The 72,089-nt window shown below is 37.6% G+C and overlaps 2 protein-coding genes and 1 long non-coding RNA gene across 3 annotated transcripts; 1 reads left to right on the top strand and 2 right to left on the bottom strand.

Annotated features, from left to right (window-relative positions):
- Positions 1-34,879: 34,879 nt before the first annotated feature.
- LOC121972354 (calcium-dependent protein kinase 20-like) lies at positions 34,880-36,129 on the bottom strand. The gene is made up of 4 exons (XM_042524036.1): positions 36,081-36,129; positions 35,643-35,758; positions 35,363-35,530; positions 34,880-35,257 (listed from the first exon to the last, which is right to left on the bottom strand). Exons 1-4 carry the CDS (start codon positions 36,127-36,129, stop codon positions 34,880-34,882), a joined length of 711 nt encoding a protein of 236 aa, XP_042379970.1.
- A 1,307-nt stretch (positions 36,130-37,436) lies between these two features.
- On the bottom strand, positions 37,437-37,942 carry LOC121973259. Its single transcript, XR_006109457.1, has 3 exons — positions 37,929-37,942; positions 37,720-37,778; positions 37,437-37,537 (listed from the first exon to the last, which is right to left on the bottom strand). It is a non-coding gene; the product is annotated as an uncharacterized LOC121973259 (long non-coding RNA).
- A 23,735-nt stretch (positions 37,943-61,677) lies between these two features.
- Positions 61,678-63,117, top strand: LOC121972352 (vignain-like). The gene is made up of 4 exons (XM_042524034.1): positions 61,678-62,110; positions 62,321-62,556; positions 62,625-62,765; positions 62,860-63,117. Exons 1-4 carry the CDS (start codon positions 61,678-61,680, stop codon positions 63,115-63,117), a joined length of 1,068 nt encoding a protein of 355 aa, XP_042379968.1.
- Positions 63,118-72,089: the final 8,972 nt, after the last annotated feature.

Genomic DNA, 72,089 nt, shown 5'->3' with positions numbered 1-72,089 from the left:
AATTTTGTAAGTCATTCAATACCTTATTTCCCTAAGCACTTCCATACCTCTATCGAAATATCATCTGGTCCAACGGCTTTTCCATTGTGCATCTCATTTAAAGCTTGTTTTACTTCTCAAGTTTAAATTCTACGATAAAAATTAAAATTTCTATGCTCATTTGACCTAATTAAATTACGTAAGTTAAGTTGATCACCTAAACTTTCATTAAAAAGTTGATGGGCCATCAACAACTTAAAAAAAAATCTCGCACACAAAAAAAAAGAATTTGGTTCCAAGACTAGGTCTTGGATTTAGTAGTGCGGGATAAAGAGAAATAAATACGCGAACTCGAGTGGTGTTGCACCTACTTCGAGAGAAAAACTCGATTGTGTTAAAACCAGATCGGAAGACGATAATTTTATCGATTCCGATCGACTCTGAAAAATTGAAAACTACCACAAAGAATTGCTTGAATGGTGTTTTCACCAATTCAAAGCAAACCCGCTCTGATACCAATTATTGGATCGAAAGCGCTAGAGAGGGGGGGATGAATAGCGCTCGTGACTTTCACTTTTATTTTGGAAGACTATGAGTAAAACACAGCAGAAATATATAAGATAATTGTAAACACGCAAACACTAAGTTTTTTACTTGGTTCGGAGCCTGGGGCGACTCCTACTCCAAGGCCCACGCTCGTTGAGCGTTTACTTTGGGCAATCACTATAAGTTTGTAAAAGTTACAGTTTAGAGTATAGCAATTAAGTACAGTAAGAAAATATACCAACAACTTAAGAATAGGAAATTCGAAGCTTCAGGTTGTCGGTGTCTTGCTACAACTTTATCGAATGGTTCTTTGAGCAGTGCATGGAAGATGGATCGTATTTTCATTGTTGTTCCAAACTGCTGCTCGAGATTGCCTTATAAGGCTCATGGAGGGCGCCTCCAACACCCTGGAGGGCGCCCTCATCCGCGCCGAATCTGCAACATGGATGTGCTCTGACCAAGTCACTGCCTATCCACCTGAGGGCGCCTCCAAGCCCATGGAGGGCGCCCTCGCGCCAAGTCCAAGGCGCCCTCAAGCTCTAAGAGGGCGCCCTCATGCCTTGCTATGAGGTTGTCTCTGTATATGACTCGAGGCGCCTCCAAGCTCCATGGAGGACGCCTCGGGTACTGTTCATCCAAGACAAGGATGTCCAATTCGCTTCCTGCAAAATACATTAGTCCAACAAACCAACATGCCCTGCAAAACAAAGTTAGCACAATATAGATATGTAAAATAAAGTATTTGATAGTCATCGGACTGACCGGTTCTAACTTCGAATTCCTGACCGAAAACCCTAGGTCAAACTGACGCCTATTGTTCCCACACCGGGGAGCGCGCCCTCACTTACTCCACTCAGGAGAGTATACTTGTTGCCAGATCGGTCCTCCAGACTGACTAGACTTTTGCTTAGCGCTCGAGGCAATAGGACTTTCTGCTAAACGCCCGCTCCACGACCTGTCCAGTCTTCCACCTGGTTCACGACACCAAGAATTTCCACCTAGGGTTACCACCCCCTAGGACTTTTGCCCGAAGCCCTCGACCCGCCAAGACTTTCCGCCTAGGGTTACTGATAGTCGTCGTTTGCATGTCACTAGGCGCTCCAAATTAATAAAGGTTGGGAACCAAAGTAAACTCAATAAAAGAGATGTAGCAACGAGTCCTGAGTCATATTTTTCCAAGGATAGCTAATTAATGTGTGAATTCTAGAATTGATTCAAATTTAATTTCCATCAAATGAATTTCAACTAAATTCGGTTTCTTATGTAACATTGAATCAATTGAGTCAACTACTATATCTTCTATTCACAATCTGGTAACCATTAAATTCAATGACCAAACAAACTTGTAGAGACCAAACTAGCATTCAATTCACAATCTCAATCATATGCAACAATTAAACTGAAATGCTCAAACAAAATAATGTTGAATAGAAGTAACAATTAAAAAAAACTCAAGTTAAGCAATCAACACTTAAACAAGATCACAGTCACAATATCCATTAATCTCATGAACTCCATACAATCTCAAAACTGAAATTAACATTTCATTCACCATCACAATCAAATTCAACACTCAACTCAATCTCCAAGTTTTCAATTCTTAATCAAATTCAACAATGTCTAATAGAGGAAAACAATGAAAATCTCAAATGATTTATTCAGCATTCAAACATGTAACTGTCACACAAATCTAATGAATCGAATAAGGGGGTTTTCTAAATCTATAAACCGAAACTAAACACTAATTTGTAGAGAACGAAATAGGAAATTCAAACTAAGAATTTAACTGCAATCTAACTATCAGATCATCAGATCTGAGCAAATGTATGAGAAATGAAAAGAAAACACTAACTAATAACATTCCACAACCCTAATTCATAACCATACCTCTCCTCTCTGCTGTAAAACAGAGATGAATCTGGGAACGCCTATCAAACACTCACTGGTGAAGAACCAAGCTTCCAGCTAGTGCAAGCCTACGATCATAGCTTCAGGGAACACCCTTCGATCTCCCGATCAACTGGCACTCTCATAACACGAAGATTAGATACCAAATTCTGGAAATTGCTTCATCCGATCAATTGATCAGATCGGTTCGAATGCAGCAGATGAAATGGAAGATGAAATGTAATTTGAAGCTTCTGGGAACGCCCTTCGAGCTCCGTCGACTGATGGAAATCACAAATCTAGGGAATGCCCTCTAATTTGGATTGTAGAAATGAGAAACAGACTTTAACTCGTGAATCGAGGAACACCCTCTATCGCTCTCTGACTTCGGACAACGAACGACGGCAGCTCAGTGATTGACGACGACGAAGAAGACTCGCTCACATATATGCCTTGTGGAAGGAGCTTCGGAGATGAAGATGATGAACAGTGGCAATGTCGCAAAAAATGCCGAGCTCAACGGAATCACTGTAGCTTCTCAGGTTTTAAAACAACTATCTCTCTGATCGGACGGTCAAAAATGCTTCAGTCTTGATCGACGGTAAGAACATCTCAGATTCGAATCAAAATCTCTGGGTCTTCATCAATGGCTGTAATGTACTTCCTCTTGGCTTTGATGGACCATATCCTTGACGAATGGCTCTTATCTCTCCGATCTTCAATGGATGATCCAAATCGCTCCAAGGCTTGATCGTCTTGTTTAGCCCTATATTTGATTGCAAATGTGGTCTAATCTGATCGGGTCCATGACCCTTTTGATGCCTACAAAATAATAATCAAATATTAGCATTAAATACCATGATAATAAACTAATTTGCAATTAAATCCAAGATCAAATGTAATTTGTGAAATGTAAAGTAAATATGAGTTTAAGCTATGAAAAGATCATTAAAAACATGCATTATGAATCAAGATAATGTAGCAAAATCATGGTTATCAAATCCCCGACACTTAGTCTTGGACGTCCCGTTCAAGTCAAGAAAACCTAAAAATCATCTCCACAATAATTCCCTAGCAATACCTAGAAGATGGTAAAAGGTAATTAACTAAGGTCATCTAAAGATCACAAACAATCATGAATACAATTCAAACAATAATCAGTAAGTATGGTAGTTTCAATCCAATTGAAAAATTAAGCAAGTTGCAATCTCACAAGGTATTTACCTATTCTAACTCTTACACTAAACATGCATGTAAGTGGAGCTCACTCAATGTCACTCACAACATTTCACTACCATAAGCTTGCTTATTTTCTAATTCTCCACCACTATAAAACATAGCATACATGAATCAAAATGATTTTATCATCAAGAATTGAAATAGAATAAAAAAAGAACAATAAAAGTGAATGAAATAGGCAAAAGAAAAGAATTTAATAAAGCAAATGAGAAGATGAGAGTATTTAAGGAATATACTGTTGGGTGATCGGTGGCCGGCTTGAAGAAGGTTGGATAGACGGCACCCCCAAATCCTCGCTTCTTTCTACAATGTTAGTGTGCAAGCGGAAATATAAACAAACAAGTAGAAAGACTAAAACTAAGAAAGGAAATGCAAACCACTAACACATTCGTTTACGTGGTTCGGAGATAACTTGCTCCTACTCCAAGGCGTGTCCGTAAGGTGGACGATCCCTCAATCTGTCGGTGGATTAGTCCCCGGCAAACTCTGGCTAGCGCAACCTCCTTGTGGGTGGAGAAACCTCACCATAACTCTCACCAAGGACTCCTTTAATGCTAGGGCACAGGTAGACTACTAATAGAGATTAACCACCTCCGTTTCGTCAACATCAACCAAGCTCCCAAGGCTTGGTTATATAGGTCGCAGATTAGAAAACCCCGCCTACCAGTCAACTGCTAAAACATGCAGTTGACTGCCCTCTGTGGAAATTCGACCGTTACATCCCAACGACTCGATACCAGTCGACTGCTAAAACTAGCAGTCAACTGCTCCACACTAACCGAACGAACAGAACCATTCTGTTCGCACCCAGTCGACTGTTAAAACATGCAGTCAACTGCTACAGTACTGCTACAGTAATGCTATAGTACTGCTACAGTCACGCTACAGCACTGGTACAGTAAAACCCTAGAACTAGGATTTTACTTCGAGTACAATCTCTCAGCACTCAGACCCTCACCCTTATGACTCATTTGACGCTTCCTTTGCAGTTTTGACCTCTTGCCTTCAAGCCTACTTCCATTGGCTCTCGTCCCTCGGATGCATTCAAGCCCGCGGCTCGTCCCCAATGTCATCCTTCGCGTATACCTCGAAGTCGCTTCACTCGACCCTTGTCCTCGCTGCCTTGTCCACAATCCCTCGGATGCTCCATCCTTCATCGGACCCCAAGCCATCAACCTGAGTCACATGTGTATCCTGCAAATCTGCACAGCTCAAATACACATATCAAATACAAGGGTGAACCTAACTTAAACCCTTTGCCCAAACACCAAAATACATGGTCGCACGAACCATTGGGATTGCTTCAACAATCTCCCCCTTTTTGATGTTTGGCAATACGTTTAAGTTAGGAAAAGCACATAGCAAATAAATATGCTAAAACAAATGGACTTATATTGCCAAGTCTACACACTTGGGCTTACACTACCGAATGGACTTACGTTGCCAAGGCTATACACTTGGACTTACACTGCCGAATGAACTTACGTTGCCATGGTTACACACTTGGACTTACACTGCCGAATCAAAAATAATGCAACATGCATTTGAACCTATCACAAGGCTCCCCTTACACTTAAGCTCCCTATTGAGCTAGGAATTTTACCACAGAGCTATTTAAGAACCTATCACAAGGCTCCCCTACACCTATGCTCCCAAGCTATGATTTTTACCATTGCAAAGGTATTTTCAGGGTTTCCCAACTAAACCTTACTTCTCCCCCGTTTGCCTAACATCCAAAAAGTTCTCCAACAATATCCCAATTGTTGAAAACTTGTCATCCAAATTGGCCCTAAACTCATATATTAATCCCCCCATGGATTTCATACACCTATACGAGCTAACTCGGTCACAAACAACGCTGAAAGATAGTTTCAGGCTGGTATCAGTCGACTGAAAGAAGTACTAGTCGATTGGTCGCTACAAGCTGAGCGAACAGAATGCTTTTGTTCACTTCCAGTCGACTGATAAAATATACAGTTGACTGGTGCAGTCGACTGCTAAAACTAGCAGTCGACTGGCACACTTTTTTAGCCTTTTTCAGCATTTCTGACTTAATTTCAGAAATGCACCAATGCTTCCACATACCTCCAAAAATCTCCAAATTTTATGGAGAGATCTGTTTTACCCATGTCTACTTGGAAAAAATATATTAAAAATTGTATCTATCATCAATCCCAAGATTGACACAAAATCCAAAACTAGCTTAAATGGTTCAATAGAACCTTGACCTAAAGTCCTAGTTTTGCCTTCCTCTTGATGTATTTGCCCATACTAACCCACAATGCATCCTTAGCATTGGTTTGTATGGCATCTATATATTCAAAATCAGTTATCATGTTATATGACTCCCAATGTCATATTTCTTTGCATGAAACACAACCCAATTGTGCCAATTTCTTAAGGTTGAGACTCAAGTCCGTCTCCAAACCATTTGTCACACTCCATGGCTCCTCTAGACTCCAAAGCAAAACTCACTTGAGATCCATTTTCCATGGGTCTCAACTTGACTCTTAGAGCTCCCCCTAGAGCTCTTAGCTTTAGTCACCTCCCTAGGTGACTCATCTACAATTGCTAGGCCATATCGGTGCACCTCCGGTGACACTTGGCCTACAAATCTAACCTTCTTAACCTTGGACACCTTGTCCTTGGTTAATTTATCCTTACCTTTAAATGGCTTTCCCTTGCCATTTATTGGTTTCTCCTTGCCATAGTCATATGCCACCCTAGCATACAACTTTCCCTTAGCCTTGGATACCTCTCCCTTGCCATGATCATTTGCCACCCTAGCATATGAACTCTCATTGGCCTTGGAGGGACTAGATCGGTATCCCAAGCCCGATCTATCATTGTTGGATCTTTGGCTACCCAACATCATCCTTAATTCCTTAGATTCAACATTGAATCTCTTAAGGAATTGTTCTAACTTATCAAGATTTTCTCTTAAAGCTTGATTCTCCTTTTCTAGGTTCCTTACCCTAGAGTTAATTTGTCCATATTGGACATTCCTAGATCTACCCTTCCTAGGCATGTGTCTCCCTTTCTTGGGATTAATGTCTTGGTTCTCCTTAGGTCTACCATTTCTAGGTTTATCATGTATTGGTCTCCTAGGGTTTTGATCTACATTAACCCTATTCCTATCATGATATCTAAACCCAAAATTTTGCATGGGCATACTATGATTATCATTATTTTTCCTAGCATGCATGGAGGAATTTAAATTTGACTTTAAATTTAAATTAAGGTTTACCTTACCCTTTACCTTTGGAGCTCCCCCTTGACATGAGCCTCCATTCTTCCTCCACTTCTTTTCCCACATCTTCAAATGCACCAACTTCTTAAGCTCTTTCTTCTTTGGACATTTGGTGTGGTAGTGTCCCATGTCTCCGCACGTGAAGCATCTAATGTGCTTCTTCTCCTTCTTTTTCCTACAACTCAAATTAGATTTTAAATGAATTGAATTGAGTTTAGGAGACACCTCTTTCTTACCCATAGGACATCTACTCTTATAGTGTCCTTTTTCATTGCACCTAAAGCACACAATGTGATCTTTTGATTTCACTTCGGCGGAGATGCTCACTAGGTTGACTTCTTCCAAGATTTCTTCCTCATCCTCTTCACTTGTCTTGGATTCATCTTCAACCTTTGAGGATATAGATGATGCTTCATGTTCCTTTTCCTCCTTCTCCTCCTCGGATGTTGAGCATGGCTCAACTTCCGGTTGCTCCACCTCCTCTTCTTGAGCTACTACATCCGTTTCTTCGGATTTTTCTTTTTCTTCTTTTCTAGTATAGGCATAGGTTCTTCCCATTGAACCTTCTTTATCTTGCTCCACAAATCGTGAGCATTCTCGTACTCACCTACACGAGTCATCACATGATTAGGCAAAATATCAATCAAAATAGACATTACCTTTGAGTTTGCCTTTGCCCGTGTGGTTTGCTCCTCCGTTCAATGTCGTGGTCAGAGTTTTTTCCCTTTCTTGTCTTTTGGGACTTCGAACGGCTCCTTGATCACCATCATGGTGTCCCAATCTGTATTAAAGAAAACCTCCATCTTCATCATCCAATATGTGATGTCCCATAAGCCTCCGCCTTCGAACTTTGGCGGTTCTATCAAGCCGGTCATCTTCTTGTAGTTGCTCTTCTCGGCGGTTAGTCCGATGAAGTGCGACCTTCGCTCTGATACCACTTGTTGGGTGATCGGTAGTTGAAGGGGGTTGGATAGATGGCATCCCCAAATCCTCGCTTCTTTCTACAATGTTAGTGCGCAAGCGGAAATACAAACAAACAAGTAGAAAGACAAAAAATAAGAAAGGAAATGCAAACCGCTAACACGTTCATTTACGTGGTTCGGAGATAACTTGCTCCTACTCCACGACGTGCCCGTAAGGTGGACGATCCCTTAATCCGTCAGTGGATTAGTCCCCGGCAAACTCCGGCTAGCTCAACCTCCTTGTGGGTGGAGAAACCTCACCACAACTCTCACCAAGGACTCCTTTGACGCTAGGGCACAGGTAGACTACTAATAGAGATTAACCACCTCTATTTCGTCAACATCAACCAATCTCCCAAGGCTTGATTATATAGGCCACGGATTAGAAAACCCCGCCTACCAGTCGACTGCTAAAACATGCAGTCGACTGCCCGTTGTGGAAATTCGACCGTTACATCCCAACGACTCGATACCAGTCGACTACTAAAACTAGCAGTCAACTGCTCCACACTAACCAAACGAACAAACCCATTCTGTTCTCACCCAGTCGACTGCGCAGTCGACTGTACTAGTCGACTACTAAAACATGTAGTCGACTGCTACAGTACTACTACAGTAACGCTACAACACTGGTACAGTAAAACCCTAGAACTAGGATTTTACTCCGAGTACAATCTCTCAGCACTCGGACCCTCACCCTTACGACTCATTTGACGCTTCCTTTGCAGCTTTGACCTCTTGCCTTCAAGCCTACTTCCTTTGGCTCTCATCCCTCGGATGCATTCAAGCCCGCGGCTCGTCCCCAATGCCATCCTTCGCGTATGCCTCGAAGTCGCTTCCCTCGGCCTTTGTCCTCGCTGCCTTGTCCATAATCCCTCGGATGCTCCATCCTTCACCGGACCCGAAGCCATCAACCTGAGTCACATGTGTATCCTGCAAACCTGCACAACTCAAATACACATATCAAATACAAGGGTGAACCTAACTTAAACCCTTTGCCTAAACACCAAAACACATGGTCACACGGACCATTGGGATTGCTCCAACATATACTTGATGAGTTGACCAATTTGATTTGAAAATACATGAATACCATTTGTCGTTATCAACACAAAATATCAAACCAAACTCTCCTTGATTTTGATGGCTATCCACAATTCTTGATACTCTATCTCCACACTTGATATTCTTTTGATTTGCCATTTTTTTCCCTTTCACTTCAATCCTATTTTTACACTTTAATTCCAGCACCAACAACAACACAAAATCAAGATTCTCTTAACACCAATAGCAGCCCTCCAAATAACTCTGATTTTTTATCTTCTCACTTATCAGAAATCTACAACTTAAGTATTTAGTTTCACTTAGAATTTCATTGTTACTTTAGCTCAATTCATTAAAACTTCAACCTAGAAGAAAGAATCATTAGGCACTGTGATAATACTGATCAGAAGCTAGAATCAACATCTTGGTTTAGTCTTGATGAAATTGATACATCACTTGCAAATTCCATTTCTGCAGGTTTCTAGTTTTACTCGATTGGTCCTGCTCCAATATGTAGCATTCTTTCCTTCTTCAAATTCAGCCAATCTTCACCTTCACTCTTCATCATCATACTTCGTTTCATTTTTGCAGAATTCAATACCTCTAGAATTCAGCTATAATCAGCATATTTCCAACAACTTCAAGCTATAATTAGAATTCTATTTTCTGTAGATTTTTCCATTCCTCATCTTCGAATTCCAGCACTAGGAACTAAAACATCTTGAATCACCTTATGAAGAAGAGTTCCTTCCCCCACACTTAAAACATTGGTCGTCACGGACAATGCAACAAATCTTGCATTACAAATACTTGATACATTTCTAGCCAATGTTTTCTTTCTTCCTCCATTCTACATTCTTTCTCTATTACTGTGGTTTTTCTTCAGTTACAAAATTCTAACAATTGCAGCAGAAAAGTTCAAGATTTCAAAAGTTAAGCAGCATAGAATGACTAATACTCAAGTAAATCTTCATTAGGTGCTATCATCACATATACTAGGCACTTCAACTAACATTCTAAAGCTTTATCAGTAATCACATTACAAGCTCGGTAATCCTATTTAAGAAGTTTAGAATTTCAGCTCTCTTAAACTGTCCTCGGCATTAAAGTTAATGAATCTGGCACCACAATATTGAGCCCCTGCTTAATTGTCATTACTGATTTAATTCCTGGTACAAATCAATGTCAACTTACTGATTTTAAAACTGAAATGCAGCTAGATAATTCCAGGTTCTGCATCTTTAAAAATGCATGATCTACATCATGGTACAGGTTCTGAAGTTTCATAGTAAAAATGTAAGAGCATCCTCTTAAAGTGTTGTCATGGAAGATTGCACTAACAGTTGGTTGGAGCTCTTGAATTCCAACTCAAGCTATAAAGATTTCATCTTACAAAATTCAGACTTTGCTTGAATTCTTCACTGATCAAAAAAATATTGTAAAAAACTTGACACAATTCAGAAATAAGAGTTCACTTCTGCATTTCTGTGCATTTCACTAGTCAAAATATGGAATGAAGTATCAAATTTGAAGAATTGAATCTAGTTCACATTCCCAAAATTCAGTTTCAACAAATTTTCAAAGGATAGTTTTAGTCTTTCATAACATACTCTACCTTTAAACAATTCAGAAATCAAAGTCAATGAAATTTCAATGAATAAAATCTGTTAAAGAAGTTCCAGCTTGTATCACGAAAAATTCAGCTTTACAAAGATTTCCATTTAGCACAGATTAAATAGGAAGTTGAATTCCAATTCCTACTATTCAAAATCAACACACAAAATTGACACTAAACAGGATACAATTTCAGCATTTCAAAATCCATTTTCAAACTTCACTTATGCATTTCTGCTTTAAGACTTAGCTCCACCTTGTTGTTCACTTACAGTAGCAACAGATTTTAGTTTCTTGGAAATTAATTTCAGGATCCACTTATGGAATTGCAGCACTAGTTACTAAGTCTCTAAAGTGGATTTAATCTCTGCAACTGGGTACTCATTTCAGTGAGTAAACACTTTTCAAGTTTTGAGTTGATTCAAGTTTTTAATCTGTAGAACACTTGGACAATTAGAATTTAACATGAATCTTTCACTCATTAGGGAGTTGTAAAAGGTGCTTAGCTCAAACTGGCAATGAAACACCTGATCATCGAGCTTCTATCACGAATTTCCTTCCTCTGTTATCAATCTATTCAACTTTGTACTTCCTTTCAGAGTCTCAGTAATGTATTCAACATCAGCATACAAAGTCTCTAAAATGGAGTTAATCTATGCAATTCATGAATTCATAAATCAAATTCATAAATCAGGCCAAAGAACTTAGAATTGAATCTGCCCTTAATGAATTATGTTTTCTGAACCTTAGTTTCATATTCTGGAATTCAAGGAGTTCTTGGCCGGATTTATGAAAAGTTAAGCTTGGAAGTAAACATTATTTAGCACTGCATTAATAGAGAATTGAATTCACCTTCTTCCTTATCAGAAAATGGATTGAGAGGGAAATCAAAACTAGGATTCAGATTCAATGGAATTTCAACTTCTTACAATGCTCAGAACTCTTCTGTTGTTATCAATTTCAACATTTCAATACCCAAGTTTCTGCAACTTAGTCTCATAGAATTTGCATCCTGCAGATTCAACTTTTGAGACAACCTTTCAAAAATGATCTCTGTTGTAAATGAATTGCAGATCTGCAGAAATCCTTACTCATTTCAAACTACTGCATTCAACAATTTCAATATTTGATAATGTTCTTCACCTATCCTATCCAATCAACATTCAAGATACTCTAAATTCATACTTCAAATTGATCAGAAATCAGCAGGTATCTAATCAGTTAGATTTCTCAAACTGAAACCTTCTCCTTTCATTGTCTTCCTTCTGCTCAGAACTTGTGGCACCCATGTAATGCAAGAGTAATTGTTAAATTCTGGTTTTCCATATTTCAGTTCCAACAACTGGAATTCAAGGTAATTTCAGCAAAACAACTTTAGAATCTATAACTTCTAATGGCAAATCAGAGGAACAAAAGGAACCATGGATGGTTCTTAAGCTTCAACAGTGTCTTGGCACAAACAATTCACAAAATGGCACACTCAATTATCAAATTTTTCCCCCATTGTCTTAGTTTTCTCTACTGTCCATTCATCAAAAAGTGTTTCAAATCATTTCTTTACTTCAACAAGAGCAAGGATAATCAAATTGCATAAAAATTTCAGCTCCAAAATTTCACTAAGCAACTCCATAATCAAGTAATTGTACCAATATTTTATGAATCCTTGCAACATCTTAAATAATTCCAGAAATTTATCATCTCATCATCTCTCCCCTACACTTAAAACCTTGTCCATCTTAGCAATCTAACTCATCAAGGATTCAACCAAAACTCTCAATAAAATAAAAATGACAAGCAAAGAGATTCAAGAATTAGAATGCTAGATAAAAATGTTTCGAGAAATTTGTGGAGAAAGAAATGAAAATATGTTGGAATAAAAATGACAAATATCCTTTATTTTCATGCATACATATGCCATTGTGATTTTGAAAAGAAGCAAAGTAAGTTCTAGAGTTTCAATTGTTGTGAGTACATGCCACACAAAAATATAATAGAGTATAGGCTTAAAGTGGTCATCTCTAGGTAATTTTTATGCAATCAAACTCAATCGATCAAAATAGAATCCACCACCACACTAACCAATATCATGCAAGTAAGCATCCAATCATGTCAAATGACCTAGAATTGATGGTCAAATTTAAGAAACTTTTACCATCTTAAAAATATTACTAGAATAATTCCATGAAGAGTTTTATTCAAAATGATATGCCATGTAAACTAAACAAAATGCAAAGTATGGAGACAAAATGCAAATGCAACATATGAAACTAAGGGAATGTATAAAGTAAAAATAAAAACATGGAACAAACTCTCCTTAATTCCGGGCGGTTGAAGAAGATTTAAAAGAAGAATCCACGCCCGAAGTTGAGTACTTTTGGTTCCAATCAAATCCTTTTTATTCATCATTTTTCCTTTCAAAATTCTTTCTAGAGGTCGTAGACAGTTCAGTTCAAGCATCCACTCTGAGAGCTTAGATTCTCCTACAACATCAATAAAAGATAATCTCTCCCACTCACATATGAGATAAAAAGAAAATAGGAGAATATTAGTATTGGTAGAAAATATATCAAATAATGAATCATATCTAATAAAATCAATGCATGGTATCTCTATTAAATTTTATGATAAATCAAAAAAAATACTAACCTTATCATGTTAAAAGGTATCTGGAGTGGTGATTATTACCTCATTCTCATCAAGTAATGGTTCAAACTCTGGTTCAGGTGAATGTACAACTTCATGTAGTGATTCTTGGGCTCTTGCCTCCATAGCATAAGTCCCTACACTTACATCCTCTATTCTTGCTGATTCTTGGGGTAATGCTTCCAGTAAGTAATCCCCTACACTTAAATCATCTTCTGCATCTGTATCTGCATCATTCACAACATCTAAAGTAACATCATTAGTAGAATCAGAAATTTAAACAACTACATCATCATCACAAAATAAATTAGAAAAATCTTGTGGAGTAATGGAAGTAGTGTTAGGCCTGACAGAATCTCTACTTTCCATCTCCCCACTGGAGTTTCATGTTTGTAACTGATTGATGGATGATACAATTTGATCTAATTGATTTTGTATATTCTGTATCTGTGAGAATTGTTGCTCTTGATGCTCTCACATTTGTTGCATAATCTCCTCAACTTTCCATGTTGACTCTTTAATTTGAGGATCGTTCTGTTGAAAAGAATGTGATATAGAAGATGTTGAAACCTCTTGAAATCTATATGAATTCTGGTAGGTTGGATATGGCTCAATAAATTGTCCTCGTGCATTTTTATACCTGAAACATGAATGATCCATCCAATTAGCATTATAAGTATTAGAAAATGACTCATACCTATTTTATTGATCCATCGTAGGGTAAAATTGATACTCAGGCTGAAAATACTAATTCTCCATTCCTCCTCCAAAATTCTGAAAGTATGGATCCATGCTACTGAAATCTCCTGTTCTTTCACTACAACACTAACACTCAAAATTAGAAGACTCAAGAGCATAAGTTCCAAACACATGAATATATAAAAATTAAAGAACTTGACAATTCAGAAACAAACCAACATGAAAACACAAAAGATAAGCAATCAAATCTATAGATATGCTAACAAAATAAACCAATCAATGCATAATCCAAAATAAACACACACTACTAGTTATGTATTCCCCGACAACGGTGCCAAAATTTGATAGTCGCCATTTTGCATGTCACTAGGCGCTCCAAATTAATAAAGATTGGGAACCAAAGTAAACTCAATAAAAGAGATGTAGCAACGAGTTCCGAGTCGTATTTTTCCAAGGATAGCTAATTAATGTGTGAATTCTAGAATTGATTCAAATTTAATTTCCATCAAATGAATTTCAACTAAATTCGGTTTCTTATGTAACATTGAATCAATTGAGTCAACTACTATATCTTCTATTCACAATCTAGTAACCATTAAATTCAATGACCAAACAAACTTGTAGAAACCAAACTAGCATTCAATTCACAATCTCAATAATATGCAACAATTAAACTGAAATGCTCAAACAAAATAATGTTGAATAGAAGTAACAAAAAAAAACTCAAGTTAAGCAATCAACACTTAAACAAGATCACAGTCACAGTATCCATTAATATCAAGAACTCCATACAATTTCAAAACTGAAATTAACATTTCATTCACCATCACAATCAAATTCAACACTCAACTCAATCTCCAAGTTTTCAATTCTCAATCAAATTCAACAATGTCTAATAGAGGAAAACAATGAAAATCTTAAATGATTTATTCAACATTCAAACATAAAACTGTCACACAAATCTAATGAATCGAACAAGGGGATTTTCTAAATCTATAAACCGAAACTAAACACTAATTTGTAGAGAACGAAATAGGAAATTCAAACTAAGAATTTAACTACAATCTAACTATCAAATCATTAGATCTGAGTAAATGTATGAGAAATGAAAAGAAAACACTAACTAATAACATTCCACAACCCTAATCCGTAAGCAAACCTTTCTTCTCTGCTGTGAAACAGAGATGAATCTGGGAATGCCCATCAAACACTCACTGGCAAGAACCAAGCTTCCAGCTAGTGCAAGCCTACGATCACAGCTTCTGGGAACGCCCTTCGAGCTCCCGATCAGCTGGCACTCTCATAGCACGAAGATTAGGTACCGAATTCTGGAAATTTCTTCATCCGATCAATTGATTAGATCGGTTCGAATGCAGCAGATGAAATGGAAGATGGAATGTAATCTGAAACTTCTGGAAACGCCCTTCGAGCTCCGTCGGTTGATGGAAATCGTAAATCTGGGGAACACCCTCTAATTTGGATTGTAGAAATGAGAAACAGAACTTCGACTCATGGACTGGGGAACGCCCTTTGCCGCTCTCTAACTTTGGACAACGAACGATGACAACTCAATGATCACCGACGATGAAGAAGACTCGCTCATAGATATGGCTTGTGGAAGGAGCTTCTGTGATGAAGATGATGAACAGTGGTAATGTCACAAAATACGCCGAGCTCAACGGAGTCACTGTAGCTTCTCAGGTTTTAAAACAACCCTCTTTGATCGGACGGTCAAAATGCTTCAGTCTTGATCGACGGTAGGAACATCTCGGATTTGGATCAAAATCTCTGGGTCTTCAGTAACGACCCGCCTCCTACTGACTAGGCTGCGAGGCCGATCGCTACAGTTATGCTGTGCTGGACTATTAATGCGGAATGAAAACTGGCTAATTTAAAATTTTACTGAACTAAATACTGTAAAGTTTAACTTAGTGTTCTGGGGGTACCTAGGAGTTGTACACATGTTAAGGGAGGTGTTTACAACTGATAATAAACTTCGGATCGATCCACAGACCGATCTACTGATACTGGCACGGTAGGAAACTCCGGATCGTTCAACCGACCGATCCATAAACTATGCGGCAATTCTGTACGCTGCTGGATCGGTCTGCCGACCGATCCAGCTGGTCCCTGATCGGTCATTGAGACCGATCAGTGGCTTACTGATCGGTCATTGAGACCGATCAGTGGCTTACTGATCGGTCTGCTGACCGATCAGTGAGCCAAATTTTTTGTTTCTCGCGACCCAGCTCCTGATCGATCCCCGGATCGATCAGGGAACGAACAGAAAGCTTCTGTTCGCAGGAACCAGGTCCCTGATCGGTCTACCGACCGATCAGAGACTCCCTGATCGGTCTGCTGACCGATCAGGGGTTTCTGATTTCGTATCAGGCCCCTGATATCAGCACTGATGCGTGCCAAGGTCATTACACAACGCTATAAAAGCTAAGAGAAACATTCTACTAGGTAATGGCTACCATACTAAACATGATTAAGGCATAGAATACTAATTCATGGCATGTAAACATAAGGAAACCAAAACTAACAAGGTTTTAAACTGTTCTCTTGCTAACTAACAGAAACATAAGATAACGCTTGCTATAAGTACTAATGCATACTGAACACGTGCTAAAGCATAATAAAATAAAACTCAATCCCTAGGATCTTTATTCCAGTTCCTTCCACACACATCTTGATCTGCATTGACCTCCAGCCTCCACTGCTAGTCCATTTTCCTTTTACCTGTATCTGTAGTATAAGGAAAATAGTATCTATAAGCTAAAAACTTAGTAAGAAACCATCTACCTCACTAAAACATGCATACGATGCAAATATGATTTTAAATCATGTTGTTTGAAAGAATATGCTAAGTATACTGAATAAACTAAACATGGCATGGCATATAAGCATACAATCATGGCATATCTAAAGCTGAACATGATATCAATCACATGGTATCAATCAAAAACTAAGCTGATACTAAAAACTGAGTTAAGCTAATACTGAGATACTGCTAGGACTGTACTGAATTCACGAACTAATGTGTGAAAGGTTGAAAACCATATACATATAGTAAGTAAAAATACTAAACATGCTGCTGAGGGGCCCTGGCAACTGTACTTGCTGTGCGCGCATCCCTAACTAGACCCGGGATTGCAAGTTCCAAATCTAGTAGGGTTACTAGGTTAGCTAAACCTAGGGACGACTATGGGAGCCCAACCCAATGGATATCTAATCCAGTACAGTGCCACTGAAAAGTAAAATACTGAAATAGCTAATACTATTTTGCTAAATCTAGGTTATCTGAACCTAGCACTAGGTTGTCTGAACCTAGAGGCGACTGTGGGAGCCCACCCATTTGGACATCTAGTCTCATAAAAGCTGAAATAAAAACTGATCATGCTAATTAACATGTTCTATGGCATTTAACTAAATGCCCACTGTATCATAAGGCTATGCTAGGCATTTTGTCGAGCATTTGGCGCTCTCTAACTCTCCTCTCGATCAGGGAGACCACCCCTAGGCACCCAGCAACGTCTAAACCCCTATCTACAGAGGATACACGTGCTCGGCCCATCTAGAGATGCTCTCAAATCCCTAGATCTGTTAGAAGAGTTAAAATACACACTATATGCTGACAAAATTCAATAAAACTAATCTAATGCATAAAAGAAAACACGCGAGAGCTACTTATACTGCAGGTGAGGGGTTTCTTACCTTGTGTGCTAGATTTCTTACAAATCTAATCGCTAGAAATTCCGGTGGAGATGACTTCTCGACGATTCGCTCGCGTCCACGTGCTCTACTCGCGGAGGGAGCGTCCTTGTGCTGAAATCGTCGCCGGAAAGTGACCTTGGGACCCTAGGTATGGAACCCTAGTTCTTCCCTTGTTGTGGCGCCGAGAGAAGGAGAGGGGAGAGGGGTTGGCGTCGGCGTGAGGTTTTGGAGAGGGGTTGCCGAACCAAGTTCTAAAAATAAACCAAACCCCAACTTAAATTTCCTATTTATACTAAGTAATTAATTCGGCTAAACCAATTATAAATATAATTGATCCCCCTGTCCTTTCAGCACGGCCCTACTGGGTTCACCGGTTACTAAGGCTAACCAAAGGTTTAGCGGACCCGAGAGGTCCTGGGTTCGATTCCCGCTTAAGCCATTTTATTTTTCTAATAATTTTTGCTACTTCCACTACTCGGAAAATTCCAGAAAAATATCTAATAATTCCAGAAAAATCATAGAATATTCCTAAAATAGTTTTGAGAATTTTCGGGCGTTACAATCCCCCATACCTTATAAAAAGTTCGTCCTCGAACTTAGAATAATTCTGGGTACTTCTGTCTCAGGCTGACCTCTGTCTCCCAAGTTGCCTCTTCTGCTGTATGACAGTGCCAAATGACTTTGACTAATGGTACTTCCTTGTTCCGTAATTTCTTAACTGCTCGGTCTATTATCTGAATAGGCCGACTATCATAGCTGAGGTCTTCGCGGATCTGTACCGACTGGGGCTCAATCACCTAGGTGGCATCTGGGGTATGCTTCTTCAGCATAGAGACATGAAATACGTTGTGGACAGCCGACATTTCCTGGGGTAGCTCTAGCTCATATGCTACTTTGCCCACTCTTCTGCTGATAAGGTATGGTCCCACATATCTAGGACTAAGTTTGCCCTTCTTCCCAAAACGCATCACTCCCTTCATGGGAGCAACTCTGAGGAACACTATATCCCCGACTGAAAACTCTATGGGTCTGCGTCGTGTATCAGCATAGCTTTTCTGGCGGCCCTGAGCTGTCTCTATCCTCTGGCGGATCTGCTGTATAGCTGTTGTGGTATCTGCCACTAGATCTGTCTGAAGTTCTAGTTCTTTCTGTTCACCACTCTCATACCAGCAGATTGGAGATCTACACCTCCACCCATAGAGAGCCTCATAAGGTGTCATACCGATAGTGGCCTGATAGCTGTTGTTGTATGCAAATTCTGCTAAACTCAGATATTTGCACCAACTTCCCATGAAATCTAGGGCACATGCTCGGACCATATCTTCGAGTACCTGATATACCCGCTCCGTCTGTCCATCGGTCTGAGGATGGAAGGCTGTGCTAAACTTCAACTTCGTGCCCAAAGCTGACTGTACACACTCCCAGAAGTGTGATGTGAATCTGCTATCTCTGTCTGATATAATGGTTCGTGGGACTCCATGTAATCAAACGATCTCCTTGAAATACAACTGAGCTAGCTGTTCCATGGAGTAGGATATCCTGATAGCTAAGAAGTGGGCTGATTTAGTCAATCTGTCGACTATTACCTAGATGGTATCAAAACCATTCGTGGTTCTGGGTAATCCCACTATGAAATCCATGGAAATATCCTCCCACTTCCATTCTGGTATCTGTATGCGCTGCAAAACTCTCCCTGGTCTCTGATGTTCTGCCTTAACCCTCTGACAGGTTAGGCAGGTGCTGACATATCGAGAGACGTATCTCTTCATCCCAGGCCACCAAAAATGTTTCTTCAAGTCCTGGTACATTTTGGTGGAGCCAGGATGCATCGCATAGGGAGTCTTGTGAGCCTCATCTAAAACCTTCTTTTTGAGTTCCCCCTGATCTGGAACACATAGCCTGTCACCAAAATACAACACCCCGCTATCTGATATTCTGAACTCTCCACCTTCTGATTCTGCTAAGCCTTGCTTGATCCTCTGAATTTCAGGATCCTGCTCCTGAGCTGTCTGGATGTCACCAAGCAAGGTAGACTCTAATGTCATAGTAGAGAGCTGTCCGACTATGAGTTCGAGACCGAAATCTGTGATCTCTTTCTGTAGGGGTGGTGACATGGCTGCTAGAGATAATAAGGTAGCACTGGACTTTCTGCTAAGTGCATCTGCTACCCTATTTGCTTTTCCTGGGTGGTAGAGGATGTCTATGTCATAGTCTTTGACCAGCTCTAGCCATCTGCGCTGGCGCATATTCAGATCCTTCTGAGTGAATAAGTACTTCAGACTCTGATGATCTGTATACACTCTGCACTGAGCCCCATACAAGTAATGTCTCCAAATCTTGAGAGCGAACACTACTGCTGCAAGCTCAAGGTCATGAGTGGGGTAATTCCTCTCATAATCCTTGAGTTGTCTGGAGGCGTAGGCGATCACCTTGCCATTTTACATCAGTACTGCTCCTAGTCCCAACTTAGAGGCATCACTATAGATGTCAAAGCTGCTGGTGTTGTCTGGTAGAGCCAAAATGGGAGCACTGGTCAATCTCCTTTTTAGCTCGCTGAAGCTGTTCTCACAGTCCTCTGTCCACTGAAATTTCTTGTTCTTTCTGGTAAGAGCTGTCAGTGGGGAGGCTATCCTGGAGAAGTCCTCTACAAACTTCCTGTAATATCCTGCTAATCCCAGAAAGCTCCTGATTTCGCTGGCGTTCTTAGGTCTCTTCCAGTTACTTACTGCTTCTATCTTGTTGGGATCTACCATAATACCATCCTTTGAGATGATATGACCCAGGAAGGACACCTGATCTAGCCAAAATTCACATTTCGTGAACTTGGCGTATAGCTGGTTCTGCTGAAGGGTCTGCAATACTAGTTTCAGGTGCTCTGAGTGTTCTTCCTGGGTTCCTGAGTAGATAAGGATGTCATCGATAAACACAATAACAAACTTATCTAAATACTCCCTGAATACTCTGTTCATGAGGTCCATGAATGTAGCTGGAGCATTGGTCACGCCAAAGGGCATGACTACGAACTTGTAGTGTCCGTATCTGGTTCTGAATGCTGTCTTGGGTATATCCCCTTCTTTAACCTTCACCTGATGATAACCTGATCTGAGATCTATCTTAGAGAACACTGCTGCTCCCTTTAGCTGGTCGAGCAGGTCATCGATTCTGGGAAGGGGATACCTGTTCTTGATCGTGACTTGGTTCAGTGATCTGTAGTCTATGCACAGTCGCATGCTTCCATCCTTCTTCTTCACGAACAATACAGGCACTCCCCATGGTGAGTGACTAGGGCGTATGAAGCCTTTGTCAAGCAGCTCCTGTAGTTGCTCATGAAGTTCTTTTAGTTCTGCTGGAGCCATGTGGTAAGGTGCTTTGGAGATAGGATTTGTACCGGGGATGAGCTCTATCTCAAATTCGATCTCCCTGTCTGGTGCTAGGCCTGGTAACTCTTCAGGGAAGACTGCTGGGTAGTCACATACGACTCGGACCTCTGCTAGCTGTGGGTCCTTATCCTGACTGGTACTGACTACGTGTGCTAAAAACCCCGTACATCCTGAATCCATCAACCTCTGTGCCTTCATAGCTGAGAGAAACTTCTTGGCCTTTCTCCTGGGTTCTCCGATGAATTCGAACTGTGCTTCCGCTTCAGGTTGAAATATGACTTTCTGGTTACGGCACTCTATGGAGGCACCGTATTTGATCAAGAAGTCCATCCCGAAGATAACGTCATAGTCGGTCATCTCTAGCACTATCAGATCACAAAAGAGCTCTCTGTCTGCTATAATAACCGGCACTGCTCTGAGCCAGTGCGTGGATGCCATGATCTCTCCTGAAGGTAATGCCGTCAAAAACTGACCACTGAGTACCTCTGAGGGTCTTTCTAATTTTTCGAAAAACATCCTGGCTATATATGAATGGGTTGCCCCAGTATCAAATAGAACAGTAGCACTATACTGTAAAATGTTAATCTGACCTGTGACAACTGTCGAGGCATTGGCTACGTCCTCTCTGGTGAGTGAGTAGACCCTCGCATTCGCCATAGCTGGAGGAGCTTCTAATTTGCCCTGGCTGATAAGTGGACCTTCTAGAGCGGCCTGCATCTGATATAACTGAGCTGGCTGGCCTGCATACTGAATCTGCTGTGGCTGAGGAAGACCGGTCTTGTTCGGGCACTGCTTGTCCATGTGCCCTTCTTGTCCACATTCAAAGCATCCTCGTGTGCCCTTGCGACAAACCCCTGGGTGGAATTTCCCACAAGTAGCACACTTTGGATAACTGGGTCGCTTGCTAGATGGTCCTCCTTTTTGGTCACTCCCTGTTTTGCGCTTGCTGTTGGAGTTCCCTTTCCAGTTAGAGTTGTGGCCTTGCTGTTTTTGAGTGTGAGGGTTTCCTTGGCCTTTGGACTCTGAGGAGACTTGCTTCTGCTGCTTTATGCTGTTCTGGTAATGCTCTGTGGTCAAGGCACTGCTCACTAATTCCTCTGTGGTTTGTGGCCTATGTATGCCACCAGCCACGTTCACTGCTATCTCTGGCCTCAGCATCTTGAGCATCAACCGGATTCGTTCCTTCTCTGTGCTGACTAGCTCTGGGCATAGACGAGCAAACCTGTTGAATTTCTTCACGGCTTCCTCAACTGAAAGGTTGCCCTGACGAAACTCAGTGAACTCACCGTAGTGGCGGTTTGTAACCCGTATGTGAAATAACTCCTCGAAGAATTCTTTCTCGAAGTCAGCCCATGACATCTGGTTCACTGGGCGCTCGTTCTGATTCTTTCCCACCACATGCGTGCGTCTCCTGTCAGGCAGAAGGAGGCACACTTCACCTTCTCGTGTTCTGGCCAGTCTAGAAGCTCCATCGTGCTCTCCAGTGTTTTGAACCAGGCTTGTGCATCCCATGGTTCACTAGTGCCTGAGAAGTTTTCTGGCTTGACTCTCTGCCACTGGATCAAATAGGCTTCTCTCTTTGCCTCTACTGCTGCTGGGGCTACTGGTGTCGTAGGCTGGACTGGTGGAACCACTAAGACCACTGGAGTCGTCAGATTTGGTTCCGGGGTGACTGTGGGGGTATTCTGCTGATTAGCCTTGAGGGTGGCTATCTCCTGTTGCTGTTCAGCTAGCTGCTGCTGTAACTGAGCCACTAACGCTGTAAGGTCTGGGGGAGGCACTGAACTGCCTGCCTCATGCTGGGGCTCAGTAGCTGGTGTCCTTCTAGCTGGGCGTCCTCGTGCCATTTCTAAAGACATGGAGGACAGGACATGCATAACTAATACAATTATAATTGTATAACTATTACTACCATGTTATATACTATCACATACTAACATGCATCAGATATCTATAAACATGAACTATAACAAGAAAGCAAGAAACATAAATAAAGTAGAGGTATTCTTACTTGGAAGCTGCAGGTTTAATGCTGATGTGTGTGTAGGAAGTATGGAACACTGCTCTGATACCACTCTATAACGACCCGCCTCCTACTGACTAGGCTGCGAGGCCGATCGCTACAGTTATGCTGTGCTGGACTATTAATGTGGAATGAAAACTGGCTAATTTAAAATTTTACTGAACTAAATACTGTAAAGTTTAACTTAGTGTTCTGGGGGTACCTAAGAGTTATACACATGTTAAGGGAGGTGTTTACAACTGATAATAAACTTCGGATCGATCCACAAACCGATCTACTGATACTGGCACGGTAGGAAACTCCGGATCGTTCAACCGACCGATCCATAAACTATGCTGCAATTCTGTACGCTGCTGGATCGGTCTGCCGACCGATCCAGCTGGTCCCTGATCGGTCAGTTTCTGGATCATCGCCGATCGGTCTGGCGACCGATCGCTGAGCCAATTTTTGTTCTCGCGACCCGGCTCCCGAACGATCCCGGATCGATCGGAACCAACAAAGCTTCCCAAGAACAGTCCTCGATCGGTCTGACCGATCGAGACTCTGATCGATCTGGCGACCGATCGGGTTTCGATGTATCAGGCCCCTGATATCAGCACTGATGCGTGCCAAGGTCATTACACAACGCTATAAAAGCTAAGAGAAATATTCTACTAGGTAATGGCTACCATACTAAACATGATTAAGGCATAGAATACTAATTCATGGCATGTAAACATAAGGAAACCAAAACTAACAAGGTTTTAAACTGTTCTCTTGCTAACTAACAGAAACATAAGATAACGCTTGCTATAAGTACTAATGCATACTGAACACGTGCTAAAGCATAATAAAATAAAACTCGATCCCTAGGATCATTATTCCAGTTCCTTCCACACACATCTTGATCTGCATTGACATCCAGCCTCCACTGCTAGTCCATTTTCCTTTTACCTGTATCTGCAGTATAAGGAAAATAGTATCTATAAGCTAAAAACTTAGTAAGAAACCATCTACCTCACTAAAACATGCATATGGTGCAAATATGATTTTAAATCATGCTGTTTGAAAGAATATGCTAAGTATACTGAATAAACTAAACATGGCATGGCATATAAGCATACAATCATGGCATATCTAAAGCTGAACATGATATCAATCACATGGTATCAATCAAAAACTAAGCTGATACTAAAAACTGAGCTAAGCTAATACTGAGCTACTGCTAGGACTGTACTGAATTCACGAACTAATGTGTGAAAGGTTGAAAATACATAAAAATACTATTTTGGGCCCGGCAACTGTACTTGCTGTGCACGCATCCCTAACTAGACCTGGGATTGCAAGTTCCAAATCTAGTAGGGTTACTAGGTTAGCTAAACCTAGGGACGACTATGGGAGCCCAACCCAATGGATATCTAATCCAGTACAGTGCCACTGAAAAGTAAAATACTGAAATAGCTAATACTATTTTGCTAAATCTAGGTTATCTGAACCTAGCACTAGGTTGTCTGAACCTAGAGGCGACTGTGGGAGCCCACCCATTTGGACATCTAGTCTCATAAAAGCTGAAATAAAAACTGATCATGCTAATTAACATGTTCTATGGCATTTAACTAAATGCCCACTGTATCATAAGGCTATGCTAGGCATTTTGTCGAGCATTTGGCGCTCTCTAACTCTCCTCTCGATCAGGGAGACCACCCCTAGGCACCCAGCAACGTCTAAACCCCTATCTACAGAGGATACACGTGCTCGGCCCATCTAGAGATGCTCTCAAAACCCTAGATCTGTGAGAAGAGTTAAAATACACACTATATGCTGACAAAATTCAATAAAACTAATCTAATGCATAAAAGAAAACATGCGAGAGCTACTTATACTGCAGGTGAGGGGTTTTTTACCTTGTGTGCTAGATTTCTTACAAATCTAATCGCTAGAAATTCCGGTGGAGACGACTTCTCGACGATTCACTCGCGTCCACGTGCTCTACTCGCGGAGGGAACGTCCTTGTGCTGAAATCGTCGCCGGAAAGTGGCCTTGGGACCCTAGGGATGGAACCCTAGTTCTTCCCTTGTTGTGGCGCCGAGAGAAGGAGAGGGGAGAGGGGTTGGCGTCGGCGTGAGGTTTTGGAGTGGGGTTGCCGAACCAAGTTCTAAAAATAAACCAAACCCCAACTTAAATTTCCTATTTATACTAAGTAATTAATTCGGCTAAACCAATTATAAATATAATTGATCCCCCTGTCCTTTCAGCACGGCCCTGCTGGGTTCACCGGTTACTAAGGCTAACCAAAGGTTTAGCGGACCCGAGAGGTCCCGGATTCGATTCCCGCTTAAGCCATTTACTTTTCTAATAATTTTTGCTACTTCCGCTACTCGGAAAATTCTAGAAAAATATCTAATAATTCCAGAAATATCATAGAATATTCCTAAAATAGTTTTGAGAATTTTCAGGCATTACATCTTCATTAATGGCTGTAATGTACTTTCTCTTGGCTTGGATGGACCAGATCCTTGACGGATGGCTTAGATCTCTCCGTTCAATGGACGGTCCAAATCGCTCCAAGGCTTGATCGTCCTGTTTAGCCCTAGATTTGATTGTAAATGTGGTCTGATCTGATCGGGTCCATGACCCTTTTGATGCCTACAAAATAATAATCAAATATTAGCATCAAATATCATGATAATAAATTAATTTGCAATTAAATCCAAGATCAAATGCAATTTGTGAAATGTAAAGTAAATATGAGTTTAAGCTATGAAAAGATCATTAAAAACATGCATTATGAATCAACATAATGTAGCAAAATCATGGTTATCAGTTTCCACCCCTAGGACCTAGGGTTACCACCCCTAGAGTTTTTCACCTGTCTAATTACAGCTAGGACTTTTACCTACGTACACTTAGGACTTTCCTACAAGCTCATTCAAACACGTTAAACACAAATGACCTTAACTTTGAACTCTTTGCCATTATCAAAACTTAGGTTCGATCGTCGGATGCATCCCGCACCAACAACTTGGACATCATTAGGGTAACCACGTGCCTTAAACAAAGCTTTTCAATTAGTCTCACATAGAGAACTTAGTACTAATCCTTAATCTTAACAAGTTAGAACTAACCCTGACTTAACTAGTCCTAGGTACCCAAGTGGGCAGGTTTTGTTTTTGAGAAATTCCAATTAATTTGGTACCTCCCCCTTGAAACATATATTCACTACAAAAAAAACACCCATATAGAAGCGGTTTATTAGGAGCGGTTGTAACACCGCTCTTGGAAATCCAACAACAGAATCAATTTGAACTAAACCGTTTCTATTGTCTTACCTTTTCAGAACGATTTTGCAACCACTCTTGTTGAATAGCTTTAGCACTAATTTGATTAAACCGCCGCTATAAACCACTCTTAATGATATAACTTTTAGAAGCAATCTTGAAACTACTGATATTGGGTATCTTTAACAATGGTTCTATGTCAAACACTGCTACTAACCGTTTCTATTGCTCTAACTTCTAAGAACAATTATCAAACTATTCCTACTAAATACTTTTAATATCATGTTGTGTAAAGTCCCATTATAAAAGGCTTCTATTGCTCCATTGTTTTAGAATTAATTTTCAAAGTGCTCCTATTATATAGTTTTAGCATCAATTTGAATAAACCATCGCTGTAAACCGCTCTTAATGATATAAATATTAAAAATAATCTTGAAACTACTGATATTGGGTAATTTTAGTAATGGTTCTATGTCAAATGTTGCTACTAATCGTTTTTATTGCTCTAACTTCTAAGAACAATTATCAAAGCATTCATACTGAATACTTTTAATATCGTTTTGTGTAAAATGTTGCTATAAACCGCTATCAAATCATTCAAACTTTGGTCGGTAATATTTAATTTGTTTTTATAATCAAAGTTAAATTTAACAGGTAATATATGATTTTTTACTAACCAAATTTATTTTTTTTGGTAATATTTAATTTATTATTTATCAAAATTAGATTTGAATTGTAATATTTAATTTTTTTACTAGTGTAAGTTAGGTTTTACTAATAAATTAAAATATTTATTGGTTATACTTATTATTAATTTTTATATTTTTTTTTTAAAATTTGGACATAGCATTTTTATGTTTAATTTTTTAAATAAAAATATATTTAATATTAAAATAGATTATTTCATTGTTTTCATATTCTCATTTATCCACTAATTATTATAAATATTTTTTTATCTGGATGCTAAAAAAGAATTAATTACTAATTAAATATTTTTGACCAGATAAATTTAGTTAACTTCGATAAAATTGATCAATATTATTTTTAAAAAATAACAATTAAAGTATATCAATCCGACGAACTCAACTTAACGGACCCAACTTAAATCAATAACTCTATCCCGAGGAAATGGTGTAATGGATCACAAGACATTGAATTAATCTACATAGTAACAGTTTAGTGTCAAATATTGCTACTCACCGTTTTTATTGCTTAACTTCTAGGAATAATTTTCAAATCGCTAACAACATTTTATATAAAATGCTGCTATAAACCATTCTCTCTTCTAATGGATAAGAATTAGTGCGGCAATAAACCACTTATATTCTCTCCTCTAATGGGTAATGCCCCTAGGGCATAACACAGATGATGGACGCATGACATCTCTAGTGTAATGGTCATGAGTCGATTACCAGGAACTAATGACCTGTGGTCACCCACCATACGTTTAACACTTGTGTATCTACATTTAGCTTCTTTCATATCCATGGGGTCGACACGAGAGACTCGCTAAGGTAACGGATCTATTTGTTTTCTAATGGATAAGAATTGATTTGTAAACTATACCTATTTCAAACGACACTCGTCTAAATTATAGTAGTACATAAATAAATAATATAAAAAAACTTGTAAAAAATTAAAAAAGAAAAACGTGTAATTTTTTTTAAAAAAAATAGAAAAGCGTGTAAAAAATTAAAAATAAAAATCATGTAAATAATAAAAAAGGAAATATATTTAAAAATATAAAAGGGAAAACGTGTAAAAATTTAAAATAGGAAAAATGTGTAAAAAAAAAAAGGAATAGCGTGTAAAAAATTAAAAAAGGAAAACCGTGTAAATAATAAAAAAGGGAATACGTGTAAAAAATATTAAAAAAATAAAAACATTTAAAAAATAAAAAAGGAAAAAAAATCAATGATTGCTACATCGTACTATTGTCATTTATTCAGTATTATTGATAATGGAAGATTAAATTTCTCACATCATCTAACACCTTTAGTTGTTCCACGCTGGCAATCCGAGTGACGACCCATTCAATAAAATCATGTGAAAATCCTACCCATCTAGCATCCATCGTTGTTGCTATTTTTTTCCCCCATCGAATAGCTTCGATCTCTTGTGATGAGTTTGACGATAGTGGGTGCGACAACGACTAAGAGTGGCCATAGCAAGGCCAAGGGGACGAAGGTTGTTTCTTGGTTGCAGAAGGTTGGCCTCCAGTTCCCGATGGGGTGCATCACTCATTACCTTGGGGTCGATTGATACTCTTAGCACATTGGTTCCGGTGCATCGGTCTCTCTCTATAGTCCTCGAGTACATAGATGCTGACGTAAGCTTCGTTGTTTTGTTCTTTCACTAGGGATCCCCTTCTCTAACTAAATTTATATTTCTTTATTGTTCAAGGTGTTAGAGTTGGCCAAAAATGATGCGTCATCCCAAAACACATTCAATTGCTCATGAAAAACAATGAGGAGTTTGGCAGGCTCCTAGCGTGTGCGACGATTTCCAATGATGGGGCGTGCCCAACATCCATCGGGCTTTACTACCCAAGAAGCAAGGCGGAGGGAAGAGTAAACCAGAGATCAAATCACCCTCACAAGAATTCTAGGCTTTTTTTTTTGTTCATCTTCATGTTTTGATTGTAAAAGAATCTTTAGACTTGTAATTAAAAACATCTTTTAATTGTAGTATTCGCACGTATGTAATCTCAAATCATATTGATTTATTCATCATCAGACATGATTAACATGATAATTTTGATTTACATAATTGATCAGGTAGCTTAATCCATAAAATTATTTAGATCACTTTTAATCAATCAATAGGTTGTACTTTTAAGCATAGTTTAAAACAAATCTAAAATTTCTAATATCAATTTTGAAATTACTCTTATTTCCATGACATGTAAGAGCACGGGTTCAAGAGTGGTTTGTAGTGCTCTTAAAGCATTTAATAATGTTCCTTTATCCATGACATTTAGAAGTGGTTTGAAATCACTCATATATTGTGAAAATTGTTATTAAACCTTATGAGTTCTAGAGCAATTTGAACCACTCCTATATTTCTAGCTTTAATAACGTTTTGAAGTGCTCCTATACCCATGACATTTAGAAGTGGTTTGAACCGCTCCTATACCCATGACATTTAGAAGTGGTTTGAACCACTCCTAAATTTCTAGCATCAATAGTGTTTGGAAATCGCTCTTATATTCATCGCGTGTAGGAGCAGTTTAAAATTGTTCTTACACCTAAAAGGTTGTAGAGCGGTTTAAACCGCTCCTGGATTTATACCTATAGAAGCGGTTTGAAACCGTTGTTATATGCACAACGTGTAAGACTGGTTTCAAACCGTACCTACATAGAATAATAGGAGCGGTTTTTTACCTTGTACCAACGGTTACAAAAACCGCTACTATAGGATATAGGGACGGCAACAAGATGAGTGGTTTTACAACCGTTGGTAAAAGTGTAGGAGCACTTGAAAACCGCTTTTAAAAGTAAAAAAAGCCGCTCTTATATGGGTGTTTTTTTTGTAGTGATTCTCTGTTTTGTATTTATATAATGAATTTCACTTTTAGGTACATAGTATTGGTTTTGTCCTATTTGCTTAGTTAGGTAAGCTTTCAGAACTCCTGCTTTGATTTATTTTTTATTTTGACTAACAAGTGAAATAAATGTTTTATTAATTGAGCTAGATTTATATCCGGGTCTGGATTTGTTGTATAAAACTCTTTAGGATCCAAGTATCATATCTAGATATTTAGATCTGGTGGTGAATTGGTCTAGAAGTCCTCTAAACTTCACATTTCAAGATGGAATTTTGTTTCTCAAGTTTTGTAACTTGAGTTGAGTTTCCATTTTAAATTTTGTTCCTTAATGTCTTAATTTTCCTGAAGGAGCAATTTAACTTGTTCTTTAACTTTAGTTAATTTCCTATTTAAGCATACCATTACTTTAAAAAATTTTACATTTAAAATAGATTTTACTTCGTTGGAACCTTCAGAAACAGATGCGGATCCGTGGCTTGATTTGTACTCAAACTTATCTTCTTGATCTGAATCTCTTTCTGACTTGGGTACGGTTGACATTAGTGTTAGGTAGCTCGCTTGCTTTGATACTTCCACATCTGATTCTTCTAAGGAAGGCTCATCCCAGGTGGCTGAGAGTGTCTTCTTCATTCTTGCCTTCTTAGACTTGTCTTCTTTTAGATTGAGGCATTCGTGCTTGAAGTGACCCTCCTTGTTGCATCCAAAACAAGTGATGCTTGCCTTTGGGTTGTTGGAAGTTAACTTGTGAAGTCCTTCTTTCTTTTAGTGAACATTTTTCTTACCATGTTCACTAGTTGTTCTTCTTCATCTGATTCTGAATCTGACTCAATGTCTGGCTCGGATTTGGTTCGGGCTTTCGTCTTCACCTCCTTGGAAGAACCTACAAGAAAAGTTATACCTTTCTCCGCCTATTTTGAATTTGTCTATTCATATAGTTTTAATTCACAAAATAACTTATCTAATTTTAACTTTGTCAAGTTTCTCAAAACTTTATAAGCATCTAATATAGATGCCCACAGTGTTTTTTGCCGAAATGAATTTAGGATATACCTTATAACGTCCCTGTTTTCCAACTAGTGGCAGATCAAATGAAGTCCATTGAGGATGCCCTTGATCCTTACTTGCAGTTGGGTTACCTTTTCTTTGTCCTGTATTTTTTATGTTAAGTAAATTGTTTAATAATAAATCATGCTTTGTTACCTTAGCATCACTTGTGCCTTTGTGTAGCTTAATCAACTTGTCCCAGAGTTCCTTCGAGTTTTTGAATAGTCTGACATGGTTGAATTCTTCCTTTGTCATCCCACACTGGAGGGTGTTCAGTGGCTTTGAGTTAATTTAGGTCTTTTTCATCATTTCTGGATTCTAATTTTTTGTGTCAAGTGGCACACCGATTGCATCATTTTTTGGAGCCTTGTACCCTCATCATATGTTGAACCATTTATTGTTGTCGGTCTTCAGGTAGACCTCCATCCTCCTCTTCCAATATGGGAAATCATCCCCACTGAAGAGTGGAGGGCGAGTAGTGATATACGCTTTGCTTTGGGTCATTTAGGTCTTGCAAAAAGAATGAATAAAGAAACAAAGTCCAAGACTAGGTCTTGGATTAGTAGTGCTAGAGAGAAAGAATTACAAATATGAAAAAACGGCTTGAGTGATGTTACACCAATTTCGAGAAATTACAAAAAACTTAAAACTTTGTCAAAAGAGATGATTGCATCAATTCAGACTTGAGTTGAAAAGCTAAAAATTGAAAAATGAAATAATAAAAAAGAAAACTCTTGCTCGAATGGTGGTTACACCAATTCAAAGTGAATTGTCTCTAACACCACTAGTAGGATCGATGCACGTGAAAAGGGGGGGGGGGGGGGGATGAATCACGTGTATTAAAAAAACTTTTTTTCGATTTTGGAAATCAGTGAATAGCAGAAGAAAAACTAAGTATGAAAAGAAAGAAACCAAAAACATAAGTATTTACTTGGTTCAAAACTTTCGACAACTCCTACTCCAAGACCCAAACCCTTTGGACCTTTCCTGATGGGTAATCCACTAAAACTCTCTACTAATAATCCCCCAGTAGAGTGTACAGAAAAGAAAGGAAGTGTAATGAGCCTACGTACACTTCCTTATGTAATAATTAACTTAACTTAAAAGCATTACCCAACACGAAGATGGAGAAATAATTGAGCTTGGGTGTCATTGTTGGTCCGTCTGCAATAGTCGGGCATAGTAGCGTTGTAGCACAGTAGTAGCACGAAGGCAAAGAAGCAAGATGATCGAGGAAGTGTGTAGAAAACTTGTGCAATTTCTCTTGGCCTAACCCTCCTTTTATACAACATTGAAGGCATCTCCCACAATTCAGAGCACCTCCAATGACACTTATCTAATTTGCAAACTTCAACTTCAATCCGCTTGAAGGTGCCTCCAACAATTTTGAGGCACCTCCATCAGCTTCAAGGTGCCTCCAATCACCTCCAAGGTGCCTCCATTGCCTGAAGCTCTATCTGTGAAACTTATTTGCACGAGGGTGCCTCCAACACCTCAACTGTGGCGCCTCGAGTACTATTCATCCGAGGGTAATATTTTACACTTAACTCCTATAAAAATATGTTAGTTTGAATAGAAAAAAATAACTTGTAAAACAGAGGTAACCCATAAAATAAAATAAATTTATGAGTTAGATTATGTCTTACCAAGACCAGAATCTAGTTTAGGTCTCAACTTAAATTTTTAAAATGGATCTAAGTTGAATCAGCACCTACAATTCCACTGTGACTTGTCCTAACTAAATCTTTTTCCTCCAGTACTTACCTCCACTTACCATTTGTAGACTTACTTGACTCTGATCTCATGACCCACAAGATCTAGATTATAGTCAGTTGTCAAGTCTTGCAGAAACTAAATTTTCTGCCAGATATAACTTATCTAGGCTTCCTGCTAGTTATCAGTGTTGGATCGTAAGCGTTTGATAGAGGGGGTGAATATCGATTAAAAAAAATATCGAGAATATGCAACGGAAAGAGTAAAGCAAAAAGAAATGACACAAGTAATTTTTTACTTGGTTCAGAGCCTGTGTTGACTCCTACTCCAAGGCCCGCACGCAAGGGTGCTTTTGATGGGTAATTCACTAGCAATTCAAAATTGTGTACAACTTAAAGTACAAGAAAGCTAAAGAAAAAAAACAATACTGACAATAAAGAAGAAGAATGAAAAGTGCGTTGTCAGACTGTCTTCGCAGTGTCGCAGGAGCACCAGAGAGCGAATCATGAGTTGTGTTTCTGACTCCAGCCTTGACCCTCCTTATATAGGAGGTTCAGGGTGCCCGAAACATTCAGGGCACCCTGGATGTGACGTAGTTGAGCCAATCAGTGAGCTCCACTTAGCGAGGTGACGTTGGGATAAAATTTCACCTCCGGGCGCCTGGACCCTCATTTTCTGACAGATTCCTTCCTACAAGAAAATGTTAGTCCAGAGGCAAAATATAAGATATATATCCTACAAAATAGAGTATTAGCACAGTTAAAACTCAAATAGAATAATAATTAGATTCCATCTCCTCAAGACCGAAATCTAGTCAAGATCTTGACTTAGAGTTTCGAAATGGTTCTAAGTCGGATCGACGCCTAAGTTCCCTTCCGGGAACGCGTCCTCATAGTCACTCCCCTCTAATGACTTACCTTCACTTACTTGGCAGACGTCTGGTCAGCCCTTCGACTCGTTTGGGCTTCGTGTCAGCTATCCGGTCAGTCCGTTGACCTAGCTAGACTTCGTGCCAAACCTCCGGTCAGCCCGTCGACCCGTTTGGACTTCATGCCAGCTATCCGGTTGGCCCGTCGACCTAGCTGGGCTTCGTGTCAGACATCAGGTCAGCCCCATCAAAGTGTTAGATAACAACGAAACTTACTTAACCTATTTTGTCATTCATCAAAACTTGAGTTAAACCGTTAGTGCTAACCGTACCAACAATCTTCCCCTTTTTGATGTAATGACAACCTGGTTAAGTTAGTAAAAAAATATGCAAGTAAAAACATGCATAGGGTTGTTAAGTTAGCTTTTTAAATTTTATTATTTTTTCTATTTGTGTTGTTTAATTAACTTAACCACCTAACCCTCCCCCTTTGGCATTCATCAAAAAATTAACATAGAATAACTTGAAATTGGAAAAATGCAAAGTAAAAACAATCTAGAAATAGTTTATCTTGGGGGAGTATAACATAGAAAAATAGTTTACACTACAACAAAAACCCTCATAGACATCAGTTTTCCACCGGTGTCTATTTCATTTTCGACCGATGTCTATGAAGCCGATGTAAAAGGTCTGCCATTTTAGACATCGGGTTAAAACCGGTGTAGTATCACTTAACGACATCGGTCTTCGAATCGGTTATTAACCGGTGTAGTATCACTTAACGACACCGTTTCATCAACGGTGTAAAACCGATGTAATATTGTATGTTAATAACACCAGTTTTGGCAGCGGTAAATGATCGATGTAATAGTAGTTAATAACACCGGTTTTACAGCGGTGGAAAACCGATGTAATATGGATATTTTTTAATAGCACAAATTTGATTTCCGAAACAATGAAAAATCGGCAATAATAAAAAAAATACACAAATATTCACAAATTACACAAATATTCTTCATTCAACAATATCCATAAAATACACAAATATTCACAAATTATATAAATAATTTTCTTACAACAGTATCCATAAAATACTCAAACATTCTTTTTACATCAAAAGCTAGCTAATAGATATCAAAATCAAGGTAGAACATTCTTTTTACAACACATCAAGGTAGAACCGCACTTCAAATGTAATCTAGCATGCATTCAGCCCACTCGAACTGCACTTCATCAATTTCAACTCTGGAGTACTTGAGATTTGTAAACTGTAAAAACACATAAATAATATATTAGTAAACCAAGACCAAAAATCATAGTTGAAAAAGTAATAAGAGCACCAGGTAACAAGATGATTAATTTGAATGCTTAAAAAGAGACATATTCATCATTTATCTCAACCACATCAATGCTTACTTCAATGCTTGCAATAAGGATCTTCAGTGGTTCACAAGCCAAGACTAGTTATTAACCATCCTGTGATGAAAGACGTCCATTGTCAGCTGATGTTGTTATAATTGCAAATGCAGCCATATTTTCGTAAAATATTGATGTCCGCAGACAAAAGTATAAAGCAGATGAATGGTTCATGGACAGAAGACTTAAATTTCTGACCTTATCTGTGTCGACATCATGGATGATTGCATTAATAACTTCTTCTCGGTTTGGACCCAAGTCGTCAGCTAAGGAATCACTGAGTTCTTCAATTTCTATGTATCCACTCTTGTTCAGATCGAAGTATGAGAAGGCTCTGTGTAGGTGTTCATCGTTTCCAATCTTGCACAAGTGGATTGAGACAGCAACAAATTCTCCGTATTCTAAGGTACCGCTTCCATTGACATCAGCCTGTCATCAACAAGATCGAATAAGAGACAGAGGTTTTAAGTAAGGCATCATGATATTTTCAACGAAGACGATCCTGCTCAATGAGATGTTCGGTTAAGCACTCACTGCTTCCATTAATATCTGAATGTCTGAATCTGAAATCTGGTGACCGAGCTTATGCAAACCGAGTTTCAGCTCCTCAAAGCATAGTTTCCCATCTTGATTAATGTCCATCTTGTCAAACATTTCCTTTATGTCTGCAACTTCCTCGACAGAGAGGTATTCAGCCACAACCTGTAAGAAAGAGCAGAGCAGACTTATCATGCAATATAATTCACTAATCAACAAATAGATAATCAAAATCAAAAGTTGCATGCCTTAAGAGTGTTGAGCTATGATCACTTACCCGTAGAGCTTTCTTTTTAAGTTTGTTCATCCCAGAGAATTGCTGAAGTCTTGCTCGTACGGTTTCACCTAGATTAACATTGGGAGCTTTACTTGCATTCTGCAGCCATGTATGATCTGCGAATTCATAGATTAAGTACATTCTATATAACTAAATTGGTTCGATTAGAAAAGATATCTATATAATTGCTTGTTGATGTTCTATATGTAAGCAAGGCACTATCAGTGAAGATGAGTTTCAAACTGATGACTGGCACCTTCATACATAATAGAATGATGGAACATGCGTTATACTGACTCAACGAGTAAAACATCATTTTCAATGAGAAATAAGTTTCTCTACTCTTACAAAGCATGAACGATCATACAGAGAAACTAACATAACCAGTACTTAATACTCTCTTTACAAAGGATGAATAAGCGAGGAGCTAAAAGTTACCAAGAACTTGCTGAGCCGTCAAGCTCTTCTTAGGATCTGGTTCGAGCATCTATAAATTATAAAATGAGGAGCATTCAAAAGCCAAGACTGAGATCACTCATCTATCTATCATTTCAACCTAATAAATTAGTTACTTTAGTTTTGCAAAGTCTCCCAATTGTGTAGGAACCTCAGTAGCTTTTATCCCAAGTTCAGAGAAGAAGAATAATAATGAGGAAAATCAATTTCTGTATGTACAACACTATTTTGATGTTAAATGTTGTTAACATGTTTGTTTAACGTTGTTGTCTCCTTGTTTAGGAGCATTCTTCATAGGCCGCATGAATTTTTAAACAAAATCATGTCTAGTACTGTTTTTCATTTTTCTTATTGATGGAATTGAACCCAAATCCATCGCTAAGAATTAATTTTTCTCTGGAGCACAAAAAATTATGAATTTTCATAACCTCAATCAAAGCATTAGTTTGCTTTTTGTTCTAGCATCTAAAGCAAAAGAAAGTACATTAAGGATAGAGGATAAGGAATAACCATGACAAGAAACCCGGAAAATATATAATAACAGTAGTCCTTCAAAGACAATGAAAATCAAGCAACTAACTTAAATCTGAAGGTGATGCGTAAGTTCGAAAATCTTAATAAAATACTTTGAGTGAGGCCATATTGATAACAGGTAGTCGAAGATTGTAAACCTCAAATTTCATTCCCATGCTCTGATGAATCAAGGTATAGCAAGATTTTAAGATTTACGAACTACTAAACAAAAATATCATGAGGAAGAATCTATAGAAGTACTTGGACAACATGGGAAAATTCATTAAGGAATGCATTTTGTGTGGCTAGGGATAGATGACTGCAAGCCAAAACCTCTAGCATATGCTTGATAGCCAAATCAAGAACTCCAATAAAAGAATACCATGTAAGTAAATGGAAGGAGATAAGGTCAAAAGCATCAAAGATAAATTCACAAATATACAAACAAAGCATAGAGAACCTTCCAACATTGTAGTGAACATGATTAGATATATAACTCCAACCATTTTCTATGTAAACGAAGAGTGCATTCCTGTAAGCTCGAATCGCATGTTGTCTCTACATTTTACAGAATGAATGTTTTACAATTAGCACATAAAACTTTGAACATACTTTAAATATCTGAGACAAGTTTCAATATGAAGATGAATTTGACATGCAATCGAGTACCTGATCAGAAATGTAGTAACGATTTCCAAACAAAACAAGATGAAAACCATACTTGCGTAACATTGGTGGGATGGAAAGCAAATAGCAGTAGGATGCTTGTTCAAGCATCACAGCTGCATGCAGAGAAGGCTCCTGATGACTCACGATGTCAGCTTACCAGTATACTTCCCATTTCTTTCATAATCATCAAGAAAATGAGAAACCATAGTGGCTGGAATAACATATCCAATATTTTCAGTGTCTTCGGATCTGAAAACCTAAATGAAATATCTAGTGAGATATGAAAGAAGGTAGAATGCTAATTTAGGTGCAAAAGCAGTACTCAGATGCATTTCCATTAAACATTATTCTGGGACAAAGTTAATCTATAAAAGATTTTTGAAAAGTTTGGAATAGATAAAGTAGGGAAAATAAAAGGCAGATTTAGCAGAAGGAATACCTGGAATGCCACACCAATACACTCACCACGATCATTGAAGGCAGGACCACCACTGTTTCCTGCAAAACAAGTACGTTTCTTTGACAACATTAATATGCTTTTACAAGAATATATCTGTACCTTGCCAGAGAAAGTGGTGCAATAACATCCAACTATCTAAAAAATAAAATGCTATCTTTCTAGCAAGGAAACTAGGTTGAGTTACCAACCAGGGTTTATTGCAACATCAATCTGAATACCAAGCAGATCAGAGGATCCATGAGCATACTAACCTGAAACAGAAGCAAAAAAAAAGTGATTAATATTAAAAAGCTCATTTGGACACCATGTTCTAAAATTTTCAACCAACTTAAAATTGATAACACTTAAGTCAGCAATTTATCATCTATAAAACAATCTCAACAAGAATATAAAATTCACCAAAAAAATACTAAAAGCTTATGATCACAATTTCATGAAATCAAACCTCAATTCGTGATACCACACCCTTTGTCACAGAGATTGTATCTCCACCAAGTGGATATCCTACAACAGTTACTGAATCCTGTGTATCATATAACTTGTTAGTTTGATGAATTATGGAAGAACAACTAGATTAAATAACCCTATAGAAAAGAGAGCCTTAGAAAATGTTAACTGTTGCAACAACTGAACTTCTACTTGATCACACTTCATCACATAAAGATTTGACAACAAATACAGACTTGGCATACCAAAAGTACATATTACCACTGATAAAATTCAAGTGTGGATAATCAATATCTTTATTGTTTCAAAAGAAAACATGCTACATGTGGCAAAGCATAAATTCACTTGGAGAAACATGGAGTACGTTGCCTTATGAAAGAACATTATAGATTATATTATAATAGCCCATCACCTACCAATGATTCAAAATGGAACATAAAATTTCCTCACTTTCTTCACATTGGATAAATACCTAACCACTATGTGACAAGAACCACAAGCAATCTATCAAACTTGGTAACTGGAGTTTGCTTTGATGAACAAAAAGGCTAATTATGGCATTTTGATACACTTAATTCATCAAAATTACAAAATGCTTATAGGAATTAAAAAATAATTAAGCCAATTCAATGAACAACTGGAGAAGGGCTAATACCAGGTTCAATGATGCATCAAAAGAAACACAAATTACTTATGGAAAAGTTGCTTATCATGAAGGAAGAGCAACATTTTTGCAATTCATGAACAACAGCAACCTGAAGGCAAGGCAATTGACCAAAACGAAGTGGTTCAGCACCTTTCCAGAATTCTTCACTCTCAACTGCAAGTAATGCAATGTCGCACTCTATGCCTCTAGCTAAGACCTGTAAATCAGGTTACTGAGAAATTTGGTAACCCAAGATTGAGAAGTCAAGTTCAGAAATAGTAAGAAGAACTAATGCTTTTAAAGGAAAGGAGGTATATAGAAAATCAATACCAGCTATGCCAAAATATTACCAATAGTTTTCAAAAAGATTACAGAACATACTGCAAACACATTCATAAAAACCTGGAATAAGTATTTAACAGAAGATTTTAAGATGCTATTTGCAAATATGAATGAAGAAAAAGACAGATGATTTCCAATTACAAGCTCTATCACAATATAATTCTCACAAAGCACGGACCTAAGAATTTCCCACTGTGCTTTGTAGCAGTTAAGAGTATTCAAGTTATTAGAGTATTTTGAGTCATGTAATGGAGTTTAATCCCACATTAGGTACTTTAGGTTTATATATTAACTCTAATGCACATGAGGTGCATATAATATCACAGTTATCCCACATTAGGTACTTTAGGTTTTTCCACCGTTAAAGTCAGCCACCATCCGCTGGATTAACAAAATTAACTAAGTTATACAAGATACAAAATAAACTTGAATGATGAGTCATGGGAAAATTAAATTCTGACGGCACTAGGCAAGGATGAAACATGCCCTTATACAATTCGAATAGTGTAGATCCAAGGCAAAGCAACAAATTTCCAAGAGAAGTAAAAAATGTAGATACGCAGTTTCCTAGTAATTTTGCTTCAGAGAGTAACGCATCCCACACTATCGGGAAAAAAAGAGAGAGGCTAAAATCGAGCAAACAAAACCCTCCGACACAAGCATAACAGAAATGCACAGCAAAGAGGAAGCAAACAGACACTGCGATATAAAACGAGGCGGGAAAGCGTTTTTACTGGTGTGGTTCCACTTGACGGAGTTGATTTGAGATCCGGGGGAAGGCGTGTAGCTGAGGGTGCAGGGATCGTCGGCATCCACCGTGACGTCGAAGAGCTTGCTCAGAGGTTGCTCAAAGGTTGGAGGAATCGATTCTCGAGCTTCAGCGGCAACAAGGAAATGGAGGAGACGCATCCCTGTTCTCTGCTTCCTTTTGCCTCAACACGAGCTCGCCGCCGTCGTTGAGCAAGCAAGAGCCTTCAACGGAGCCCCCGTGGGTGCCGGTGAGGCCGGAGCCGTCGGACTGGCCCGGCCAAATCGTGTCGGCGAGCGTGGAGAAGAAGCAGGTGGTTTTGATCCGATTGAGGGGGCATCGATCCAAGAAGGGGAAGAGATCCAGGAAGGGGAAGGGGAAGGGGAAGATGAGGCTGAGAGAGATGGTCAGGAGGTTTAGGTTTAGGTTGAGAGAAGCGGCGCGATATTGCTTTAGGTTTGAAGCGAACGAAGTGTTGTAAATTTTGACTAGTGGAAACATTAAATTTTTTTTTTTTGGTTCATTAACATCGGGTTTTAAAAACCGTTGTTAAAACCAGTGTCTATTAATAAAAAAAAAAGGCGCTCATAGACATCGGCTAAAAAACCGATGTCTATGAGCGAAAATCTGCACTCATAGACACCGGTTTTTGGAAAAACCGGTGTAAAATACTCATAGACATCGGTTTTTGCTTAAAACTGTTGTTGTTCCACCGATGTCTATGAGGGTTTTTGTTGTAGTGTTAAGCTTTTAACTTTATCTTTTTCAAAAAGTAGTTACGTTTAACTTTAGAAAGATAATTGTAATTTTAACTTAATCTTGCAATTTGAAAACATAATTTGCAAAGATAGTAAAAAATATTAGGGTTCAGTTCAATTTACAAGTCAAGATTTTGAAACTAAGTCAAATCAAGTTTTAGTTTGTAAAACTTTAACGAAGTAAAATTTATTTTTAAATCTTGACTCTGTATCCTTTAAGATAAATTTCCAAAAATATGTTTTAAAACCCAAGTAGAATTCAATTTCAAAAAATACCATAATTTTCAAAATAAAGAATCCAATTTTCAAAACCTACTTTTTACCGAAGTTTGGAGGGTTTAAATCAAAAACTAAGTTTAGAAGTTGCCATTTTCAAAGTTGAATTTGAAACGTTTAAAATTTAAAAATAAAGATAATTTTCAAAAATGATTTTAACTTTTAAAACTTAATTTTGAAAATCTAAAGAAATATTTAAAACACTTAGTTTTGACTTGATTTAAAAAGAGGTAATTTTCAAAAATTAATTTCAAAATAAAAATAATTAACCTCCCCCTGAACCTGACATTACAAAATCTGTCTAACTAGTTAGCTACTCACTGACTATTAGAGGATAGCAGCTTTCACTTGGTTAGTCAAGTTAAGTCTAAGCATCATGTAGTGTTTGACTAAACTGAATGACTTAGCTTGATTAATATCTGTTTGATATTTAATGCCTAGACTTATGTCGATGCACTGAAACAAGCATCTTAAGTCCAGGGAGTCGTATGCATCTCACCCCTTTCTATGTTTGGCAATCACAAACAAGGGAGTCCTAGGGTATTGGTGAGATGCTCAAGTAATATCCCTAGAGGAACATGCTTTCTAAGGGATTGCCCTAGTTTAAGGCTAAAACTATTTTTGAAATTCTAAAAATAAGAAATTTTGAAAACATAAAAGCATTTTACCTTAGAATTTGAAAATAACCATTTTTGAAAACACTTTTAAAATTCCTAATCTATTAGACACATCCCTAATTTTCTACGTAGATTGCTAAACTTACTTTCAGGGAGGGGTTTAGTAAATATATCAGCTAAATTAGATTTTGACTCAATGTACTTGAGTTCAATGTCTCCTTTAGTGACATGATCCCTGATAAAGTGATGCCTAATTTCAATGTGTTTGGTTCTGGAATGATGCACTGGATTTTTTGTTAAATTAATTAAACTAATATTGTCAATTAATACTTTTACATTTGTAAGGTTTAAGTTAAAATCTTTTAAAGTGTGCATCATCCATAATAGTTGTACAACACATTCTCCTATGGCTATATATTCTGATTCAGTTGTAGATAGAGCAACACTGTGTTGCTTTCTACTAAACCAGCTAACAAGTGATGGACCTAGTAGTTGACATCCACCGCTTGTGCTTTTGTGGTCGAATTTGTACCCTACATAATATGAGTCAGAATACCCTATTAATTCAAAATTATTAGTTCTAGGATATCAAATACCTACATTTGTTGTTCCTTTAAGGTATCTAAAGATTCTTTTGACTTGAGTCAAATGTGATTCTTTAGCACAGGTTTGGTATCTAGCACACATACTAACTGCAAATAAGATATAGGGTCGACTTGCAGTTAAGTACAATAAGCTACCTATAACACTCCTATAGTATTTTAAGTCAACCGATTTTCCATTGGCATCGTCATCTAGGATTGTGTTTACTGTCATAGGTGTTTTTATTTCTTTAGTATTTTCCATTCCAAATTTTTTAAGTAATTTTTTAGTGTATTTTTGTTGATAAATATAATTACCTTCATTTTTTTGTTTGATTTGTAATCCTAAAAAGTAAGTTAATTTACCTACTAGACTCATTTCAAATTCTTGTTCTATTAGATTTGTAAATTCATATAAAAATTTTGAATTAGTTGAACCAAAAATTATATCATCTACATAGATTTGGGCTATAAAAATATCCTCTTTTATTAACTTAACGAATAGGGTTGTGTCAATTTGACCTTGGTTGAACCCTTTGGATATTAAGTAAGAAGTTAGCCTTTCATACCATGCCCTACGTGCTTGCTTAAGTTCATATAAAGCTTTTTTAAATTTAAATACATAGTCAGGATGTTCTAGACTTTCAAAACCAGGTGGTTGTCCTACATAGACTTCTTCTTTTATTAATCCATTTAGGAAAGCAGATTTAACGTCCATTTGATACAATCTGAACTCTTTATGGGATGCATAACTGAGTAACATTCTAATGGACTCTAATCTAGCTACTGGGGCATAAGTTTCATCATAGTCAAGTCCTTCTACTTGACTAAACCCTTTAGCAACTAGTCTAGCTTTATTTCTAATAATTTCCCCAATTTCACTTAGTTTATTTCTAAATACTCATTTTGTTTCTATTACTTTTTTATTTTTGGGCGATGGTACTAAATCTCAAACTTTATTGTTAGGATCGTCGTACTCGGCTAGAGAGGGGGGGTGTAAATAGCCGACCCCAAATTGCTCGTTTCTTCCTACGATTAGGGTTAGCGCAGCGGAAATAACTAAATAGAAACGCAAAAAGGAAAGACCAAACCTCAAACTCAAACTCGACGATGTAACGAGGTTCGGAGATAAAACTCCTACTCCTCGGCGTGTCCGTAAGGTGGACGAAGCCTATCAATCCGTCGGTGGATGAGTCCCCGGAAAACCGGCTAATAAGAACTCCTTCTGGGTGGAGAAACCTCGCCACAATAGCTTGCAACAGCAATATGGAAATACAAAGAAGAGCAAGAACAAAATACACAATGAATGTACAAATACTCGCTTGCCTTCTCGTCGACTGAAGTCCCGGATGAAGCACCAACTTCACGGACGAATGCCAACAAGCAACTCAGTCGAAGAAGCTCACACGAAGCTTCGGAGCTCAGCAAAGCTCAAGAGCACAGCTTTCAAAAGAACAGCAGCTAAGTTCAGAGGAGGAAAAAGAAGTAGTCTCCGTCTGTAGGAGCCCTCAGCCTCTTTTATACCTGCATCCACCTGCGAAGAAGAAGCCAGAAGACAGCAGAAGACAGAAGACCATTGTGAGCCAACGGATAGTTCTGGACCGATCAGGCTGAAGCCTGATCGGTCCAGGGCGCCTCTGATCGGTCCTGGGGACCGATCAGGCCCCAGTCTGATCGGTCCCCGGACCGATCCCACCTCTCTGTAAGAGAGGTGGCTGCGTCTCTGATCGACCATGGAGACCGATCAGACTCCCTGCTGATCGGTCCCCAGACTGATCAGTTCACTCACAGAAAGATGGCTCAACTCCTCTGATCGATCTCTAGACCGATCAGATGACTTACAGAACCCTTCTGTTTGTTATCTGATCGGTCACCAGACCGATCAGACACTCAGGCGTATCGCTGGATCGGTCACCAGACCGATCCAGGTTTAGAGCTCCAGCCCTAAACCCTAAATGGTCCTGAGAATGAGCTACCGAGCCCTCTCTTGACCTAGTCCGGAGAACGAGCTACCGAGCCCTCTCCGACTTCGTCCGGTCCAGAGAACGAGCTACCGAGCCCTCTCTGACCACAGTCCGGAGAACAAGCTACCGAGCCCTCTCCGACTTTCCGTGCCAAGTCTCCAACTTGGTCTTCTCCGTGCCAAGTCTCCATACTTGGACTTTTCCCATGCCAAGCTCCCTGCTTGGACTTTTCACCAGATGTCTGGTCAACCTTGACCCATCTGGATTTCCCTTGCCTGGCTTCACTCACCAGGACTTCCAAACTGCCTAGCTTCACTCACCAGGTCTTTCCCCTGCCTGGCTTCACTCACCAGGTCTTCCCAACTGGCTAGCTTCACTCACCAGGACTTTCTCCAACTGCCTGGCTTCACTCACTAGGACTTTCACTTTCACCTAGCTTCACTCACTAGGATTTTCACCTGGCTTCACTCACCAGGATTTCCCGACTGCCTGGCTTCACTCACCAGGACTTTCCGAACTGCCTGGCTTCACTCACCAGGACTTTCTGAACTGTCTAACATCCCAGTTAGGACTTCCCAGTCAAGTATCCGGTCAACCTTGACCTACTTGACTCTTCTTCATCCAACATGATCAGACCCTGATCAGTATCTCTCCGCATGGACAACTGCACCTACATTGTCCATGTCTACATGTCTTTCTGTATTGTCAAACATCAAAACCATGACCAAGGTTTACGCTTGGTCAACTAGGTCAACCTTGACCTACTGGAAATTGCACCAACAATCTCCCCCTTTTTGATGTTTGACAATACCTTTAAGTTAGGCTAATCCAATAGCCTCAACTTTCTTCATGCCACTAGGTAATGAAACATAAGTTACAACCTTACATTCTCCTTCTAAGAAGGCAACCTACTTCTTAGATAATGAAGGCCTAACTTAAACCCTTCATTCTCCCCCTATTGGCACACATCAACAAACTCTCCCCCTGAAGAGTAAGTTATCGTTGTTCACAACTTCACTCGTTGTGATCAACAAACTCTCCCACTAACTCCAATGTTCTTTCTTGAACATTCTCCTGACATTCTCCATTCTCCCCCTTTTTGACACACATCAAAAAGAGTGAATCAAGGTCAAGAGTTTCTTCCTAACGAAAGTCTCATACCTTTCATTGAAACCCTTAATTTCCCCCTTGATACTAATGTCAATAGTCAATTTAGTGATAATCCCATATCACTCATGACAACTCCCCCTAAAGGTCAACTCCCCTTGACCAATAGATAAAACTCCCCCTAAAAGTCAACTCCCCCTTGACCATTGCATCAACAATGTCTTGGAGAGTTTCAAACCTTTAGAACTCTAAAACACCAATTCTCAAGCTGAAATTTCAGACAACCAGTCGAATTTCAGCAACTTGGCACGCCCTGATCGATCACCAGACCGATCAAAAGTCCCCTGGATCGGTCACCAGACCGATCCAGCCTTCCCTGGATTGGTCCAGTGACCAATCCAGGTACTAATAGGTTCTGATTTCTGATTTTCCTTCATCGAAATTCAGAAACCCCTAATAAATTACATAAAACTCCAAAAATTGTGAAATTTTGAGGATACATTCCTCATAACATATACTATCATGGAAAAATAGTTTTCTATGAAAATAACTTCCATTTTCAAATCTTGATACAAAGTTCAAAAGTCTTTGAAATAGCTCAAAGTTAATCACTCTTTGTATCACTTGTTCAATGATGAATGCTATCACTAGAAAAGCTTCATCAAGGTTTTTCAAATCAATTTTAAAATGATTTTAAACCCTTTAATTTGGGACCACAATCTTAGGGATAAATGTACATGACTTGTACACAAGCTTTCCCTATGGTCCCTAATTTAGAATTAGGCTCATCTAGGTACAAGAACTATGCACCTTGATCCTAACTCATCATCCTAATATGTCACACACATCTAAGGTGTATCAAACACATTCAAGTCAATTTTGATGTGAGATATGGGTTTAGGTCGTCTTAAGCTAAGTTCTCATGCATTTTCTAAACAACAATTTGATTTCCATATCAAATTATGTTTTTGTCCTTAAATCAAATTAATTGATTATAAATGCAAAAGATGATGACATGGCATAAAATAGTATCATAAATGAAAACATGTGTCAATGTCATGATGTCATGACATAAAGTGTGAAACTCTAACTAAGGCATGACATATAACTAACCTAAGCATTATCATGACATTTTAAATGATCATAAAATAAATATGATGTCATGACATGGCATATGGGAAACAATATATGGCAAATAGCACATAAAGGTATAGAAAATACCTAATTCTAGCCTTAGTTGCCATTTTTGATAATTTTGATCATTTTGCCATAGGTTCTATATTCCTAAGTGTAATAGACCTAGCATCTTATACCAAAGATTTTTAGATCACTATGTGCCAATTAGATTGACTCTAGAAAACTCCTCAAATTTGATTGGCACATTCTAATCACCTTAGGAATAATTCTTAATTTCATTTTCAAGGCTTGATTATACCTTGAAAAATCCTAAAGTGCCACCTTTTGCCATGATTAGGTTAACTACCTATTCAAGTAAGGTTGGCACACCCTAACTAATCTAGCGTGATGAAATCACGCTCCTAGGAACCCAATACCTATTGGAGCTCATTGGGTTCACTAAATATTCACTAGGGATGACTTCCCTAGCAACCCTTCTAATGACCCTCCTAGGCTTTGAAGCCTTGGTCATTTGGGACTCATCAAGATCAACTCTAGGGGTGACTCCCCTTGTGACCTTGGTGATGGTCTTCCTTGCCCTAGATTTTGTTCCATAATCTAATGGAACATTGTGATAAGTGGGCTTGACCACTTGGGACTTAGGTTTGTGACCCAAACCTTTCATGTCCTTGGGCTTTGGTTTTTGCCCCTTGGACCCTATATTTGACTTTTCCAAATTTTTAAGGGTCTTTTCTAACATGTCAAGTCTTGACCTCAAGACTTGATTTTCCTTCTTTAATACCTCAAGACTTGATTTGTCATTTTTCTTTGAGGCATTCCTAGGCATGTGTCTAGTTGATTTGGGATTCCTACCTAGGTTTTCCTTAGCCTTAGATGGGTTAATTCTAGGGTTGGCTTTCCTAGTGTTATCCTTATCTAGGCTCACATGTTTGGCACCTAAGCATGTGTATCGATTTCTAATGTTATCATGCTTACCATTATTAACAATAGCAATAAGGCTACTAGCATGTGTCTTATTATTATTGCAATAATGTGCCTTAGAGATTACCTTAGGATTTGCCTTAGCTCCCCCTATCGATGTACTCGTCTTCTTGTCCTTGTGAGGTTGCCTCCCCCTCGGACATTGGCTCCGATAATGTCCCCTTCGCTTGCATTGGAAGCACACCACGTGCTCCTTGCCTTTGCGTGTCGGGACTCCGGCTTCCTTGACCTTTGGCATCGGTGGAGTCTTCCTAACCCTCTTTGGACACTTACTCTTGTAATGCCCAACTTCCCTACACTCAAAGTACATTATGTGTAATTTGTTTGAAATTAAATGGCTTGAGTTACCTAGGGTTGAGGATGGATGTGAGCTCTCATCTTCATCCCTTCCGGAGATAGAAGCTTCTTCTTCTTGCTCCGATCTTGAAGAGGAACTCTCCTCCTCTTCTTCCTTAGATGTTGAGTAGCCCTCAACCTCTAAATCCATGCCTCCATGATGTGAGCTACTTGGCTCACTTGACTCCTCTTCATGACTTGAAGTGGAGTTCTCCTCATGGAACTTTGCCAAGTTATTCCACAACTCCTTGGCATCGTTATATCCACCTATCCTACATAAAACATCATTAGGTAAAGAAAATTCAATGATTTTCGTTACCTCATCATTGATGGTTGATTGGTGGATTTGCTCCTTCGTCCACTTTTTCTTCTCGATAGGTTTTCCTTCTTCATCCATTGGAGGAGCGAAACCTACTTGGACACAACTCCAATTCTAAAGATTAGTCATAAGAAAATATTTCATTCTTACCCTCCAAAACGCGAAGTCGTCGCGATCGTAGAAGGGCGGGATCGTGACGTCTTCTCCAAAACGATCCATTCTCTAGCTCGTGCTCTCCCGGGTGTTGATCCGACGAAGAGCGACCACGCTCTGATACCACTTGTTAGGATCGTCATACTCGGCTAGAGAGGGGGGGTGTGAATAGCCGACCCCAAATTGCTTGTTTCTTCCTACGATTAGGGTTAGCGCAGCAGAAATAACTAAATAGAAACACAAAAAGGAAAGATCAAACCTCAAACTCAAACTCGACGATGTAACGAGGTTCGGAGATGAAACTCCTACTCCTCGGCGTGTCCGTAAGGTGGACGAAGCCTATCAATCCGTCGGTGGATGAGTCCCCGGAAAACCGGCTAATAAGAACTCCTTCTGGGTGGAGAAACCTCGCCACAATAGCTTGCAACAGCAATATAGAAATACAAAGAAGAGCAAGAACAAAATACACAATGAATATACAAATACTCGCTTGCCTTCTCGTCGACTGAAGTCCCGGATGAAGCACCAACTTCACGGACGAATGCCAACAAGCAACTCAGTCGAAGAAGCTCACACGAAGCTTCGGAGCTCAGCAAAGCTCAAGAGCACAGCTTTCAGAAGAACAGCAGCTCAGTTCAGAGGAGGAAGGAAGAAGTAGTCTCCGTCTGTAGGAGCCCTCAGCCTCTTTTATACCTGCATCCACCTGCGAAGAAGAAGCCAGAAGACAGAAGACCGTTGTGAGCCAACGGATAGTTCTGGACCGATCAGGCTGAAGCCTTGTCCAGCACCTCGATGTCGGACAGCATCTTGACCCAGTAGGTCGAGTACCAGCCCGGCACCACGAGACGAAGCGGGAAGCCGTTGAGCAACGGCAGCTGTTCGCCGTTCATCGCGTACGCGATCATCACCTCACCATTGTTGGCTCAACTCCTGATCGGTCTCCAGACCGATCAGATAACACACAGAAGATCACTGTGTGGTTACTGATCGGTCATCAGATCGATCACTCGTATCGCTGGATAGGTCACCAGACCGATCCAGGTTTAGAGCTCCAGCCCTAAACCCTAAATGGTCCTGAGAACGAGCTACCGAGCCCTCTCTTGACCTAGTCCGGAGAACGAGCTACCGAGCCCTCTCCGACTTCGTCCGGTCCAGAGAACGAGCTACCGAGCCCTCTCTGACCACAGTCTGGAGAACAAGCTACCGAGCCCTCTCCGACTTTCCGTGCCAAGTCTCCAACTTGGTCTTCTCCGTGCCAAGTCTCCATACTTGGACTTTTCCCGTGCCAAGCTCCCTGCTTGGACTTTTCACCAGATGTCTAATCATCCTTGACCCATCTGGATTTCTCTTGCCTGGCTTCACTCACCAGGACTTCCAAACTGCTTAGCTTCACTCACCAGGTCTTTCCCCTGCCTGGCTTCACTCACCAGGTCTTCCCAACTGCCTAGCTTCACTCACCAGGACTTTCTCCAACTGCCTGGCTTCACTCACTAGGACTTTCACTTTCACCTAGCTTCACTCACTAGGATTTTCACCTGGCTTCACTCACCAGGATTTCCCGACTGCCTGGCTTCACTCACCAGGACTTTCCGAACTGCCTGGCTTCACTCACCAGGACTTTCCGAACTGTCTAACATCCCAGTTAGGACTTCCCAGACAAGTATCCGGTCAACCTTGACCTACTTGACTCTTCTTTATCCAACCTGATCAGACCCTGATCAGTATCTCTCCGCATGGACAACTGCACCTGCATTGTCCATGTCTACATGTCTTTCTGTATTGTCAAACATCGAAACCATGACCAAGGTTTACGCTTGGTCAACTAGGTCAACCTTGACCTACTGGAAATTGCACCAACATTTATTTCGCTCAAATTGAGCTAGTTCCTCCTGCATAGCTATAACCCAATCTGGGTCAAGTAAGGGTTCAGCTATGGTTTTAGGTTCAATTTTTGAAATTAAAGAAATTTGACTTAGATTTCTAAAGGATGACCTAGTCTGAACCCTTAGGTCTAGATCACCAATTATCTGGTCAGTTGGATGGTTTAGGTTGACTCTTATGGTTCTAAGAGGTTGATTTTCTTGAGTTCTTTCTTCCTCTTCATGATTTAAGTCTTGATTGGTTCCTTCTTGATTACTATTGCTTTGAATGAACTCAATTGGCTAAAGTTGGGTTTGATCTAAAGTTTGGTTTGGATTCCTCAAATTTTACATTGGTGGTTTCTTCAATTCTTAATGTAACCTTATTACATATTCTGTATCCCCTACTGTTGAGTGAATATCCTACAAAAATTTCATTTTCTACTTTAGAAGTAAATTTTCCTAAATGTTCCCTTGTGTTTAAGATGAAGATTGGGCACCCAAATAATTTAAAATATTTTATATTGGGTTATTTATTATAATAAACTTCAAAAAAGGTTTTATTATGTACTTTATTTAGGGTTGTTCTATTTTGCACGTAGCAAGTTGTACTAACAGCTTCTGCCCAAAAATATTTGGGAAGATTATATTCATTTAACATAGTTCTAGAGGCTTCAAGTAAAGTTATATTTTTTTCTTACTACAATCCCATTTTGTTGAGGAGTTTTAGGGCACGAAAATTCATGATGATAGCCATTTTCAAGATAAAATTTATTAAAGTTATGATTTTTAAATTCTCCCCCATTATCACTTCTAATTCTCTTAATTTTAAGATTTTTTTCGTTTTCAACTTGTTTACAAAAGTTTGTAAAAATTTCAAAGGTTTCATCTTTATTTTTTAAGAATTTTACCCAAGTGAACCTAAAGTAGTCATCTATTATTACTAGACGATATAAACTACCGTTTATTGATTTGACCCCATGGGAGTCAAACAGGTCTAGATGTAAACGTTGTAGTATTGAATTAGTTTGAGATTGATTAATTGGTTTGTGGGTAGATTTTGTTTGTTTGCCTTGTTGACAAGCATTACATATGGTTGAGTCTAAGTTAAGTAATTTTGGTAAGCCTCTAACTAATCCATTTAATTTGCTTATATTTTTGAAATTTGTGTGTGACATTCTTCTATGCCATGACCAAGTTTCTTTTTATGTTAAATAACACTTAATTGAAGAAGTGGTTAAGTTAATTGCATAGATGTTATCTTTTCTAAACTCTTTTAGACTTATAGTAGGATTATCTAGGTGTTTGATTAAGCATTCTGTAGATAAGAACCTAACCTTATACCTAGTGTCACGCAATTGACTGATACTTAGGAGATTATACTTGAAATTTTCAACAAGTAAGACATTTGTAATAATGAAGTCAAATTTTAGCTCAATGTTATCTATACCAATTACCTTGAGTGTATCATTGTTTCCAAAGGCAACTATTCCTAAGTTTTTGTAAGTTAGTTGGGTGAATTTAGTGTGATCTCCAGTCATAAGTTTGGAGCATCCACTGTCCAAAATCCACTTGGTTTCCTACAATAGGTAGGAACTAGAATTAGCCTAAGTTTAGGCTGATAAAATTTTTATGTTACTTTTAAAATAACTCTTAAGTAAATTTAAAATTTTTAAGTTAATTTTAAAATAAATTTTTAACTTAATAAATTTTTAAGTTAGTTTTAAAATGAATTAAGTTAGTTTTAAAATAAATATTAAGTTAATTTAAAATAAATTTTTAAGTTAATTTTAAAATAATTTAAGTTAGTATTAAAATTAATTTTAAGTTAATTTTAAAATAATTTTTAAAGTTTTTAAAATAAATTTCAAAGTTTTTTAAAGAATTTTTTTAAATAATTTTTAAAGTTTTTAAAAGAATTTTTTAAAAGAATTTTTAAGTTCTTAAAAGAATATTTAAAGTTTATAAAAGAATTTTTAAAATAATTTTTAAAGTTTTTAAAATTTTAAATAATTTTTAAAGTATTTAAAAGAATTTTTTAAAATAATTTTTAAAGTTTTTACAATAATTTTTAAAATAATTTTTAAAGTTTTTAAAATAATTTTTAAAGTTTTTAAAAGAATTTTTTAAATAATTTTTAAAATTTTTAAAATAATTTTTTAAAGTTTTAAAAAGAATTTTTTTAAAATAATTTTTAAAGTTTATAAAAGAATTTTTTAAATAATTTTCAAATTTTTTAAAATAATTTTTTAACATAATTTTTATAGTTATTAAAAGAATTTTTTCTAATAATTTTTAAAGTTTTAAAAAAAAATTAAAATAATTTTTAAAAGATTATTTTAAAATAATTTTTAAAGTTTTTAAAAGAATTTTTAAAATAATTTTTAAAGTTTTTTTAAAAGAATTTTTAAAATAATTTTTACAATAAATTTTTAAAGTTTTTTAAAAAAAAATTTAAAATGACTTTTAAAGTTTTTAAAAGAATTTTTGAAATGATTCTTAAAGTTTTTAAAATAATTTTTAAAGTTTTTTAAAAATAATTTTTAAAATAATTTTTAAAGTTTTTTAAAAAGAATTTTTAAAGTTTTTTAAAAAGAATTTTTAAAATGATTTTTAAAGTTTTTTAAAAAGAATTTTTGAAATGATTTTTAAAGTTTTTAAAATAATTTTTAAAATAATTTTTAAAGTTTTTTAAAAATAATTTTTAAAGTTTTTAAAAGAAATTTTAAAATAATTTTTAGAGTTTTTAAAATGATTTTTAAAGTTTTTAAATAATTTTTAAAGTTTTTAAAAGAATTTTTAAAATAATTTTTAAAGTTTTTAAAATAATTTTTTAAAATAATTTTTTAAGTTTTTAAAATAATTTTTAAAGTTTCTAAAAGAATTTTTAAAATAATTTTTAAAGTTTCTAAAAGAATTTTTAAAATAATTTTTAAAGTTTTTAAAGTAATTTTTAAAGTTTTTAAAATAATTTTTAAAGTTTTTAAAAGAATTTTTTAAAATAATTTTTAAAGTTTTTTAAATAATTTTTAAAATAATTTTTAAAGTTTTTTAAAAGAATTTTTAATTTAATTATAAATTTTAATTTAATTTAATTTCTAATTTTAATTTAATTTTAATTAAATTTAATTTTAATTTAGTCCTTAGTCATCTCACCCGATCTACGTTTTCAATCAGGGAATCCTATAATTTTTTAAGATGAATTTGATTCAGTTTTAGGGTTTGGTTTAACTTTGTGTTAGATTCATGTTTAGTTTTGGGCTCAACAAATAAGCATTCTTTGGATAAATTTCTGGGCTATGGTGAATCACTTGGACATCATTAAAGTAATCATGCCTTCAAGGTTTTCCAAATAGTCCTATCCATTGAACTTAATACAAAATCTTGGTCTAACTGGTTAGGATCCATAAAGGGCAGCTTCGGTCAGTTCCACTTAGCCAAATGCACCAGGTCGAAGTCATATCTTCCTAGACATGCATAGACTAAGCTTCCCTAGCGTACTATCATCCAAAACTTCACCAGTACCATAGGTCAAGTTAAATTTGGTCCCTTTCTAATTAGTCCTAATTACCCTACCGGGTAGGTTAGTTTGGGTTACCCTGTCGGGTAGATTAGTTTTGGAGGTGCCAACTATTCTGGATCCTCCCCCTGAATTATTGGCCTTTATTTTTTATTTTTAGTTTTTGGTTTATTTCTGTTCTTTTTATAGTTATAATTGACTTAGTGATATTCTAAGTCTTGGTGGGGTTTAAAATATTTGGATTTTGAATTTGTTGGTCTAGGTTTGTCTTTTGGTTCTTGAGTTGATTCATTTGATTTTACATAATATATTTTTTCTTTGGGTATGTAGTATTGGTTAAGTCATACTTGCGTGGTTAAGCACGCTTTTGGAACCCAAGCTTTACTTGATTGTTTGTGTTGAGTTATTAACGATTTAAATGTTTTATTCGAACTTGATTTGTAGCCAAGTTCGGTTTTGTTGTAAATTACTTTTTGATTATTTAATATTAGATCTAAATTCTTAGATCTAGTTGTAAATTTTTCTAACATTTCTTTTAATTTGTTAACTTCTATTTTTAAGTTTTCCTCCTCAAGTGTTGGGTCTTGATTTGGATTTGAATTTTTGATTTGTTCCTTGAGGTTTTGATTTTCCTCAAGGAGTAATTTATTTTCTTTTTCTAGTTTAACTAATTTACTATTCAGACATGCAATAATTTTTAAAAAAAATCTATTTAGATTAAAATTTACCTCGTCGGGACCTTCGGAAACGAGTATGGACTCGTGGCTCGATTTGGGTTGGAACCCGTCTTCCGATTCTTCGTCTGATTCTTCTTCGAGGGCCATCAGCGCGAGGTGGCTCTGGTGCTTCTGATCTTCGGCCTCTGATTCATTCGAGGAAGAGTCGTCCCAAGTCACTTTGAAAGCCTTCTTCTTGGATGTCTTTGTCTTGTCACTCTTCAGTTTCAGGCACTCGTTCTTGTAGTGACCCTTTTTGTTGCACCCGACGCACGTTATGTTCTTTGGTTCGGGGGAGTTGATCTTCTGCAGGTGCTTCTTGCTGAAGCTCTTCTTTCTCCTGGTGAACATTTTCCTTACTAGGTTCACCAGGTACTCTTCATCTTCAGTCTCCTGATCAGACTCTTCTTTGGGTTCAGGCTTGTTTTTAGATCTCTCCTTGGAGGAACCAACAAATAAGGCAACACCTTTCTCGGATCCAGCTTAGTCTACTCATGTAACTCTAACTCACAAAATAATTCATCTAATTTTAATTTGGATAAATTTTTCAAAATTTTGTAGGCATCCACGATAGATGCCCACAAAGTGTTGCGTGGAAAAGTGTTTAGCGTGTACCTGATTAGATCTCAATTTTCCATTTGGTGTCCTATTGCGTGGAGTCAGTTGAGGATATTTTTAATCCTGGCGTGAAGTTGACTCGCCATTTCTCCTTCCTGCATTTTAATATTAAATAACTTGTTTAACAAAAGATCGCGCTTCGTTACCTTGGCGTCGCTTGTTCCTTCGTGTAGCTCGATCAATTTGTCCCATAGTTCTTTCACATTCTGGTGCGATCCGACCCGGTTTAATTCTTCCTTCGTCAACCCGCATTGTAGCGTGTTGAGAGCTTTAAAGTCCGTTGATGCTTTCTTTTTCATGTCCGAAGTCCACTGTTCCGGGTCCAGTGAAATTTCAAAGTTGTCAACTGGTGCTCTGTAGCCTTTTGTGACGTTGAACCATTGGTCGAAATTCATCTTTAGATAAACTTCCATCCGCTTCTTCCAATACGGGAAATCATCACCGTTGAACAGGGGAGGACGTACTGTGCTGAAGCCTTCAATTTGAGACATCCTACACACAAAGAAAAAGTAGACAAAAGAAGGTCCCAAGACTAGGTCTTGGATTAGTAGTGCGGGATAAGATAGAAATAATTTAAGATCTGAATTGGTGTTACACCAATTCAGATTGATTGCGACAAAAAAAATTTCAAAAAGGTAATAGTACCAGTTTGGAAAATTATGAAAATCTGAAAATTGAACAAAAGAAAATAAATTGGTTTCACCCCCTGTCTGATTAGTGGTTACACCAAATCATAGCGGTACCTGCTCTGATACCACTTGTTGGATCGTAAGCGCTCGATAAAGGGGGGGTGAATATCGATTAAAAAAATATCGAGAATACGCAGCAGAAAGAGGAAAGCAAAAAGAAATGACACAAGTAATTTTTTACTTGGTTCGGAGTCTGTGTCGACTTCTACTCCAAGGCCCGCACGCAAGGGGCACCATAGAGCACCAAAGAGCAAATCGTGAGTTGTGTTTCTGATTCCAGCCTTGACCCTCCTTATATAGGAGGTTCGGAGCGCCCGGAACCTTCAAGGCGCCCTGGATGTGATGTAGTCGAGCCAATCAGTGAGCTCCACTTGGCGAGGCGACGTTGGGATAAAATTTCACCTCCGAGCGCCCGGATCCCTCCCGGGCGCCCGGACCTTCGAGCGCTCGGACCTTCGAGCGCTCGGAACCATCCCAGAAGCCCAGACCCTCATTTTCCAACAGATTCCTTCCTGGAAGAAAACATTAGCCCGGAGGTAAAATATAAGATATATATCCTACAAAACAGAGTATTAGCACAGTTAAAACTCAAACAGAATAGTAATTAGATTCCATCTCCTCGAGACTGGAATCTAGTCAAGATCTCGACTTAGAGTTCCGAAATGGTTCTAAGTCGGATTAGCGCCTAAGTTCCCTTCCCGGGAACGCGTCCTCACAGTCACTCCCCTCCAGTGACTTACCTTCATTTACCTGCCAAACGTCCGGTCAGCCTTTTGACCTGTCTGGGCTTCGTGCCAGCTATTCGGTCAGCCCATCGACCTAGCTAGACTTCATCACTACAACATTTTTCACCAATGGCAACATCCAACAAATGTGGCCTAAAGTATAAAAACTGTTGCCTTTTCTTTAGACAACGGTTTTTAAACCGTGGTATAGTCAGTCGTTGCCTTTTGTTTAGGCAACGGTTTTACTAATAATTCGCAACACTATAAAAAGAACCGTAGCCTTTGATAAATATAGACAACGGCTTTTTAATCATTCTATGGCAACGGTTTATGACCGTTATCTATGATAGCAACAGAAAAAACTGTTGCCTTTGATTACAACACAAGAAAAACCGTTGCCTTTGATTGCAACACAGGAAAACCGTTGTTATTGATAACAACAGAGGAAAACTGTTGTCGTTGATAGCAACAGAAAAAATTAATACTGAAAATATACCAATTGAAGAAAATTATACCAATTAAAGAAAAACATGCTCAAAATATATTAATCATCCACATACATATTGAAGAAAATTAATTACGTTGTTATCCAAAACAAAATATTATAATACTCAAACAAATATACTAATTAACAAAGTATGCATAATCTTGATCCACATTTATCTTAATATTTCTCTACCTTAAACTTAAATCTTTGCACACAAAATATAAAATCATTTGTCATCTATCATTACTGATCAAAACATTTGATCTGCATCCACATTTGACCTTCATCCACTATCAGTACTTGTACTAAAAAATCAAGCTATATAGCATCATCTTCTTCCGCTTCTATGTCCAACATTTGATCTTCATCCACATGATCACCATCCATATTAGGATCCTGTATATAAAATTTAAAATATTAAGACCTCACCAATAATCATAAATAATAATTGAAAAATCATAGCTACTAGAGAGTTATAAATGTTGAATAAATTATTACATAAATGTTGACTCATGGTGATGACATGACTCATGTTGAATGACATAATTGGATTCATACTGATAACTGAGAAAAATACACGGAAACTAAAATGCATAAAAGCAACAATCTGATATCACAGGGGTGAGTGAGCACAGAAGTAAAATGCATAAAAGCAACAATCCGATATCACAGGGGTAACTGAGAAAAATATTGATGACATGACTCATGTTGAGTGAGCACAAAAGTGTTGTCAATAAGAAAAAATAGGCGTGATATCATATCATAAAAGCACTATTCTTTTGGCATCGAGTTATAGATTAGGTCCATTTGAGTTCTTGATACCATCATCTGCATTGGATAGGGGGCAAGCATTGGAGGTAGTAGCGAAGTGAATAGCATACAGACAAATCGGATAAGAAACAACAGATTGGTGCTTGCCATCATCAGGGAGGAAAAAAAAATCAATCCTAGAGGGAAGTAGTGGTTAATGGAGTCTGGAATCAAATAGCAGAATAGAGAATATTAAACTACAATTGCAGACCTTAGATTAGCTGACTACCACAAAAGATTGTATTCCTCAAACTCGAGTTGGCCACTGTTAAGTTACTAAAGTCTCTGGGTGCATCAATGTCTTTGGCAAAGCATTAGACATTCGCACACCACAAAGCCTTGCTCAAGTCTAAGAAAAGGCATTTAATTATAGAAAATATTAAAAAAAACATATGTATAGCACAAAAAAATAGGAATATTGTAGAATTACAAAGAAAACATAAGGTGCATAATGAGAACTGATATTATCTAACCCACTACAGATGTTAGTTTGGTGCATATTCAATACTTGTAATGTGACACTCATAGCATGACCAACCAAATCTGTTTATATATTACTGGTTATAATTTGCATGTCTCCTTGCATTGCTTCTTCTAGGCCTGTGCTACTGTAAGTGAGTCTTTAAACCAATTCAGAGCCTAAAATGATACCTAAGGTCAGAGGTAGAATATCACACACATACTAGGGCATCCATAATATGGTCCGCTGATGATGCCTTGCATCATGAAGATTCAGACTCAAATCCTAGTACGTGAATGAGTTCTTAGCCCAAACCTAAATTTCTATTTGCCAAACCCTGAGCAGGTGTCTTTGTTTGATTACACACATTAATTACCAGGCAAGAATAGGTGACTCCTAGAGGAAAAGATGTGTCAGTATAGGTTAATACCCACAACTGAATTTGACTATTTACATTTGAAATTTATCACGTGATTATGTATAAAAACAGCCTAAAATCAGTACAAAGTAATTATCACAAATGTAGGGGTGGTAAAAGATGCAACATTTTGCAAAATAGATCCAGCTATTTGTTCCAATTTTCAAACACAGTGAAAGTCGAGACCCCAAGTTAGTCAGGTATACCAAGGACAAGATATGAAGGTATGTAAGCAGATATGGATATAAATTTGCAACAAGAGACTGATAAATAACAATTAATCTTACCATACAAGACTAAGGCTTAAGGGAACGTATTCAATTCTCATGGCAACTATTACTTTACCAGTGTTACCAGTAATCAATTCAACTAAATTCCTACCCCCAAATGAAAATTTGCCACAGCAACAAATCATTCTATTGAATCACTACAAACCGTAGCCTCACAAAAGTTCCAACAGCAATAAATCTCCAAGGAAAACAAACTTACTAACAAGATTATTAAATCTCCTACCCAACACGAAGAGCACCTTCACCAAATGAGTCAACTAAAATTTTTCTACTTCATTATAGAAATTGAACCAACAATATAGCAAGATCTACACAAAATCTTCAATTCAAAACCCGTAAAAGAAATCATACAGCAGAGTAGGCGTTTTGAGAGGAACTACACAAAGATTTCAAAGCGAAATTCATGGAACCCACAAGCCACAAAACCAAGTTCAAAACCAACTCATCCAACGAGATGTAAATTTGTCCGCAACGAGGAAAACTACCTTCAAATCCAGAGCTTCCCAAAAGAAAAACCAAGACGCAGCTTATTCCACCTCTAACATCTCAAGTCGACATTTAATCAAACAGTTAACCTACATAGAACTCACGGCATCAACAAATCTGAAGGAAAAATCGAAGCTCAAACCCATCTTATGCCAATAAAACCCATAAATCCCAAACAGAACAATCCCCCAGCAAATTCGCACCATCTATGATAGATTGCTCCGACATGAGGAAACCAGAAACCATACGAGCCAAGCGAGAGATAAATGAAACCTCAAATCGGAATGAAAGAACTCGAAATCCTCGGTTAAATCCAAAGAAAAATGTCGCTGGAACCTACATAGAGTCCCATTCAACCAACCAGTAACCAAAGCTCCATTCGGCACACAATAAAAAACTAGCACCTCGATCAGACATTTAAGCGAACAGAACACAAGAATTGAAACCTCGACATCACGAAAGAAACCGAACCTCAACTCACACACACTGTTCGACGGACGCCAGTAGGAACACAAGAAAGGCACTCCAAGGAAATCGAACACTTTTAATGCAGACCTCACCGATCAATAATCCGAAACATATGCAAACCAAATGACCGAATGAAAACTCAACAAAGAAGAAGCTCTAACAGGAACGAACACACAACAAACATCTTCTTCGTTCTAGGTTTCGACCCCTCTATACCTCACAGATCTTATGCTATCACCGTGAGATATACTTGCCTTCCCTTCCGCGATTCTCTGTTGAAGCCCCTTCCCCTAGCCATAGCCGCCGGTGGTCGTCACTGGACTCCATGCCCGTTTGCGATGCTCCCACGAAGTCGCCGAGGTGGTGAAATACCGGAGCAGGGATCTAAGCTCGGTGACAAGCTTGATCGGTCCAGCGAGGGGTTGAGGAGGGGATGAAGCGACGATTTGGGCACAATGGCTGGGTGTGGGAAAAATGGTTGAGAAGCTAGGTCTTAATACCTGGGGCAATTTAATCCCTAACCTAGGGTAACTATAATTCATCAATCCCCATTTTAATCCCTCTATTAAATAATTTCATGATGTCGTACCCGTTCGTTTAACTTTCCTACATTTCGTAGAAAATTTAGTGGATGATTTCCTTTATTGTTGCTCATGAGATCTTAATTTATCAATTTTATTTTACCTTATTCAAATTCCATATCCTTACTTTATTTGCAAAAAATAAAGAATATTGTAATTTAAACTGTTGCCTAATGTAGCGCAACAATATTTAAAATAAAATATTAAAAACCGTTGCCTAATCTATTTAGTATAATTTTTTTAATAAATGTATTTTAGAGAACGGTTTTTAATCGTTGCATATTTAAAAAATTTATTAAACCAACACTATTAAAAACCGTTGCTTAATGTACTTTAAGAGAACGGTTTTTAAACCGTTGCAATGAGAGGCGTTGCCAAAAATAAAAAATGTTGTAGTGCATGCCAAACGTTCGGTCATCCCGTTGACCCATTTGAACTTCGTGTCAGCTATCCGGTCGACCCGTCGACCTAGCTGGGCTTCGTGTCAAACATCAGATCAGCCCGTCGACCTGTCTGGGCTTCTCCTATACACTCGATCAGAGTGTTAGATAAAAACGAAACTAACTTAACATATTTTATCATTCATCAAAACTTGAGTTAGACAGTTAGTGCTAACTGCACCAACAATTAGGTCCTCCAGACCTAGCTAGATTTTAGCCTGGTATCAAGTCCCATCAAGTCTTTTAGTTTTTCATACTTGGTAAATAAATTAAAATACACAATATTAACTTTAACCTTTTATCATTTATCAAAATCATAGTTTGATTATTAGTGCTAATTGTATCAATAAGATCATCTACCTCTAGAATTAATCAGGTAAGAGATGAGACGGACTTCTTAAACAACGAGAGTTCAAATCTCACCCAGGGCACATTACATTTGGGAGTTTGAAAAACTTATGACGTTAGCCCATTTGTCAGGATCCATCTGTATTTTCCGATTTACCCTAATAGCAGATGTAAAATTTTCATGAGAGTCAAATCGATTACCTCTATGATTAATTAGTCGGATCGAATGAATTGAATACATGGATTACTTTAAAAATAGTTAAAATTTATTTGGATACTTTAAATTATTAAAAAAAGAAATATATTGATTAATGAAAGTTATGGTACCATGTCCATGATCCAAAACCCTCTTAACTCTTTCTCATTTGTACAAGTCAGTAAGTTTCAGAAACCGTTACTACGTATGCATAGTTTTGGAAGCTGACAAGAACAGTCTCTGATCTGTTACGATCTCATGCCACAAACGTCATGGAACAAGACTTCCCATGCACCTGCTCTTAATCGAGGCGGCTCCTCTTTACAGCTATGTACCACAACAAAGCTCCAGAATCTCCATCTATAAATACCTTCCTCCGAGTATGGATTATACACATCTCCTTCTTCTGCATCCATGGGGAGAGCTCTAGTGCTCGCCGTCGTCGTCGCCCTGTCAGCCTTTGCCGTGGCCGCTAGCTTTCCCTTCACGGAGGACGACCTGGCCACTGAGGAGAGACTGTGGGGCCTGTACGAGAGATGGCAGAGCTACCACGGCGTGGCCCGAAGCCCCGACGAGAAGCGCGTGCGCGTCCATGCGTTCGAGGCCAACGCCAAGCACGTGCTGGAGTCGAACAGGATGGCCAAGCCTTACAAGCTCGGGCTCAACAAGTTCGGGGACATGACGAGGGAGGAGTTCAAGGAGACCTACACGGGGCTGAGGCTCATCGGAGGCGTTCGCAGCCGCCGTGACCGCGGCTTCATGTATGAGAATGCCACCGATGTGCCTCCGGCCATGGATTGGAGGCAGAAGGGAGCAGTCACCGGCATCAAGGATCAAGGCCAATGCGGTGAGTCAATCTGGGTCTTGAATCTCAATTATATTCGATTTGATCTCAATTAAAAATATATTAAATCGAATTAGCAATTTATTTGATTTTCTGGACAAAATTTGATAGGTTTGATTTGTTTAAAAAAAATTCAATCTCAATTTAACGATTCAATTGACTCACCCTAGCTAGAGTCAATTAGAATCAAACCTAGACTTGTTAATGTTGCAGGGAGTTGTTGGGCTTTTTCGGCGGTCGTCGGCGTGGAAGGCATCAACCAGATCCGAACCAACAAACTCATCTCCCTTTCCGAGCAAGAGCTCGTCGACTGTGACACCAAGACTAACCAAGGATGCAACGGAGGACTCATGGACGATGCCTTCAATTTCATAGAGAAAAACGGAGGAATAACGACCGAAGAGAATTACCCCTACGTCGGCCAACAAAGAAAATGCAACACCCTCCAGGTATATATTTATAACAATCTGTAGCTATAAAAATCACTGTCGTCGTCATTAATGATATATATCTACAGGAGAAATCTCACGTGGTTTCCATCGACGGGCACGAGGACGTGCCTCGCAACAGCGAGGACGCTCTGCTGAAAGCAGCAGCGCATCAGCCCGTTTCAGTGGCAATAGAAGCAGCAGGCCAAGATTTCCAGTTCTACTCCCAGGTACATATTAGTAACATGTATATATAGATGCCATGCAACTGCACAAACTTTCTTATAACCTAGCTAGCTAGCTAATTTGGCATGGAACTGGAAGGGTGTTTTCACGGGGAGCTGTGGGACAGAACTGGACCATGGAGTTGCAGTAGTAGGGTATGGAGTGTCTCAAGATGGGCTCAGGTACTGGACAGTGAAGAACTCGTGGGGAGAGCAGTGGGGTGAAGAAGGGTACGTGAGGATGCAGCGAGGGATCTCGGACAGTGCCGGACTGTGCGGTATTGCGATGCAGGCATCGTACCCGGTCAAGACTGCTACGTCTCCCAACCCGGCCGTGGAGAAGGAACTGCGTGCCTGAACCAGTTCAAGTGGTCGTCGTCTCGATCGAAAGAATTAAGCATCCAGATCATGTGGTATTGCATTCTTTACGTACGTGTAATATAATAAGAAAGGATGCTAATAATTAATAAAGGAGTTATGTTGTATTGAATATATATAATAATTCTGAAGGAGTTTGGAATTTTGGGTGACCTATAATTAAGTGGATTCTACTTGAATATATAGCATTGTGTTAGCGAAGTAAATATAATCTATAATTTCATCATATTTTTTATTAATCGAAGTAGTTGGTATTATATTACTTTATAGTTTATATTTATTAACAAAGTAATTGATTGTCAAGACTTCATTGTTTTGTTTTATACTGAAGTAATTGATAAGATACGACTTCGTAATTATTAAACTATGGTGAAGTAAATGTTACTTTTGACTTCGACACAATTTTAATATGACGAAGTAAAAAAAATATTTTTAACTTCATTAAAATCAAACAATATATATATATATATATATATATATATATATATATATATATATATATATATATATATATATATATGTATATATATATATATATATATATATATATATATATATATAACAAAATGACAAATACCATAACAATCCAGAAATTTATCCATCAATCCACAAGTATATATATATCCATAAATCCACAAGTATAACTAAAAAATACATCCACAAACTAAAAGTGTATCCACAAGTATGTATGTCCAAAAATCCATAATGTAAAGTAAAATATTTATCCTAACGTACACGACCCATTTAGGCACCTAGATACGAGTAGATGAATTCGCTCCATTCACTTCTGACTTCATCATATTGAGATTGGTTGTAATATTGATTTTTGATTGTTCCTGCAAACTATTATGTAAAAAAAAAATACAAAAATGCATTAGATTTATAAAATCTACAAAAATGCATTATATTTATAAAATCATTACATTCATTATATATCATAAAGAAGAAACTCACCATCTTCTCTAACTGTGGATTTTCACATTCAACTATCTCTTTCATGTACCTCATCACACAATATTCACATTCAACAGAACCACTTTGTTTTATATTACCCTGTAATGTAATCAAAAAAGTAATGCAACAATTACAATCCAAATAATAAGAACTATCCATTAATGTCTTAATATATATGTACAATACATACCGTCAATTGCTTAAAACCTGGTGCTTTAACAATACCCTTTGAAGCATTGTACATCTTGGCCCCACTACATTTTAAAAAGTAAAAAAGTTATATTTTTCATATTTATAAGTGAATGCATTCAAAATCAACACAATCTACTACCTACTTGGTCACCATAGTTTTCCATGCATCATCTCGATTTCTATTAGACATAGAGTCCAAAAAATATATCATATTTTTATCTTCATTGACAATAGTCAAGATCCAATGGTACCTACAAAAAAAAATATAACATTGATTAATATGTAGTAAGAATTGATAATAATTAAAATATTATCCAGTGTTGTATGGGATGAGGCAGATGCTGTCTCGCTTTGTGTTACATGCTGAATTCTACTAGTAACACATGCTGAAATGTATATACTATGCATTTCAACATAATATTATGCATTACAACATTATAACAAGGAGTATAACAAGCATCACATGTATACTACGTAGATCAAATCAAATCAAAAGTATTATTCACAAGAATACATATGATGTTACTTTACTATACAAATTACTAACTCTTTCAAAGAAGATGAAATCAAAAAATTATAGAATTTTAATGAACTGCATTATCATCTAGTTTTACTGGAATAGATGTTTAAGCAAAACTAGTTTCAGTACATGCCACCAATCCTTCCATCATTTGAGTAATGTGAAAAATATATAACAATAGGAACTTATTTGAGCCCAGAATAGGAAAAATATAATTAGTGATTGCAGGTTTGAAATAACAAAGATCAACAAGTTTGAAAAAAGGACATCAAATTCCTAAATAATAAACAGCTATGAAATGACATGTGGGAAAAAGTAATGTATTATTTTCATGATCTCTATAAGGCAAAAAAGGACAGTTTATACTCTTAGGACAGAAAGCATAAGCCTCAATAAATCCATACAAGGTATCCAATTCAACCTCCTCCATGCAAGTTGTTCCTCCAGGTTCACCACAAGGCGTAGGAAACTTTTTCATAATAGAAGGATAGAGGAAATTTATGTTATAGAAGAATAAATTCTCACCATAAGGCTTATAAACATCTGCATGCCCTCCATAGTAGCCACGCTTTATAAAGGTATCTTGATTTCGATTAAGAAGATAGATAGGAAATTTTTTTCTCATCTAAATAGTTAGAACAATAGATTAGAAGCGAAAGCGATGACAATGTCAAAGCAAATATCAGCAAGTTAAAATGATATAAAATTTGGATATGCATCTCGATCTTTTGTTTTGCATTCTTGGCAAAAGATATGCCTAAAGACCTATTATTTTTATTTTATTTATTTATTGTAAAAGGATGCTTTCTTTTGACAACTTCATCGAAGATGATTCATAAGGATTTTTTACTTTGATTTATAGGACTATTTCTTTACCCGTTTTATTGTGAGCCTCAGTTCTTTGGATTTGACTCATTGTTTATTAACTAATTTCCTTTGAAAAGAAATCTGTAAATATGTTGCAGAGTAGATGAGTCACTAAAACTAACAAATGTTTTTTCAATGGTTAATTGAGATCATGAATATCTTCTAATAGCTTTTATTTTTATGAATCTGTATTTGGCTTTGTTCTTTACCTTTTTGCCTATATTACATTGGTGGATAAGAAACAAGGAAATTTTCTAATGTCCAGGAGAGTGTATTCAATATACCCAGCATGCCCCTTAGTATGTATGAAGAGAATACGGTGGATCCTATGATGATTAATTCCAGGAAACAATACATTTAACAGTTGTATCAGTCAGAGTAAGATCTTATAGCAGATTTCTATAAACATAAAACTAGATTCGAGAGAGGGCGGTAGAACTTATAGCAGATTTCTATAAACATAAAACTATATTCGAGATAGGGCGGTAGAAAACTGACCCTATAATGCAAGACTGCAGATGCAAAAATGGTGGACGGAGACGCACGGCTGGACGACGCACGGCTGGAGACGCAAAAAACAAAGGACGGAGACGCAGTCTGGAGACGCGGAGAACGGAGATGCAAGGCTTGAGATGCGGAGGACGGAGACGCAAGATAGAGATGAAAAAACAGAGGCGCGGTTGGAGATGCTGAGGACGGAGACGCAAGCTCGATGGAGATGAAAAAACGGCGAGGCGCGGTGAAGGTGGAGACGCACGCTAGGGCTTGGAATATTTTTTAAGTGGGTACGTTATTTATTTTAGCAAGGTTAATTATAATGTTAATTTTAATGTGAGATGTATGGGAAATTATTTTTCAAGTGGTTACGTGATTTATTTTAGCGAGGTTAATTATAATGTTAATTAAAAAGTGAGATGGGAAATTAGAAGTCTAATTAATTCCATCCGGTTCACCATTTTTACTTCACACAAAAAAATTTATATATATTTTAAACTTTTTTTACTTTATCAAAATTATTATACCGAAGTAAAATATTATTAAAATAAATAGTGAAGCCGTTGTTTTTTAAATTATGAATAAAAAATAATATTTTACTTCGCTAGTATTATTAACGAAGTTGATTGTTATATATTACTTCGTAATAAACAATCGCCGAAGTAAAGAGTGACGAAGTAAAAAATCAAAATTCTATTAATGATTAGACAAGAATTATGTTTTTAAGTGCTTTTAATTAATAAGTGGTCACACTTCACACTTACATATGTTATCTCCTACGCTTAAGAATCTTGTTATAGTCCACCATATCCTACTCGACGTTGTTGGTGCAATATCAATCCTTTTAAGTGGTTGAGTTCGATCAAGTTATTTTAATATGTTTGGCAAAGAATTTAAGTTTGTTTGTGTTTCTAATATGTACATCAAGTGTGTAAAGACTTCTTAATATGGTGCACATGAAGTTGGGAAAGCTCGTAACTTGTTGTGGTAATGGATAACTGGATGAAGTCAAGTTGGATGGATTTTACTCAATGATTAAGAGGCACATACATAACAAGGTGAACTTGAAATTGATCGGAGAAGGTCGACTTGGGTCATTAGAGTGACCAAAAATCCCTAATGAAGTGAACTCTAGGACGAGTATGGAGTGGTTATTGGTGTTGGAGATCGGCTACGTTGTAAATAATTTGCAATGTTTACGTTGAGGAGATGATTGATTCATCTTCCTCAACATGCACTGCAATTAAGAGAGCCATCAAAGCATCGGTTGGGAATCGATGTTTGCATATATTACGTCCAAGAAATCTCGAGAGGGTATGGGACGGTGATCAGAGTTCATAGCGGAAGTGACGGTGGGCAAAGAGAAGAACATTCGAGCAGGCAGAGGTTTTGTTTCGTGGATCTTGAGAAGAGCTTTTCAAATCAGTTTCGTGATCGTTCTTCCACGACAAGTGGTGACTGGTAACCAAGTTCGTCTCGGGAGATCACTGTATGTGACTGTGTTTGTTTCATGCTGTCAAATATACAACAATGGTATCAGAGCTTTTTTTTTAAAGCATGGAGATATCGCGACGTTGCGATTTCAACCATCTTTGCCTGAAACGCATCCCGAATCACGATTTCCACCTTGCTACATGGAAATCGTGTAGTCCTCGGTGGCATAGAATCGCGGTAGAGAAGCGCCGACGACTATGTTTAAATACCGGTGAAAGTCGCCCGAGGGAAGCCTCGCGTTTCTCGCGAGATAGAAGATAAACAGTGCTATTTGACATCACCGTTTTTTCCCCTGTTTTAATCGATTACTCAATCGATTCATTTAGTTGAAACAATTGATAAGAAAATTAAATCGATTAAATTCACGGCACAGTGATTTAATAGATTCATCAATCGACTGAATTCGTTTTAATCGATTCATCAATTGATTGAAAAGAAAAAAAAACTCGAGATGAATAGTGTTGTTGATGAAGCAAGTTAAACAACAAAATGCATATTTAATTAAAAAAGAGGAATTGAATCAAATTTTGATCTCATCGAATCATGTCTGGTTCAAACTATTAGTTGGTTTAACCAAACCAGTTTGATTCAATAATACCTAGATCTGGTTCAAACTATTGGTTGATTTAACTAGAGTAGTTTATTATTAAATTAATTGGGATAATTTGATTACATGTGTCGGGCTAATCAAATTAGGCCAGATTCATTCCAAGAGGCCGGATTTGATAAAATGAGTCCAAATTGCCTAATGGGTCAAATTTGAGTAAAAATTTGATTTATTCTAATAGGTCAGACTTAATCCAATGGGTATTAGAATAATCAAACGGACCTAAGTTTGATTAATAAGTATGAGATTGACTCAAATGAGCTTAAACAATAATAGAACATAGGTCAGAAATCTCTGTCCAATTTGATTAGTTTTAATGAGGATAATAAATTAAGTTTAAAATTTGGATTCTTGATCGGCCGATCCAATGTGTCAGTCACATGATACTCGTCAAATAAAGAAAAATTTGTTTTTCTTATTTGCTTATGTATTCTATATATATTTGTTCTATATATGGGAATTGAATTTGACCGGTTTTTGTTACTGGTCTGTCGGTTTTGTACTGACATCATGCTTTTTAATTCCAGATACCATGAACAATATACACGATGGTTGGTCGCTATGAATGACAACATGAGCTATGGGAGGAGATCAAGAAGCAAGAATATGACCCAGATCACGGAGTCGGTAGGCTTAGTGGTCGGCTCGATTAGCTGTTTTGGAACCTTGAGCGAGAAGGGTATCCAGTCTAAGAAATAGAAAGAAGATGGGCTCTGGTTTATTCATTGTCGGAACATCTTAGGCAGATAGCATTCCAACTTAAGGATGACTCTGAAGGGCCCATCTCATATTTAGAGATATGCAGGCAGTTACTTCATTTGGAATGAGGTCCTGAATAATTTAAAGAGGATCCAGAAAGGGATCCTGAAGATTTTGAGGAGGATCTAAATCCCGTAGAATCTGAGGATGATCCGAAAATGAACCTCGTAGAATTTGAAGAGAATCCAGAAATGGATCCTGAAGATTTTGAGGAGGATCCAGAGATGGATCCTGAGGAGGATCTGAAGATGGATCCCGAAGAATCAGAGGAGGATCCTGAAGAGTGTGTAAAAGATTCAGAAATGGATCTGATGGATACATCTGAGGCCGATCCACCAATCATAGAGTCCTGGATAAACGGGATACAATTGCCCATTGCTCTAGCATTTATCATAGTGGGAGTAGTGCTTGATATTCTATGCTATTAGTGTTCTGTTTACTGTCGTTATGTACGAACAGTGTTAGCCCATTTAGAATAATGTAATAATTTCTATCGTGTACAAACAGATATATAAAGTTATGTTATATGTTAACAAACTTGAAAGTGATTAGATCATTTCATGATTCGTTCATGTTAAATATATGATTAGTTCATATGAAAATGATTAGTTCATTTCATGATACATTCATGTTCAATAATATGATTAGTTCATATATATATAATTCGTTCATATTAAATGATTTATTCATTAGATGAGATGTGTGTAATATAATTGATCAATGTTGATTAGATTAGAATATACAAATGATGAGTGGAAACAAAGTTATCACTTGATTTTGTAAACTAATTCTAATTTACACTGAGTCAATAATTAATTACATACATATGAATTACACTGAAATAATAAATAATGTGTTTATTTATATAGATTATGACAACTAAAAATATCATAGTTGAACTCAATAAGGGAGAGAAATTATATAAGGATAACTATAAAATCTGACACTTCAAGATACAATACGTTCTTGAGGAACAAGAAGTTCTAGAGGCTGTAAATCAATTCATAGAGGAACTGGCTGATGGTTCTACAGCACAACACAGACGTGACCTTGATGCCTATAAGGCATGGAAAAGGAAGGACTCCATTGCTAAGGGAATATTGATTAGTTCAATGATAGATGACCTGGTATTTGAGTATGAGTCATTACCATCGGCGCATGCTGTCTGGGTAGCCCTCAGAGAAAAGTATAGTGGAGTAAGTCTCAGTAAGCTCTGTCAACTAAAAATTAAGTTTGATAGCTATAAAAAATGCTTGAATGTTACCATGGCCCAACATCTCAGGGAGATGGGTAATATGATTCGAGAGCTTACGACTACTGGTCATGCGTTGACTGATGAATAACAGGTTCAGGCAGTTATCCATTCCCTTCCTGATTCTTGGGAAATGATGAAACAAAATCTGACCCAGAGTGAGAGTATCAAGACTTTCACTGATGTCTCACGCCATGTAGAACTTGAGGTGGAGACAATTGAATCTGTAAATATTTCTGGTCAAGCTTTTGTAGCTGAAGGTTCTGGTTCCAAGAATAAGAAAAAATGGTTTAAGAAAGGAAAAGGAAAAGAAAAGGAGGCTAGTGTTGTTGCTGTTAAAAACCAAATCAAGAAGAAAGGAAAGAAATATGGACAAAGACCTAAAGCAAGTTGACTTGCTATAACTATAGTAAGAAAGGCCATTTTGCTCGAGATTGTACCGAGCCTAAAAAGGTAGATCCGAGATCTTCTTTCCATGAGCATCATGTTGCAAGAACAGTGTTGTTAGCTGATTCTTATCCTTTGTGGATTGTAGATTCAGGAGCAACAAACCATGCAGCTCGTGATCGAGCTACATATGTGGAGTACCGTCGGGTACCAGCTGGCAACAAATGGAAATATATAGGAAACAATGCAAGAATTGAAGTCAATGGAATTGGTACTTACAAGCTCAACCTATGTAGTGGATGCACCTTGTTTCTACATGATGTCCTGTATGCTCCTAAGATTCGACGGAATCTGGTTTCCGTTATTTGTCTTCTTGATTTAGGTTATTGTGTAAATTTTTATAGTCGTTGTGTGGAACTTTGAATTAACTCTGTGTTAATTGGGCATAGTTATGTAACAAATGGTTTTATAGTTCTTAATGTAGAACCAAATAATAATAATGATTATTTTTCAAACATTGCTCTTACTAGTAATGCTGATGCTAATGATGAAATTTGACATGCTAGGCTAGGACATATAAGACAAGAATGAATGAATAGATTAGCTAAGGAGGGTTTTTTATGCACTCATGCTAAGATTAACTTGTCTATATGTGAGCATTGTCTTGTTGGAAAGACGACTAGGAAATCATTTGGTAAGGCTATTAGGGCTAAATCACCATTCCAATTAATTCATTTGGATATTTGTGGTCCAATGAATATGAAGGCTAGAAATGGAAGTTCTTATTTCATTACATTTATTGATGACTTCACACGTTTTGGTCATGTGTATTTGATTTCTTATAAATATGAAGCATTAGATTGCTTTATTCGTTACTTGAATGAAGTTGAGAATCAATTGGAATGTAAGGTTAAAACCTTGCGTACTGACCATGGAGGTGAATATTTGTCTGATCAGTTTAAGACAATGTGTAATGAGAAAGGGATTATTAGACAACTAACTACCCCTGAAACTTCACATCAAAATGGGGTTACTGAAAGAAGAAATATGACTCTTCTTGAAATGGTTAGGTCTATGATGGCGCAGGCTAATTTGCCAATCTCCTATTGAGGAGATGCATTATTAGTTGCAACTTATATATTTAAGAAAGTGCCTTCAAAGTTAGTTTCATCCTCACATGAACGTTGGACGGATAGAAAGTCGGATTTAAGTAATCTAAGATCTTAGGGGTCAGCTGCCTATGTTCATGATAAGACTCATGAATATGGAAAATTAGGACTCAGTGGTAAGAAGTGTATCTTTATAAGGTATTCTGAAACTTCTAAGGGTTATGTTTTCATTGGTGATGTGCGTAGATTATATACACTTTTATGCATATTTTGACGCGCATCTACTTGTATTTCATTAGCATAATCTATGTTTATT

The sequence above is a fragment of the Zingiber officinale genome, chromosome 4A (genome assembly GCF_018446385.1).
Source record: "Zingiber officinale cultivar Zhangliang chromosome 4A, Zo_v1.1, whole genome shotgun sequence".
Taxonomy (NCBI): domain Eukaryota; kingdom Viridiplantae; phylum Streptophyta; class Magnoliopsida; order Zingiberales; family Zingiberaceae; genus Zingiber; species Zingiber officinale.
This window is presented reverse-complemented; position numbering and strand designations above follow the sequence as displayed.

Bases quoted from the DNA above. Each gene is read 5' to 3' on its own strand.
- LOC121972354 (XM_042524036.1), bottom strand. From the start codon at position 36,129: ATGCTCGAACCAGATCCTAAGAAGAGCTTGACGGCTCAGCAAGTTCTT. The intron at 35,759-36,080 runs GTAACTTTTAGC...ATGAATTCGCAG, and splicing joins GACGGCTCAGCAAGTTCTTG to ATCATACATGGCTGCAGAAT. The intron at 35,258-35,362 runs GTGAGTGCTTAA...TGTTGATGACAG, and splicing joins TTCAGATATTAATGGAAGCA to GCTGATGTCAATGGAAGCGG.
- LOC121972352 (XM_042524034.1), top strand. From the start codon at position 61,678: ATGGGGAGAGCTCTAGTGCTCGCCGTCGTCGTCGCCCTGTCAGCCTTT. The intron at 62,111-62,320 runs GTGAGTCAATCT...TTAATGTTGCAG, and splicing joins CAAGGATCAAGGCCAATGCG to GGAGTTGTTGGGCTTTTTCG. The intron at 62,766-62,859 runs GTACATATTAGT...TGGAACTGGAAG, and splicing joins ATTTCCAGTTCTACTCCCAG to GGTGTTTTCACGGGGAGCTG.